At 35.9% G+C, this 72,089-nt stretch overlaps 5 protein-coding genes and 1 pseudogene across 7 annotated transcripts in view; 5 read left to right on the top strand and 1 right to left on the bottom strand.

The window, feature by feature from the left end:
* Nucleotides 1–3,847: 3,847 nt before the first annotated feature.
* On the bottom strand, nucleotides 3,848–4,496 carry LOC131655719 (uncharacterized). Its single transcript, XM_058925541.1, has 2 exons — nucleotides 4,009–4,496; nucleotides 3,848–3,899 (listed from the first exon to the last, which is right to left on the bottom strand). The coding sequence occupies exons 1-2, from the start codon at nucleotides 4,494–4,496 to the stop codon at nucleotides 3,848–3,850; spliced, it is 540 nt and encodes a 179-aa protein (XP_058781524.1).
* A 14,342-nt stretch (nucleotides 4,497–18,838) lies between these two features.
* On the top strand, nucleotides 18,839–22,024 carry LOC131618113 (protein SIEVE ELEMENT OCCLUSION B-like). Its single transcript, XM_058889378.1, has 7 exons — nucleotides 18,839–19,164; nucleotides 19,454–19,522; nucleotides 19,619–20,031; nucleotides 20,147–20,235; nucleotides 20,331–20,467; nucleotides 20,605–21,090; nucleotides 21,194–22,024. The coding sequence occupies exons 1-7, from the start codon at nucleotides 18,898–18,900 to the stop codon at nucleotides 21,797–21,799; spliced, it is 2,067 nt and encodes a 688-aa protein (XP_058745361.1). The 5' UTR covers nucleotides 18,839–18,897; the 3' UTR covers nucleotides 21,800–22,024.
* Nucleotides 22,025–25,658: 3,634 nt separating this feature from the next.
* Nucleotides 25,659–28,688, top strand: LOC131618105 (protein SIEVE ELEMENT OCCLUSION B-like). Its single transcript, XM_058889369.1, has 7 exons — nucleotides 25,659–25,948; nucleotides 26,045–26,098; nucleotides 26,201–26,613; nucleotides 26,730–26,818; nucleotides 27,010–27,149; nucleotides 27,254–27,486; nucleotides 27,582–28,688. The coding sequence occupies exons 1-7, from the start codon at nucleotides 25,730–25,732 to the stop codon at nucleotides 28,423–28,425; spliced, it is 1,992 nt and encodes a 663-aa protein (XP_058745352.1). The 5' UTR covers nucleotides 25,659–25,729; the 3' UTR covers nucleotides 28,426–28,688.
* A 7,138-nt stretch (nucleotides 28,689–35,826) lies between these two features.
* LOC131655686 (protein SIEVE ELEMENT OCCLUSION B-like) lies at nucleotides 35,827–43,488 on the top strand (annotated as a pseudogene).
* Nucleotides 43,489–60,259: 16,771 nt separating this feature from the next.
* On the top strand, nucleotides 60,260–64,639 carry LOC131644336 (uncharacterized). Of its 3 annotated transcripts, XR_009296397.1 has the most exons (4): nucleotides 60,260–60,468; nucleotides 61,915–62,292; nucleotides 62,386–62,865; nucleotides 62,940–64,638. XR_009296397.1 is itself a non-coding variant. In XM_058914810.1 (2 exons), the coding sequence occupies exon 2, from the start codon at nucleotides 63,501–63,503 to the stop codon at nucleotides 64,242–64,244; it is 744 nt and encodes a 247-aa protein (XP_058770793.1). In that variant the 5' UTR covers nucleotides 60,260–62,865; nucleotides 62,940–63,500; the 3' UTR covers nucleotides 64,245–64,639. The 3 variants fall into 3 exon arrangements, 1 of the variants encoding a protein (XP_058770793.1); XR_009296396.1 differs by having other exon boundaries at nucleotides 60,260–62,292; nucleotides 62,940–64,637; XM_058914810.1 differs by having other exon boundaries at nucleotides 60,260–62,865; nucleotides 62,940–64,639.
* Nucleotides 64,640–66,623: 1,984 nt separating this feature from the next.
* The window catches only part of LOC131618094 (protein SIEVE ELEMENT OCCLUSION B-like), an 8,718-nt gene continuing 3,252 nt past the window's right edge, over nucleotides 66,624–72,089 (top strand). The window contains exons 1-5 of the mRNA XM_058889362.1: nucleotides 66,624–66,836; nucleotides 66,929–67,027; nucleotides 67,137–67,582; nucleotides 67,686–67,780; nucleotides 67,885–67,981. Coding sequence (XP_058745345.1) covers nucleotides 66,645–66,836; nucleotides 66,929–67,027; nucleotides 67,137–67,582; nucleotides 67,686–67,780; nucleotides 67,885–67,981 — 929 coding nt within the window. The 5' untranslated portion in view covers nucleotides 66,624–66,644. The remainder of the gene's footprint in view (nucleotides 66,837–66,928; nucleotides 67,028–67,136; nucleotides 67,583–67,685; nucleotides 67,781–67,884; nucleotides 67,982–72,089) is intronic.

The raw sequence follows: 72,089 nt of genomic DNA, 5'->3' as shown, positions 1-72,089 counted from the left end.
TTTTTTGCCGGGGAAGAAGAGAAAATAATTATGAGATAGTATGATAGAAATTTGGGAGATGAGTGAAATTTGATGTGAGAATTTATGGAAAAAATGAGGGGTATATATAGAGTGAAAAGAAGGATGGAGACGTTGGGGAATGAAGTGATACCGTACAAAAAAGGAAAGTTTGAGTGGTAGTAGGATTTGAAAGAAAGTGTATGGTAGGGTTTGAAAAGAAATATGTATAGAATAAAGTTAGGGTTTGATTTGAAAGAAAAAGATTTGAAAAGAAAGGAAGAGATTTGAAAATAATACAGTACAAAAATTAGTGGGGAACAAAACCAAATAATAATTTAATTGTTACCAGTACAGTCTGAATCCCTGTACTCTGCGCCTGCAAAAATTGATTCTGTACCAATTGCGTCAGTATTATTTATCTGAAAATAAATCTCAAATAAACACATGTGAAGTGATAAACAGTACTTGGTGTTTGTGTAAGAATAAATTCAACAGTGAACCCAAAATACCGTATAAAAATATCCTAAAAACTGAGTGTTCATAAAATCAAGATATTTATGAAATAAAATCCAAGATTATATGAAACTCCCAATTTTTAGACGGAAGTCTGTTGACTTCTCTTTGAAAAAAGACGCGGGCAAATTTTGGGGTATAACACACTACAATGCATTCTTTCTTTTGTCTTTTGATTTTTCATCCTATTGAAATTTTCTTTTCTTTTTCATTCTTTCTTTGTTATGAATGGATTATTTTATTATACCACCATTTCCTTTCTTTCTTTTTCTCAAGTAAACTCCTCTCCCCAACTTTGAACAATTCAACAAATCAACACAATTATGCTCTTCATTTAAGGTTAAGTGTAATTGGGTTAAGTGTTTACCAAAGAAAATATTTTCCAAGTGAGTCAAAAGTTTTCTTCCTTTGCTTTTCTTCAACAAACTCAATAAGGGGGTTTACTTACTAGTTTGTCGGTTCTCACGCGACTCACTTAGCAAAATCAAAATTTAAGGCTCAAAATTGGTTTCAAATGATCACACTCTCACATGTGGCCTTTTTGGAAGGTGGTTTTTCTCGTATTACAAAAAAAATTGCCTCGATCACTTCTAAGTTCTAACACTTCAAACAAAGCAGATTAAGCATGAATCGTCCAAGTTGACACAAATTGCTAGCACACACAAAAATTTATAGTATACAATGGAAAGTCCTCTCACTTATGTAGTTATGTCCTAACTTGATTCAAATATGAACAAAATCTTTCAAATGCAAAGTGATAACAAGTTTTTGTATAAACCACCTAAATCATATTCACATTAATATCTACAAAGCAAGAAAATCGTTACCTTAGCATGCACCGCATCAAGAGCATTATCATCACCATCCAACTTTGATGTTACAACTCTTTAATGACAATTTGCTTGCTTGAGTATTTTCTATTAATCACAAGGACAAACAACAAAAATTTTCTTAATATAAATACTACTATTGTTAGTACTATTATACTATTATTAGCACTATTATTCTATATAATTATATTTAATATAACTATATTATATAACTAAACAAACTTAACAATATAACAAAAAACAAAAAATATAAACACACACCTAATATGATATAATATATTAGAGACAAATTGCCAATGGCAAATGCCTCAAAGGAGTCTTAGTAGCATCATTTGCTACCCCATTACAAAAAAAAAAACCCACATCCCTAAGGATGGTAACAACAATTCCAACTCAAAATAAAGTCTTCAACAAAAGAAATTAAACTACTAACAATTAAATTGACAAAACACAATAAAACACAACAATATGACCAAATATGTATCATCACTCATCACCGTCTTCCTCCCCTTCTTGGTTTCCTTCATCACCTTCCTCCTCATTCGCTCATTCCTCATTCACTCCTCCTCCATCCCTAAAGAATAGCCTATCCTCCGGATAGTTACAAATGGCCTCATACTGCTCATTTGTAGTGAAAGATGTCACACTAGAAGGATCGTTCATCTTCAGGTATAAACGATGCAAGGAGTCGTGAATGGTGGCTTCCGACCTTCGCAAGGCATCCATATAATCCCAGCTGTACCTGCATGCCATTTGTTGATTATACCTTGCTTGGTTTGCGGGAGGAGCTACTGCTTCAGGTTGTGGCTGATAACGTCCCCTAGTCCTTGGAGAACGAAACCGAGCAACATAGCTCTCATCCACCCTACTAGTAATGGCCATCTGAACCTCCTCTAGAATATCCACCCTAGCCCTCCTGCACAATCCCATAATCAAGCCGGGATAAGGAAGTTGACCAGCAGTTCGACTCCCTAAACTGTGCCCACTAGAAGCCACCTCTCGAATCTCTTCAAAAATAATCTGAGCAATGTCAATCTCAACACCTGTCATCATAGCAAATAACAAACAAGAGTTAGTTAGTGTGAGATCACTGTTGTGGCTCTTCGGCTTCAAGTTGTTCAGAAGCAAGGTCAGGTAGAGCTGAGCTATCTGATTCATGTTCCCTCGGTCCTTCTTTACCGGTATGCCAACCGGGTTAAGAGAAAAACCACGACTCTGAAAAGAAAGGGCCTCTCCTACTTCTTCCATATTCCATTGTCTTGCTCTCGTCATCCTCACATACTCACAGCGACCATTTTCAGCAGGGGGCATTGGATTACCAAGGTAAGAACTAATGGCAGCACGGTCGAATGAAATGACTCTCCCCCTCACAACCGTTTTGCGCGCATACCTCGAATCTTCCGTCGGCATAGCATTCACATAGAACTCCCTCACAATATCCACATTAATACAAGTTTCAGGTTGAAGAAGAACATCCCACCTGCGGTTGTGCATGTTCTCCACAAATTGCCTAAACTCACGATTAGGCTTGAGGTCAAAGATCTTTTCCGGCAAAATTTTCCTTCCAAACAATCTTCCAAACCACTCTTGATGTTCCGCACTCAAGAACCTGTTGCTATCAAATTGGGGTGCTTCGGGAACAGGAGCTTGTCCAGAACTAGAGCCTGGAAATCGACCTCTTTTGCTTCGGCTTTGGCGAGAAGTCATCTACAAATCACAACAATAAAACAACACCACACTGTTAAAACACATTACATTCTAATCAAACATAGCCAATTAGCGGTGCTGAACCAAAAATAGGAGGATTTAAGCTTAACAGAAACAGAAAAAAATTTCTGTCATCAGCAGAAGCCGCTTAGTGAGATGATGTCCGCTTAGCGGACCTGCGATTTCTCAGAAAAATTCTGCAGAAATGCAGTCTGCTAGAACCTGCAAAATTTAAACCTTGTTCCATGATTCCCTGCTTCAAGACAGTAACAAATAATGATAACAACACTAACTAATATCCTAACACTAAACTAACCCTAATTTTTCACAAAAACTTGGATTCTTGACACATATTCATTCAATTTCTTTTCAAAAACAAAAATCCATTCACATGTGATAATTATACTTATACTATGAACATATCACACAACTACATACCATGATTCTATAAACATCACTAACAGAAAAGCAGTCAAATTTGGAAAAGAAAATAAATATGAACACTAACCTTGTAAGAACAATTGAAGAAAGTAGAAAGTAGAAAGCACAAATGAACAAATTCTTCCTTCTAATGGTGGATGCAAGGCTTGAGTTAGGAGAAGAGAGGAGATTTGTGAACTTAGGTGTTTTGGGTGAAAATGAGGTGGCTAGGGTTTCTATCCGCCCAACCCCTCATAACTTGTTTTTCAAACTTTCTGGGCCGGGTCAGATCCACTGGCCCACCTGATTTTTTTCTGCATTTTTTATGGCCGCTTAGCGGCGTGTCTTCCGCTTAGCGGATGACAGAAAAACCAGAATTATGCAGCAGTCACACCAGTCCCCAAATTCCCGATTTTTCCTCGACTTTTCCTAACAATCAAAACACACATAAAACAGAAAATACTTACAATGTTGGGGTGCCTCCCAACTAGCGCTTTGTTTAACATCGGTTAGCTCGACGATTCGTTGGCGGTTTCACAGATCGACAAACGGAACGGCTTCTGCACTCCGATCAACTTCACCACCAAGGTAAACCTTGAGCCTTTGACCATTTACTGTCCAAGTTTCCTTCGTTGCCGGATTCTCAAGCACCACCACTCCATAATTCTTCACTTCTTTGATTCGCAACGGTCCCGACCACTTTGACTTCAATTTTCCGGGAAACAATTTCAACCTTGAATTGTACAACAAAACCATTTGTCCTTCCTTGAGATCCTTTTCAACAATCTTCTTGTCATGATATCCTTTCACCTTTTCTTTGTAAATTTTGTTGGATTCATAAGCTTGTAACCTCATTTCTTCCATCTCATGCAATTGTAGTTTCCTCTTTTCACCACTTGCCTTTGGATCAAAATTAAGCAACTTCAAAGCCCAAAATGCTTTATGCTCCAATTCTACGGGTAAGTGACAACTTTTCCCATAGATCATTTGGAATGGAGTAAGACCAATCGGTGCCTTGAATGCCATACGGTAAGCCCATAATGCTTCATGCAACTTTTGTGACCAATCTTTCCTTGAAGAAGAAACAATTTTTTTCAAGATTCTTTTGATTTCTCGGTTGGACACTTCGGCTTGACCATTAGCTTGTGGATGGTAGGATGTTGTTACTTTGTGCTTCACACCATATTGTTTCAATACTTTCTCTAATTGAGTGTTGCAAAAATGTGAGCCACCATCACTAATGAGAATCCTTGGTGTACCAAACCTTGTGAAAATATTTCTCTTCAAGAACTTGATTACAGTTTTTCCATCCGCCTTTGGACATGATATTGCTTCCACCCATTTAGAAACATAATCAACCGCAACCAAAATATACTCGCAACCGAATGATGAAGGAAATGGTCCTACAAAGTCTATACCCAACAATCGAACACTTCGACTTCTAACATATTTGTCAATGGCATCTCATTCCTCTTGTTCACTCCACCACTTCTTTGGCAATTGTCACAACTTTGTGCATGCAAGTAAGCATCTTTGAATAACATCGGCCAATAGAATCCGGATTGGAGAACTTTTGCCGCCATCCTTTGTCCACTATAGTGCCCACCATAAGGTGAATTATGACAATGCCATAAGATACTTTTGGCTTCATCTTTTGTCACACATCTCCTCAACACACCATCCACACCAATTTTAAACAAATAAGGATCCTCCCACACATAGAATTTGGCAGCATGAAGAAACTTTTTCCTAGCATTTGCACTCAAATCCTCTAGTATCCATCCTGTAGCCTTATGATTCGCGATGTCAGCAAACCACGGTCTTTCTTGCACCATGAACAACTTTTCATCCGGGAATGATTCTAAGAGCTCTTATTCTTTGTTTGTCACCTCTTTGTTTACCAACCTTGACAAATGATCGGCCACCAAGTTTTCTGCTCCTCTCTTGTCTCGGATCTCTAAATCAAACTCTTGTAACAATAGGATCCATCTAATGAGCCTTTGTTTGGAATCAGGCTTGGTGAGCAAATACTTTATAGCTGCATGGTCAGTGTACACAACAACTTTCGAACCAATCAAATAGGACCTAAATTTTTCTAATGCATACACTATTGCTAGCAATTCTTTCTAAGTAGTAGCATAATTAGTCTGTGCTTCATTTAAAACCTTACTAGCATAGTGTATAGCATGAAAAAATTTTCCTTTTCTTTGACCAAGCACTGCACCTACTGCATAATCACTAGCATCGCACATTAGTTCAAAATCAAGGTTCCCATCCGGTGCTATGATTATGGGTGCAGTTGTCAATTTATGTTTCAATTCATTAAAAGCTACTAAGCATGCATTATCAAAAATAAAAGGCTTATCTTTGTTGAGAAAATTGCTCAAAGGCTTTGCAATCTTTGAAAAATCTTTGATAAACCTCCTATAGAATCCCGCATGGCCTAGGAAGCTTTGAATTCCCTTCACATTTGTTGGTGGCGGTAGCTTCTCAATCACCTCCACTTTTGCTCTATCAACTTCAATGCCTTTGGATGAAACTTTATGACCAAGAACAATGCCCTCGGTAACCATGAAATTACATTTTTCCCAATTAAGCACCAAATTGGTTTCAACACATCTTTTCAAAACAACTTCCAAATTTTTCAAGCAAAGATCAAAAGATGCTCCGAAAACGGAAAAGTCATCCATGAACACTTCCATTGTCTTCTCAATGAGATCAGAAAAGATAGCTTGCATGCACCGTTGAAAAGTGGCGGGCGCATTACACAAACCAAAAGGCATCCTTCTATACGCAAAAATTCCAAAAGGAAACGTGAATGCCGTCTTCTCTTGATTCTCCGGATTAGCCGTAATCTGATTATACCCGGAATAACCATCTAGGAAACAATAGAATTCTTGACCCGATAACCTCTCCAACATTTGATCCATAAAAGGAAGAGGGAAGTGATCTTTTCTGGTTGCTTGATTAAGCTTCCGGTAGTCGATACACATACGTCATCCCGTTACGGTTCTTGTCGGAATCAATTCATTCTTCTCATTTGTTATCACGGTCATGCCTCCTTTCTTTGGAATTACTTGCACCGGACTCACCCATGCACTATCAGAGATAGGATATATCATTCTTGCTTCCAACAACTTTACTACCTCCTTCCTTACAACTTCTTTCATTGTAGGATTTAATCGTCGTTGTGGTTGAGCCACGGGCTTGAAGTCCTCTTCCATCATAATTTTGTGCATACAATACGCCGGACTTATTCCTTTCAAATCGGAAAGAACCCAACCTATTGCTTCTTTGTTTTCTTTCAATACATGGATCAATTTCTCCTCTTCTTTGCTTGACAATGAACCACTTATGATGACCGGTTTATTACCACCTTCTTCAAGGAACACATACTTCAAATGGGATGGTAACATTTTCAACTCTAACTTTGCTTTGTCAACCTTTGGTTCATCCTTTAACTCTTCAATCTTTACTTCAAAAGGATTTATTTCTTCCAATGCTTCAAGATCTCGTAAACACTCTTCAATTTCTTTTTCTTCATCTTCATTAAGAACTTCACGAGCATCGGTCAAGGTTTTTTCAAGAGGTGTAAACAAGTGAACTTGTCTTTCAACATTCATGATAGCTTCCTCCATAAAATCAACTCTAAAGCAATCTCCATTATCATTCGGATGCTTCATCGCTTCAAACAAGTTAAAACAAACCTCTTCATCTTGAAACCTCAATTTCATCAAACCATCATCAATGTCAATCATCATCCTTGCCGTCTTCATAAAAGGTCTTCCAAGTATCAATGGGGTATCAACATCTTCCTCCATATCAATGACAACAAAATCAACCGGAAACAAGAACTTGTCAACTTTCACAAGTAAGTCTTACGCTATCCCAAAAGGGCGAGTTGTAGACTTATCCGCTAATTGAAGTGTCATTCTTGTATCTTTCATATCAATAATGCCTAACCTCTTAACCATGGACAAAGGAATCAAATTGATACTTGAACCCAAATCAACCAAACCTCTTCCAACATGAATGTCACCAATAGTAACCGGCAAAGTGACTCTTCCCGGATCTCTTTCCTTTCTCGGTAAAGTACATTGAATGATTGTGCTACACTTAGCATCAAGAACAATTGTTTCAGGCTCGGTGTAGCTTCTTTTCTTTGTGAGGATGTCCTTCATAAACTTGGCATACTTTGGCATTTGCTCTAAATCTTCCCCAAAAGGGATATTAATTTGCAATTGCCGAAATATGTCCCAAAATCGAGCATATTGCCTCTCATTATCTTTCTTTGTGGGAGCATGAGGGTAAGGTAGATTACGAACGGGAGGACTCATAATTTTCTTCTTTCCTTCTTGAATCTTTTTCTTTTTCTCTCTATTTTTTTCTTTTTCTACCTCACTTTTTTCTTCACTCTCATTTTCAACTAAAACTCCCTTATCTTTCTTTGGTTCTACTTCACTTTCTACCTCTTTCTCCTTTTCTATCCTAACTTCCTCCTCATCAACCAATTTCTCCACTTCACTTTCTAGTACTTTTCCACTCCTAGTTACAACCGCTTTGCAATGGTCCTTAGGATTGGTTTGAGTGTTTGCCGGGAATGATGGTCCGGTTTGCTTCTCGGCTAGTTGTTTCGCAAGTTGGCCAACTTGAGTCTCTAAATTCTTTATCGCTGCTTCATTACTTTTTTGATTCGCCATTGATGCTTGCATAAATTGATTTAGAGTCTCCTCCAACTTTGAAGGCTTGTCTTGAGAAGGTGGTTGTTGTTGATAAGGACTTTGTCTTTGTTGATAATTGTCTTGCCTCCACCCTTGACCGTATTGTGGTGCATTTGGCCTTTGTTGATATCCACCTTGATTTTGGTAAGGAGCTTGTCTTTGTTGATAGCCTCCTTGATTTTGATTCGCCATGTAATTCACTTCATTCACCGGTGGACAATATCCGGTAGGGTGGTCTCCACTACAAAGCTCACACAAAGCAACTTGTTTATTCTTGTTAGGATCTTGTAGCTCTTTGAGTTGTTGAGGTAACCTTGCCATTTGCTTGGTAAGTTCCTCCACTTGTTGAGAAAGAAGCTTATTTTGAGCAAGAATCGCATCATTTGTCCCTAATTCAATAAGCCTCGGTTTCTTTTGAACAACTCCTCGGTTATGTTGCACCTGATGATCATTTCTGGCCATTTTCTCAATTATTTCAATTGCCTCCACTGCTGTCTTAGCCATCAAGGAACCTCCAACTGTAGCATCTAACAAGAGCTTCGGTTGTGGTTGTAAGCCATTCCGAAACATGTGAATATGAGTGAGTTCATCAAATCCATGACTAGGACACTTTCTCAACATTGACTTATACCTTTCCCATGCTTCATTGAGAGTTTCATTCACACCTTGAGAGAACACTGAAATTTCTATTTTTGCTTCAAGCAACCGTGACTGAGGGAAGAACCTATCGAGAAACTTTTCCTCTAACTCATTCCAATTTGTCATGGTTTGAGTGGGTTGGTATAGATACCAATCCTTTGCTTTGCCAATCAATGAATGAGGGAATAATCTCGTAAACACCTGCCCTTCCTCTCTTTCAGGGGCTCCGTCTGCTCCGATAATTTTGTAGAACTTTGTCAAGTGTGTATATGGGTCCTCATGATCAAGACCTGCAAAGGGACTAGCATAAAGTAACTGAAGAATGCCAGTCTTCATTTCAGAATTTCTGGCATTGTTGTTGTTTCTTGCAAACTGGGCTGTTCTTCTTGGACTGTTAGCACATGGTGGTCTCGGATCTGGTGGTGGTGGTGGATCACCATTCCCTGCCATCTCTTCTTAGATAACTTGGGAAGTTGATGAAGTAGTCGCTTCTTGGGCTAGTCTTTGTTCTTTGGCTAATTTCCTTCTTCTCCTGGTTTTGCTGTTCAGTCTCCTTGCAGTTCTTTCAATTTCTGGATCAAAAAGAAGTTGATCTGCCGGTATACTTCCTCGCATAAACCAGAGCTGAAACACTAACCAAAAAGTGAGCCAAGACTAGGTAATAATATTAGTAATTATACTCAAAACACACAAAAACTATTGCGATGCTTGTAATATCTTAACGCCAATCCCCGGCAATGGCGCCATTTTGTTAGAAAGCATAGGATAAGTATTTCTATTATCGTCTCCTCAGGGATTGATGCGATATTACCGCCGTTCTACAACTTAGTATATTTTGAGTTAAGATTTTGGAAGGGTTTAAAAACGGTTTGGTAAAACTGTGTCAAGATTAGTTTTCATTAGCTTGCTTTTGTGTATACTCTGATGATTATGTATATGAACATATCAATGATTAGTACAACCACGTATCCTCTTGATACCGTTTATCTCTAAAGCAGTATCGTGATTGTTATTATATTAACCGTCAGATGATCTCTCATGCCGACGATTGACATAATAACCTTTAAAGTCTGATACAAGTGATTATCAACTCACAAATCTATCTCTAGAGTTTGATTATTGATAGATGAATACCCTTTAGGTTAAGATTTGAAACATATCTCTCAATAGTGTATCAAAACAACATATAAACATGAATACAAACATCAAAACAAGATCTCCTAGCATGAGAAGTTTAGCTCTCCATAGATTCAACAACAAACATCAAAACAAGATCTCCTAGCATGAAAATCCAAAGATGATGTAGAAAGATGCTTAAGAAATCTTGAATGGAAATGAGTTTTATTTCTCTCTTCTCTCTTGCCCTAGAATGTTCTTGGTTGTTCTATGTTCAAAAAGATAAGAATCCTCTCTAAAAATATCTCAAAGTGCCTAAAAGTAGTCCCTTGAAAAAGTACCTCCGCTTAGCGCATAGACGGCCGCTAAGCGGACCACTTAAAATATCTGCTTCCACACAAGGGTCCGCTAAGCGGGCCGAGGCCGCTTAGCGGAACTGGCTGAACACAAATTTTCCTCTCGCCACTGGAAAGCGCGCTTACACGTCGCTGAGCGGCCCTTGCTGAGCAACTCTTCTTCAATTGGCATTGAGTCTTGCTCCAAATTGCCCTTCTATCTTCCAAAACTTTCCACATTGCAAAATACCTACAAAATGCATACGAAAAGCTAATAAATACTATATTTACTACTAAACTCAATTTTATTTATTTACACGATTATGAACCGTAATTACATTGAAATTAATGAGAAAAGTTATCGAAATACCACAAAAGTTATCAACAAACTATCCACGTTTTGGATTCTAACAGCGCCCCCTATCCTCTTTTTATTATCCTTTTCTCGGTTTTCTGCAACCAACAGAATCTCACATATTTACATTTTTTCATTCGATTAATGTTTTTATCAAATTCGACTAACACCACACCATTACTGCAACATAAAATTACCAATCCACATAGAACAATTTTTCAGCAACAATTCATTAATAATAACAAGTTTTCAGTATCAGCCACAACAAATCAAACACAAAACAGGAATGATTTCATAAATCCAATCCCACATAATATTCATCATATACCCTATTATAGAGTCAGAACCCTACCCTTACCTTGAATTGGAGACCGCTCTATAATTTTCTCCGATGGATTCCTAACTTTTGCCCCTTTTTGGTTCTCCTCTTCTCTGCAATCTCACGTCCAATTCTTGTTCTGTTAAAACCTAACTTTTTCTCTACTGCACTTCTAATTCTCTTTTTTATTCTAATTAACTAATATAATATTCTATTCTCTCTTTGGGCCTAAAAATTTTATACCCCCACTTTTCTATTTCTAGGCATCACATAAGCCCATATAAATAATATAGTATTATTCTAATACTACTTCTGCGACTTAATCAACTAATTAATCGCCTAATTAATTTAACCGATTAATTCAACTAGCAACCACACCACTTAAATCGACATTTCACAATTTAATAATAAAATCGGAAATAATTCAGAATTATTTATATTAATATTATTACTAATATTAATAATACTAAATAATACTATTAGTAATTGACCGACTAATCAATCAAATAATCAACTTATCCACAACCCAACATATAAAAACTTATCAACCAGATAATCCAAAAATAATTTAATTAAATACTTAATTAAATTACGGGTGTTACAACTCTCCCTACTTAGAATATTTTCTTCCTCGAAAATCCACTCGATACTACAACTCTTAATGTGAATTCCGCATCTAACTCTCTAATCCCACATTTGCGCTTGACAACACTTCGCTCACTACTTTCCAAACATACTAATAACTCAACTCGATTTTAAATCAACTACTCACATGCTAATTAGTCAACACCTACGCGACTTAGCCGTTAAAGCAGTAACCACAACACAATTATACTTGGATATACAACATCACATTATTATCTTAACAACATCTTCAACACCCAAAACACATACACAATCTTATTTCCGTATCCACGTCTGTCAATTACCAAAATATCACCAAATCTATTCACCTCGTCGTATCACTCTTGTAGTGACATCAACATAATATAGCCAACTTTGTCATATTATGGAGTATCATTCTTCACTATATATAGAAATCAACAATAACATCACGACAACGGTAACAAAATCATTATAACATTAACTTAACCGGATAATTCGTCAAACATACACATAGCTCACCATCGACCAACAACCACAATAATTTTCTTATAATATCAGCAAATATATACTAGAAACATAGTACCTTGACACAACATTCTTATATCAACAATCCACCAAATCAAACGTGTAGGTCAAGACATATCACTCTCATAGGCTTCTAATATTCTAATCTTCACTTCTAACGAGTCGTATACACATAGCAACTGCGCCACATCACGCTTTAGCTGCGCGATTCTGATCCTCCATCTTAAATCGCCGTCCTCGTCCAAATTTCTGTCAACTATTTGGTTTACAAGTATTCTCAATCTTTCACTTGGCGACATTCGCTCGCATATAAACTCGCTACTCTGAATTGTTCAATACGTCTCAATTATTCCTAATCACTTTTCCATTAATTCACACAACTGATGAGCGACTATCCTCACGATATAAATCCTCAATCACTTTACATACTATTACGATAGCAGGACAAGTTTATCTCATCCAATACGACCCCGTCTACTATCAACAAGAGATTAAGGGTGATCAGTTCCTCAATTTGTCAATAGATAGACGACAACCATAACGGAGCATAAACCATCGTTACCAAACTTTAATAGCATTCTCTTAGAACTGGTATTCAAGTCACCTGTAGCACCATAATTCAATAATCTACTTCAAGGTTTACAAATATTCCCATAATTTTCCTTTCATTCGATCTTGTCGATGAGACACCAACTCTCAACATATTTCACGGTCCATATTGTACTCACTTAGAATCACACGAAGGTTAAATATTTTCCAACTCAAGAATTACTACTATACCAGTACATTACCCTTCGTCTCATTTAAATTGCAATCTCAACAATGCCATTCCACATTGGTTTGATGATGGAACCTCTCCAAATTCTTCTTTTACCCATGCCGCCACTTTGGCTTTACAAACACGACTCTAATTCTTCTTAAAGCATCTTCCCTTAAAAGGACATCTTCATTCTAATCATTGTTAATCAGCATTAGCTGCATCTCTATACGCTTCTCCAATACTTTCACATCCTTTTTAATATCGAACATCTCATTTTCTCGACTTATTCGCCAACAACCTATTACACTTGACCTCGTCTCGCACGACTGCGATAACAACCATTTATGCCCAAAAGCATCTAGTTACGTAACCAACTTCAAAGTTTCTCCATATAGGAATGCATCTATCGTATTTGGAATCACTTCATAGGATAGAACATATTATTATCTATTCACAGGTTCAAACAGAACATCAATTTGATACTCTGAACACGAGATACAAATTTCCAGAGTTATCCGAAAATGTGAACACCGACGTCATCCATCAACATCATACGATAGCATCCGAACAAAATTCCTTGTTCCAGTACCAACACTTATCATTCTTGAAATCGTACTCATCTCCTCGCATTTCTAACTCTGATTCGCGATTCAAAACATTCCAACAACTTTAACAACTTTTACAATCACTCATAAGGATCTCACGACAGGGTCTACAACAATATATCACTCTATCACCATCCAAACGTCGACATCATACGCAAGGGATACTCAAACTGAAAATTTCACAGTCCACCAGCAGCGCTGAAACATCGCAACTTTCTAAGTTCCATCTTCTAAAAATTATCCTCTTTACTTAACAATCACCTTCAGAAAAAGTCAGGGATTTAAACTCTACTCGTATATCGACAACCGACACATTGCTTCTCATTCTCCGAGACGTACACATCAACAATGTCTGATCTTCCTCCATCAAAACGCTCCAACTTGATTACAAACAAAAACTTAAATCCATGTCACCTTCGGATTCGGGAAACAAAGAAACTTCAACGATACTTGCACCATCGCCATCAACAACACATTGAACCAAAATCTTACAACTGAAACATATTCGAGAAGCAAGGCTTCTCCCCTACTCATCTCAAACTACCTCCTGCATATAATCGATTAGAAAGAAAACAAGTACCTATAGTGTTTCGCACACATGTCACATACTAAGAAATAATATATCGACAGTATTCAAATGTCACACTACTCTACTGACTCGACAACTTGGTCGGACAGACCGACCTGTTCTGATACCACTAATGTAACTCCCCATTTCTACCCGACAAATATTATAAAATCAGAGTTACAAAATTTCAACATACAAATAGGATGCTACATTTCAACTCAAAACAAACGTCATTAATCACATGTGAAACAGATACATAACACACAAAACTCGGATGAATCGATAACAACATAGTTTAGTCTTAAAAACGAAACAACTTTTAATATTAAGCAGCGGAATCATAATTTCAACTTAAATGACATAACATCTTGTCCAACTAAAATCAACTCCAAAAAAACATGGTACTTTGATAAATTCAACATAATATTCCACAACTAAATATAATAAAAACGATAAAACAACAAGCGTTCATCTCCCCGAGTGTTACGTATCAGAGTGACCAACACCTGACTCAAACTAATGAAGGTAAGCGACCTTCACTCTGGATTACACGTACGTTACCAACATAAGGGTAACATTCAAACATAAGAGGTGAGATATCAAACCATATAATTGATTGTATGATAAACAATATATTAGATCAGATTAAATAAAATCACCACTTCATCAACTTTCAAACAACACTCATCACCACAAAATTATCAACATAATATAACGACTAATTTATCATCACAACAACAATTCAAAATGCAACTCGGAATACGACTCGTACAATGCACATGCATGTGGTACCATTGGAGCAGAACTCCAAACTTAATAATGGAGCAAAACTCCCAACTTAATAATGGAGCAGAACTCCCAACTTAATAAATGCCAACTAATAGAGACATCAATAAGGCATAATCCTTCATCACAGTTCTCCAGTCCAGGCCGTCGCAAAATATGCAAATGTATGTGACTCGATAAATGGGATATCATAAAATGCAACTTCAACAACAACAACAACAACTTAAACATCAACGAGGCAAAACCTCCAACTTATATTTTGCCAATAAATAGAAGCAAATCATCAACATCACATCGTCGCAAGTTTATTGTTATAAACTGTTTCATCTTCGTCATAACATCATTACAACAACATCACAATAACGATTCAACTTTGGGATAAGCCTACAACTTTATTACTTTTCCAATTAATAGAGGCAAAACAAAAACAACAACAACAATTACCAACAACTTGATCTTAATAACAATTAGCAACACTTATCAACAACTACATCATATTAGCAACATTAATTAACAACTACAACATTACAACCACAACAACGATTATAACAAGTCGACAACAAAAATTATAATAATAAGTCAACAACCACGGACAACCACTTTATACAACCTAAAGTCTTAATCGGAATATTCACAACCACGCTATAATTCTACAATTTTCAGCAAAGTATACAACACATCGATTCAACCAAAATACGCCACAACGTTCCGTATATATTCAGACAACTTAACTATACCGGTCAAATAATTATCGGTTACAAGTTCTATTATTTCTACTTAGTACTAAGGTGTATTATTAAGCCTCAACTAATTAATTAACTCTGCAAATGATACTTGATACTGCTATTAAATTTTATCTTCCAAACCTGCTAATTAACCTTTTGTTATAAACTTACTGATATTCTACTGCTGCTATAAACATACTTCTACTGCCATTGCATAATGCTTCTGCTAATTTATTTTCTCATCAGTATCTACAACCAAATACTAGTCATCTATATTTAATTATTTAATTGATGCATGTACCTAAACTAATTAACTAATACATACCATTTAATTATTAAAGTGCTACTAGCAATTGATGGTGGCCCCCACAAACCACGGGGTGACCGCCCCCCTCTTATCATTCTCCCAGGGAGCACCCGCTCCCTTCTTGGACCTCCATGGGGATGACCTCCCTCCCTCCTTTCACCTGGGGGTGGGCGCCCCCTCTCCTTTTTTTTCCTTTTCCTTTTCTATGTTTTCTGCAACTTATAGAATCTCACCTATTTACAGTTTTTTATTCGATTACAGTTTTTATCAAATTCGACCAACACCACACCATTACAACAACATAAAATTACCAGTCCACATAGAATAATTTTTCAGCAACAATTTATTGATAATAACAATTTTTCAGTATCAGTCACAACAAATCAAACACAAAACAAGAATGATTTCATAAACCTTATCCCACATACTATTCATCATATACCCTATTATAGAGTCAGAACCCCACCCTTACCTTGAATTGGAGACCGCTCTATAATTTTCTCCGATTGATTCCTAGCTTTTGCCCCTTTTTGGTTCTCGTCTTCTCTGCACTCTCACGTCCAATTCTTGTTCTGCTAAAACCTAACTTTTTCTTTACTGCACTTCTAATTCTCTTTTTTATTCTAATTAACTAATATAATATTATATTCTCTCTTTGGGCCTAACAATTCTACACCCCCACTTTGCTACTTCTAGCCATGACATTAGCCTATATAAATAATATAGTATTATTCTAATACTATTTCTGCAACTTAATCAATTAATTAATCGCCTAATTAATTTAACCGATTAATTCAACTAGCAACCACACCACTTAAATCGACATTTCACAATTCAACAATTAAATCGGAAATAATTCATAATTATTTATATTAAAATTATTACTAATATTAATAATACTAAATAATACTATTAGTAATCGACTAACTAATCAACCAAATAATCAACTTATCCACAAGCAACATATAACAAATTATCAACCTGATAATCCAAAAATAATTTAATTAAATATTTAATTAAATTACGGGTGTTACACTTCTCATCTCCAACTCTTCATAGAACCAATAAAAAAAGCTACACCCTACATGATTAGAGCCCTGTGTAGATTAAGAAACCAAAACACAATGCTATACGAAAAAGATTTACCAGAATTTTCCCACGAAGAAGATTTATCATTAAAGCTTACTTTAAAATGTGGAGAGCCCAAAAATTGCTTTTCATAGTTGCTAATCGTTATTGCCTCGCGAAGAACAAGAATGTCTCCACTACGACAACAAGGTTTTCATTGCAGATTCGAATTTGTGTAAACTTGTGAATTAAAACTTCCAGAACTCTTTGTTTTCACTAAGGATGAAAAACACTCAGAGCTCATACTTATGAAACTCATGTTTTCGATTTAAGGTTCGTTTTAGGCAATGGCGATGGAAAACGATGAATTTTGAGCCCTAATTCGATTTAGGGTCATTTCTAGATATAAATGCAGAGAAGACGCGTTGATGAAGAAGATGGTGATGAAGAAATGTGACCTCAAATGCCACACGTGCAGTATTACACTGGTTTTTAAAATTTGACGAAAATGATTCATATGATGCTGTTTGAGTAGATAAAAGATCAAATTAGTTTTTTAAAGAGAAAAAAAAACCAAAAACAAAAATATTTTACCTTTAAATAATTGGCTTAAATGCAGTTTTGGTCGCTCAAATTTCTCAATTGCTTGATTTTGGTCCCTCATGTCTCAATTGCTTTATTTTGGCCCCTAAATTTTCTAATTGCTTAATTTTGGTCCCCTAAATTTCAATTGCTTGATTTTGCCTCTCAAATTTGCCCCCTTTTACATTTGATAGTCCCCTAATAACTCGTAGACTAAATTTCTTTTTTTGGTTTTTTTTCCTTTCTAATTTTCTTCTTTACAATTCTATTTTTCTTCTCTTTTTAATAATTAAGCTTTGAATGTAATATTTTGAAAATCTTAAATATTTCGTTCAACTTAGCATATACGGACAAACATGCAATATCCCTTATAAAAATTGAAATTCTATATGACTAATATGATTGTTAGACTTTGGGACTTTATGCTTAACTATGAGGGAGTTATTGGCCAAAGAGTTTGTTATGTTAATTAGGTAGTGATCTATTTTATTTTGTCAAAATAATTTATCATTACACATAAGTTGAATGAAATATTTAAGATTTTTAAATATTACATTCAAAGTTTAATTATTAAAAAGAGAAAGAAAAATAAAATTGTTGAGAAGAAAATTTAAAGAGATAAAAATAAAAAAAAAAAAGTCCACATATCATTAGGGGACTATCAAATGCAAAAGGGGACAAACTTAAGAGGTCAAAATCAAGCAATTGGAACTTTAGAGACCAAAATCAAGTAATTATAAAATTTGAGGGACCAAAATCAAACAATTGAAACATAAGGGACCAAAATCAAACAATTAAGAAATTTGAGAGGCCAAAACTGCATTTAAGTATAAATAATTATACAAACATAATGAACACAAAAGACAAATTTAAAATAAGACAAAATTTAAAGAACTAATAAAAAACAAAACTTGATTCGATTAAAATCAATGATACTTCCATCAATAATGTTTGTTATATAAATAATATAGTACTAGTACTACGACTCTATCTCTTTACTCTTTCCTAAAAGCTAAGGGTTGGCATTATTCGCTTGATAGAGTAAAAAAGATGGAAATTAGATGAAGTTCCGAAAAAATCCAAGTTGTTTCAATGAATTGACGTACCTGAAAGGGGTATGCTATGAACAACACATCATTGCAGCGTGTTTCACGTTAAGAGACCATAGGCATAACATAAGATTCAAATGCATAACATAAGTTTTGAGTAAAGCTACTATGCAGTACTTGATAAGAATAAAATAATAACTTTTGTTCATTACACTCTTCCCATCCTTGAGACATGGTATCAAATCAAACGTCTCTGAAACTCTTATGCATTCTTCCACCCTATAAATAACTTATGCAACTGCACTAACCAATCATCCCAATCCACCATTCATAAACCTAACCTCTCTGAGATTGAGTCATCATGTCCTTTTCTAACTCACCTGCTGCTGCAACTGGCACTTCGGTTCAACTTCAACATGTTGGTGGCAATGCCACTACTAATAACAGTTTGATCCAAAAGAATGCCACTTCTCCACATTCACACCATAAAGCTAATAATTACTTGCCAAATCCATTTGAACTTCATGATAGTCAGATCTTGGACAAAGTCTATCTTTCCCATGTCACTGATGATGAATATTGTGATACTGATATCATTTTCGAACTTGTCTCCACTCTTGTGCTTCAGGTTATCTATACGCATTCACTTTTTTTAAACAAAGTCATAATAATCACCTGAAAAACACACACACACACATAATTGTGAGTATAACTATAAGGGTTTGAACTCTGGTGATAGCGTCAAACCTAGAAATATCGGCTATCTGAGCTAGGATTTGCATACATATACTTATTCACTTTATTACTATTTAAATGTTAAATTTATGACAGTAAACCCATATACCTTAATAAAGATAATACTAGTTTCAAACCATTACTTATAAAAAGCACAATTAACTTTTAAAATTGTTTTACAGAGTAATACACAGATTCCTGTGACCGGATTCAAACCAGATTTTCCTACACTCAAGCTCATTTCTTGTCAGGTTATTAGTTTCTACTTTATATCTAATCTATATAGTTGATGATGCTTTAAACAAATGATTATATGTTGCTAATATAGTTCATATAACAAACAACAGATGATAACTACGCGTAGTGCTGCACAATCCGTTCACCAAACAACACTGTGGATTCTTCAAAACCTGAGATCCTACTCTTGGGATGCAAAAGCACTTATAACTCTAGCTGCATTCGCTTTGGAGTATGGAAACTATTTGCACCTTAATAGGGTCACAGCAACAGACCCAATTGGAAACTCCTTGAGACAACTGAATCAAGTTCAAACTAGAAAAATCTCAACTGATATCCCCGAATTGGTCAATTTCATAGTGCATAAGTTGCTGCACCTAAAACAGTGGGCAGATTGGTCTGCAGAAGGCTATGATCCGGAGGATGTTCCTGCTTTGACAGAAGCCTTGCAAGAGATTCCTGTCTTTGTTTATTGGACAATTGCTTCCCTTGTTGCTTCTACCGGCAATATTGTCGGTGTTTCGTAAGTTCTTATGGTTTTAGATTGCAATCGCAGTCGCAGTTACTAATAATATTGTGCCATTCAATTTCATATGTAATATTATAATCTAACGCTATTACTTATCTTTATTTTTTAGGAACTATAAATTATCAGAATATAGAGAGAGGCTTTCTGGAATTGTTCAGAAATTGGTTGTGCATTTGAACAATTGCAAGGAGCAAATAAGTTAGTAAACTTGTATAGCTTTTTCATCTTTCTTTATGCTATGAGATTTGGACTCAATTATGCCATAATAAGAGCTCGCTTTTCTTTCGTTGCAGGCTACATAGACGATTTGTTTAACCGCAGGAAGATCTTTGATAAGCCCAAAGATATTGTTGACTGTTTGAAAGCTTTGATCCATCATAATGGAACTGATAGTCCTCAGATCCATGAAGGTGCCATCCATGTTAAAACGGTGAGTTTTGAAATATTGAGAGATAGAGTTCAATTTTCCGTCGATGACCGTTGTAAAATAATCATTAGTACTATTTTAAATAATTTGAAAGAGAATCAATGACTATGTATTTGTTTGTTCATCTATGTTCCCAATAGGGTCTTGAAGTTTTTAGGCAGAAACATGTATTGGTGTTCATTTCGAGTCTTGATAGCATTGAAGATGAGATTTCACTTTTGAATTCAATCTATGAAAGATTGCAAGAAAACTCAAAAGAACCAATAAAAGGTTTCAAGAAAGAAGACTTCAAGATTTTGTGGATCCCCGTTGTGAACAATTGGGACGATATCCACAAGGAACGTTTCAGAGCATTGAAGAGTGGAATCAAATGGTATGCAGTGCAGTATTTCAATGAGTTACCAGGTCACAGGATAATAACAGATCCAGAAAGAATAGGGTACATTGGTAATCCTATAATCCCAGTGTTCAATCCTCAAGGATACATAACAAACATAGATGCTATGGACTTGATTTTCCAATGGGGGATAGATGCATTCCCATTTAGGAAAAGTGATGGTATTGACCTTACTTTAAAGTGGAAATGGCTTTGGGATGTAATAAAAAAAGCAACTCCTGGACTACAGGTAATAAGTTGAATATGTCTCAGTAGTTAAGTTCAAATAAGTCAATTCAAATCCGCTGATATATACTTTTGAAATTGTTTCGCTTTATTATTTGATTATTCAGGTGAAAGGGGACAGATACATCTTTATCTATGGAGGTACCAACAACAAATGGATCCAAGATTTCACAATTGAGCTAGAAAAGATCAAAAGGCACGAGACTCTGAAACGTGCAGACGTTATAATAGATAACTATCAATTGGGCAAAGACGACCCTAACCGTGTTCCTAGTTTCTGGATTGGTGTAGAAAGGAAGAAACAAAACAAGAAGCATCAAGAAGCTGTGGACTGTGAGATTCAAGACATTGTGAAAAGCTTGTTTTGTCTGAAAAGGGATCCACAAGGATGGATTATTCTAAGCAAAGGACAAAACATTAAGCTTCTGGGTCATGGCGAACCGGCTTATCAAACATTGGCTGAGTTTCAGAATTGGAAAGATAGAGTGTTGGAGAAGGAAGGGTTTGATATTGCATTCAAAGAGTATTACGAGATGAAGGCTAAAGAGCTATCTGGTCGTGAACCATGTGAAGTTGTTAACGTTGATACTTACAGCTCAAATGTTATAGCTACTATAGCATGCCCAAATCCTATGTGTGGACGTGTGATGGAGGTTTCATCTGTTCATTACAAGTGCTGCCATCGTGATGAACCAAATAACTTTGGTGTTTGATTCTTGTTGATTGATGCATGAGAGAAGTGATTGTTTTGAGATATTTGCCGTTGTGTTTTCTCAATTTCTGTTTTGCTTTTGTTTGATGACAGCATGTGTCTGTCTAAACTAAAAATGTTGTGTGTGATGTTATGTATTAACCCTTTAAATGGGTGAGAATAATAGTGGCTTCCATATGTATATGTATCATGTTGAAGTTCTTGAATGAATAAAATTTATTTGTCTTTGCAAATGTTAAAAAAAGTCTTCATATCTTCATCTGTTATGTTGTTCTTAGCTGTTACTATTGTAGCACTAGGTTGGGTGATCAAAACCAAACCAACCCAATAGAAAACCGCAAACCAAACCAAACCAAACCGAAACCGCAAAAAACCGCATTTGGTTCGGATTAGTTTGGGTCAGTTTTTACAAAACCGCACGGTTCGGTTGGGTTTGCGGTTTGTATTTTGTAAACCGAACCAAACCGAATCAAACCGCACTATGTTACAACCTAAATTTTACTAACTCACATCCAACCCAAACTTAAACTTATTATACATTAGCATTATGATTACGAACAATTTTCTCATCCTTACACATATAATTTCAGTCCCGATCTTCTAAAATCTCTAATAACATTATCGCACCTTCTTTGCCACATACATCTTCCGTCTTCTTCTATAATCTCTACTCTCTTATATTCTTTCTTTTTCACCTTCTCATTTTTATGTAAATGTTCCGTATTTCAGTTTCGTTTTTATCGCATATCTTCTTCTCTAATCTCTCAATACTTTTTTTCTTTTTCACTTTCACTAATCTTTCGTCTCTTCTATTTTTTTGTTTCGTTATAATAATTTTTATATTGTTTTATGCTATTATTTTATATTTAATATTCCACTTTTGTCTAATTTAATTTTTACATATTAAATGGAAAATTGTTGTCAAAATATGACGAGCTTTGTTGTTATTTGATAGTGTATAAATGTATAAATATAAAATTATGTTATCATCTATATGTGTATGTATGGATCAATAAAATATTTATAAAAAACCGAACCAACCGAACTGAACCAAGCCGCATTAGTTTGGTTTGGTTTGGTTCGGATTTTTTTTAAAAGCCAACCGAACCAAACCAAACCGCACTATTTTTTCTCTTGCGGTTCGGATGATTTTTTTCGTCAAAACCGCCCAAACCGCACCGCGAGCACCCCTAGCACTAGGTTAGTGTTAGAAAAACAACCTAACATAAAAGATTAAAGAAACAAAAGTAAAAAAATAATAGATATGAAAGATTAAAGAAACAAAAATAAAAAACTAATAAACACAATTAATATTCATTAACGTTATTCGGTCAATGATGTTTATTTCTTAGACAATAGAGTAGCTAACAAGCTATATATATATATATATATATATATATATATATATATATATATATATATATATATATATATATATATATATATATATATATATATAATACTACGACTCCCCGCCCATGCCTTCCTTCTGTGTCCACATATATATGAGCCATACTCAACAAGTTACACATTGACGAATATCGAGCATCTATGAAGACTTCTTACAAGATGATCGCATCCAAGCAACTAGAGAGGTACACATCCTGCTTAACAATGAGAAACATGAAACAAGTCTAAGAAATGCTTGAACTTTTGATGATTGGCTTCATCAACATATCAATTGTCTAAATGCAAATAACTCTCTGATCTTGTAGAAACTTACATCGATATGATTGATCCTATTATGCTACACCTGATTGATTGCTAAATAAATGACACTATGACTATCACAATGCAACTAAATTCTATCTTACTCAACACTCGATTCTCTCACCAATCATGTAAGCCATAAAGCTTCTTTCACAACTTTCGTTGTCATCATGTACTCTGCTTCAACTGTTGACATGACCACTATGGATTGAACCAATGACTTTCAACATATAGGTCCTCATGCTAAAATAAAGACATATTCTATTGTAGACCTTCTATCATCCATATCATCATAGTCTAAATCAACATATTATACAATTGAAGGATCACCATGTTCACTGTTATACATGACTGATCCGTTGTCACTCACGGATCAAAAACGAGTATTTTGTAAAACGTAGTACAACGACAATGGCTCGAGTCATATCGCAAAGATTCTTGTATTATTATTAACCAATTAAAAACGATTAAGAGGAGGTTTATGATTTTGATTGAGAAAAAGTGATTAAATAAGTGCCTATCTAAATAAGCTGAAACGACAATTCTACTAGTTCGGGTACCAACTTATCACTAGTTTATAAAACATCAATCCCCTAACATAAATACAAAAGTCATACCCACATCTTATGCTGCCAATCTAAAGCACGTATCCATTATCTTAGAGAAAACTTTAAACCTTACAAATACTTCTTTAATACAAACTAGTTTGTCATATCCAATGTCACAGAACCCCTCAAATTGCTTCATGTGCCAAGATGGAAGAGTCTTAAGAACTAGTAAGAATTACATATGCAACCAAGTCATCATACAAACAAATATCTTCCTGGTAGCTTGGTTGAATAATGCTCTTTGTCAAGTACATGAATATAATCTTGTACTTCAATTGTAACTTCAAGTCATGGGTTAAGAATTGCATATGCAGCCAAGTCATCATACAAATAAATATCTTTCTGGTAGTTTGGTTGAATGATGCTCTTTGTCAAGTACGTGGATATAATTTTGTACTTCAATTGTAACTCAAGTCATGGGTTAATTTTAGTATCAAATCTTGGTTCTTCTTGTGCTTCAAGCACTACATGCATATTATTCACTGTGGCAAATCAAGCATATTGATCAATGATATTTTATAAAATAAAGTTTTTTCATTTTCTTTTGCACTAAAAAAAAATAAAGAAATGATTTAGATATAATTTTTAGCTCATCAAATATGTGAATTTCTTACTCAAATTTTGATGGTTTAAATCTCTTGAATACACTTTTTCATTATTTTGTCTGTTTTAATCAATAATTAATAAAACAATAAAAAATATTGAAAAATATCAAAGGCAAGATTTTGGACAAGCAATTCAACCATTAATTCATTTACTTTCAATCTTCAATGTCAAATATATATGTTGACTATATTTAACCCATGTTTTAAAAATTGGATCGAATTGGTCGGTTGGACCGTGAATTGGATAAAAATCTAGTTGGGTATTTGGGTCAACCTTTTAAAACTTCTAATGGGTCAAAACTAGAGTAGAACAAAAAAAAAACAAATTAAACCGTCCAAAACTATTTGAACTATGGAATCGGAATTGGTTTTGTAAAACTGGCCGGTTCAAAAAAATCATCAAATTGACCTTTTTTTTTAAAGAATTTTAATATGTAAATTTTAAAACTTAACCACCTATAAAATATAATTTTGCAATATTTTAAAAATTTTCCAAAATATTATTTGTAAATAAACCATTGTTCTTTATTTCTCATCATTGACACTTATTAAAGAAGAAAAAACAGTACACTATTTATTCATTTTTCTTTTTCTTTCCATCATTGGCATGTCACTGTCTATCTAGTTCAAAAGAAAAAGTTCCCTGATACTCAAATTAACAAACACACTCGCAGAAGATTGTCTTTTGTCGTAATGAATACAAAAATACAAAAGAGAATGTTTTCTAAAAACAATTCCAATAAAATGGCAATGCAGTCCCTTATATAAAAACAAACAAACATTGTCATGTGAGGGTATATTGTGGAAACCACTTCGTATCATCATGTTTCACGTTTAGAGACCACTCATTAAGAAGCTACCTTGTCTTTACTTTTACTTTTAAAAATATTTGTCTATTGTATCATGCCAAGTATAAATAGGGGAAGAAGCACTTAACATAAATAATTAAGAAAGGTGTGATAGTTAATTTTCTACTAATCATTTGTTAATTAGATACAAATCATCACCATGTCCATTGCATTGTCCTCTGTTGCACCAAATGGTACCTCCCAACAACAACAGAAATCTCAGCTCCCTAACCCCTTTGAACTTGACGACTATCATATTCTCAACAAAGTTTATCTCACTCATGTCAACGATGATGAGAAATATGATAAGGATGTCCTTTTCAACCTTGTCTCCAGCATCCTCTCTGGTTCTTCTCCTCCAATTACTGGAACTAATCATGTACGTAACTATTATATATGCACTTTGTTTTGTTACTTCATATTATATATACACTTTTTTGTGCAACTAAGCTAACAATTTTGTTTTTGTTTTCAGACTCAGATTTCTTTCAAACCAGACTTCCCTGCCTTGAAGAGGATTTCTTGTCAGGTTGTTTATCATTTATGTTAATTAACATTGTGCAATTTAAATTCTTGTGTTTATTTCTTTTTTATTCTTTTAAATCGGATTGGTGATGGTGGCATGTATCAGATGATAACGACACGTGGCAAAGCAGAATGTGCACACCAAACAACAATGTGGATTCTTCAGCATCTCAGAGGCTTCTCATGGGATGCAAAAGCATTGATAACTCTAGCTGCATTCTCTTTGGAGTATGGTGAATTCATGCTCCTTTATAGGATTCAACCATCAGACACATTAGGAAACACATTGAGGCAACTTAACCAAGTTCAATTCAGAAAGGTTCCTTCTGATATCGCTGAGATTGTCGCGTTTTTACTGCAAGTGTTTCAACACATTATCCAGTGGGCAACATGGTCTGCTATGGGTTACGATTTAGAGGAAGTCCATTCTTTGTCTGATGCAATGCAAGAAATTCCTCTTGTTGTGTATTGGATTGTTGCTACCATTGTTGCTTGTTCCGGCAACCTCGTCGGTGTATCGTAAGTAATCAACTTAATCATTATCTTTGTAGTAGTCATCTATCGCGAATTCACGATATAAGGTGTCTACTATGCAACAGGATAGTATGCATAAATGATTGCTTTTTTGCTTTCAGGGAGCATTTGTTATCAGATTATATAAAAAGGCTTTCTGGTGTGGTTATGAGACTGAAGCATCATCTGGAGAAATCCAAATTGCAAATTGGTACAAAAATAAATACATGCATTATTTGGTTACTTCAATACTTTGAATGAAATAGCTAAACAGCTAAAGACAACCTCTGACTTAACAAACCAATTATCGGTTAATTAATTCTTAATAATATTGATTATGCCAATCATAATTGATTAACTACATAACTAGTCTAACAATATTATCTCCTATTACTTTTACAGAGAGGATAGACGATTATAATAAGCGTTTGAAAGATTCTGAAAATATTAAGGGTGTTGTTGGTTTCTTGAGGCTTCTGATACAAGGCAACAGTTCTGATCAAATACCACTAATATATAGAGGCAACAGTCAAGTTAAAACGGTCAGTGCTAAAAGCATTTTAATTAATTTCTACAACACATAAATACGTACATACATTACTGGATGATTAAATTTATTTTTTCTTCTTAAAATTTTACCAAACAGGGTCTTGAAGTCTTCAAGCAAAACTATGTGTTGCTTTTCATTTCGGGCCTTGACAGCATTGGAGATGAGACTTTGCTGTTAAATTCAATCTATAACAGATTGCAGGATAATCCACAAGAAGTGATTAAAGGTTTCAAGAAAGAGGATTTCAAGATTTTGTGGATTCCCATTGTTGATACGTGGGATGAAGTTGCCAAGAATCAGTTCAGAATTTTGAAGGAAAGCATGAAATGGTATGTGTTAGATTAGATCACCTGATTTTTACATGAATTTTGGTTCTTGTCTCCAATAATTTTGTATCTTTATATTCATAATATTATTTTTACAGGTATGTGTTGGAATATTTCTCTGAGCTACCGGGACTTGGGATTATAAAGAACAGATTGAATTATGTGGATAATAAGCCAATTGTGTCAGTGATCAGTCCTCAAGGTGAAATAATGAATGAGAATGCAATGGAAATCATTTTTCAATGGGGATTTGATGCTTTTCCTTTTAGGAAAATTGATGGTGATGATCTCTTTAAGAAATGGGCTTGGTTTTGGAATTTAATGAAGAAAGTAGATATCAACATAGAGGACGTGAAAAGGGATAGTTACATATTCATCTATGGCGGAAACGACCCTAAGTGGATACAAGACTTCACAAGAGCAATAGGAAGCATTCAAAAAAATCAAAGCATCAAGAATGTGGACGTTAACATAGATTACTACCAATTAGGAAAACACAACCCAGCAAAGATTCCTTACTTTTGGATCGGCATAGACGGAAGAAAACAGAACAAAATATGTCATGACAAAGTAGACTGCGAAATACAAGAGGCTGTAAAAAGCTTACTATGTCTCAAGCAAGACCCGCTAGGATGGGTTCTTCTTAGTAAAGGTTATCACGTTACGCTTTTAGGTCATGGTGAACCTATGTATCAAACTGTGGCTGATTTTGAGAAGTGGAAAGACAACGTGGTTGAGAAAGAAAGCTTTGACATAGCTTTCAAAGAGTATTATAATACTAAGCTGAAAGAGTTGTCTTCTAGTGGTTCTTGTACTGTTAATTCTTCAGATGTTCTTGCTACTATAACTTGTCCTAATCCTACTTGCGGACGTGTGATGGAGGTGACTTCTGTTAATTACAAGTGTTGCCACCGTGATGATCAAAACAGTTGCTGCATTTGATTTGTGTGAAGGAAGAATTAAGGATCTATCCATGATCAGTTTGATTTGCTTCATAAGCATTAAGTTTGAAGTTTAAATTCATGTTTGTGTGTTTTGTTCCAGACGAATTTATGTTGTGTTAGCCAGTTGTTCCCCTTGTTGAATGGGTTGAAACTGAATAATGGCTTTAATACGTCTGTATGTTACTGAATTTTTTGTAATTGAATCAAATTTGTCGTGCTTACACCTGTGTTTTGATACTTTTACTTTTTATCAACAAATCTTAGCGGATTATATTTGTTTTTGGTTTGAACTCTTGAGCTACTGGTTAATACATGTTTGGTTTGAACTCATCAATGGATGAATTCTTATCATTTACAACAAAAATGTTGTGAAAGTAGAAATATAGATATGTAGAAACAGAAAATAATTAAACCAAGAGTATTGGAAACAAGACGAGTGATCAACTCAAACTGAGAGACAACAGGGAAAATTTGTTTCAATGAAAGCATGCTGATTATTGCTATTAGAAAACATACATCAATATTCAAGAGTATGGTTTTATAATTTATACTAATTTTGGTAAGCCCGCAATCTTTAGCTCAATAAATCAAACTTAACAACTTCTACATGTCAAGACAGACCTGAAATGAAGATTTAACACCATGTTGATTGTCGGAGAAGAAACTTGATTTGTCGATCTAGGAAAGCCCTTGCGAGAGGAATGTTGTGTTTCCTACCTTATTAATTTGTCCATCCACTGTGATTTCTCCTACTTATTGTGTTCAATTACCCGACCTATAATTTAAAATTAATCACATAAGAGACATGCTTAATACAAAGATTATAATTATAATAATTTTATACATAAATCGAATAAACTTATGAACTTGTATGTAAACAACTTAAGAATTTATGGTAGTGCTCACTTCAAAGTCATTTGGAATATCTAGGTCTATTGCTAAAAGATCAGATGGTAGTGCATAAGGTTAGATTATTATCCAAGTGCAGATTTGATGGATTGTTAAAATATAAAAAGAGAAGGGTCTGTATTGAATGTATACATTAGCTTTTGAAAAGAGAACCTAACATGCTCTAATCTCTCACACAACGTCATATACTGTAAAAAAATTGCTATAAGCCAATAAACATGATTGTCCACCACAAGAAGTCCTTTACAACCGTTGTGCCGTGCATCAGCCTATATCGTCCTTTGGTCTAGTTTCACCCCAACTCTAGAGTAATTTGACCTAAAGAAAGAAAGCTCTACATATTGCTGCATTGTGTAATAGTTGCAGGTCCAAAACAAAATTTAATAAACGCCTACCTTAGTTTTTTATCCTTAGGTGCCATAATTCCTAGCCCTGGCCCCTAGCCATACTATCTTCTTATTTTTTTAAAAACAAATAGATACTCAATACATATACAAGACATTGGCACTAAAGATTAGAAGGAAAGTCCATAAGATTAATACAGTTATGGAACCATTCTTTCAGTATAGCCCTCTATCTAAAGAACTTTATGACAGCCAATAATAATGGTTCTTTGCTTTTCCTTGTATGAAGGAAACAGGGCTCTTGAGTAAGGGTGTCCATTGGCAACATGCACAAAAGAAAGATGCCAAAGAGAGTAAGAAACTTTTATAAGAGAATTTTAACCAAATTTGGCTCAAATTAATTGAGATTCAATGTGTATTTTGAATACCAAGAACAGTTAAGTGTACGAATACATCAATATCTTAGAGAATAAATTTTACACAAATTTAATGTTATCACTTGAATTTTTTATATATACCCACGTAATATTTTTTTAGGTCGGTACATTTTGTAAGTAAAAACTTGAGTCAGTATTTAAAACATTGACGTATACTTCTTTCCTTACCATTTTGAACTATTGTGACATTTATTTTAAGGTGTTTATTGAACGGAATGGTAAAAAAGCTGTTGTATTTTATTCCTCAGCTCTAGGCTGGTATATATAATGGTAATACAATAATGATATTAATTCTTTCCTTAATGGAGAATAAAGGGAAATAATACAAATAGGGAAATAATACAAATAGAAATAATATATTCCAACACCCCCCTCAAGTTGGTGCATAGATATCTATCATGCCCAACTTGTCAATCAAATGCTCAAAGGTTGGTCTTGCCAAACTTTTGGTAAGGATATCCGCAGTTTGCTGATTTGAAGTCACAAAAGGGAGACATATGATTCCAGCATCTAACTTCTCTTTTATGAAGTGTCGATCAATCTCAATATGTTTGGTTCTGTCATGTTGAACTGGGTCATGAGCTATGCTAATGGCAGCTTTACTGTCAGAGTATAATTTTAATGGAAGCTCAATTTTCATCTTAAGTTCTTCTAGGACTCTAAGGATCCATAACCCTTCACAAATACCTTGAGACATAGCTCTAAACTCAGCTTCTGCACTACTTCTTGCTACAACTCCTTGTTTCTTGCTCCTCCATGTCACAAGATTACCCTAAACATAAGTACAATATCCAGAGGTTGATCTTCTATCTGTGACTGAGCCTGCCTAATCAGCATCCGTGAAGATAGACACATTTCTTTCACTAGTTTTCTTAAAATGTAAGCCTTTACCAGGCTTTCCCTTCAAATATCTCAGTATCCTGTAGACTGCCTCAAGATGTTCCTCGTAAGGAGAATGCATAAATTGACTTACTACACTAACTGAGAAAGCAATATCAGGTCGGGTGTGTGACAAATAAATCAGTTTTCCAACCAATCTCTGATATCTTCCAGTGTCAACAGGAACACTACCTTCTCCCCAAAGTTTAGCATTAGGATCCATAGGGGTATCTGCAGGACGACATCCACTCATTCCTGTTTCTTTCAATAAGTCTAGAATGTATTTCTGCTGTGAAACCACAATACCATTCTTTGACTGAGCAACCTCCATACCAAGAAAATATCGCATGGATCCTAAGTCCTTGATTTCAAAGTCTACTGCTAATTTCTCTTTTACTCTTGCCATTTCAACTGTATCGTCTCCAGTAAGGACAATATCATCAACATATACAATCAGGGCAGCCAATTTCCCATCATGGGAGAACTTTGTGAATAAGGTGTGATCAGCCTGTCCTTGAATGTACCCTTGTTTCTTCATGGACTGAGTGAATTTTTCAAACCAGGCTCTAGGAGACTGTTTTAATCCATACAAAGACTTATTTAATTTGCATACATTTGATCCAAATTTGTCTTCAAAGCCAGGAGGAATGTCCATGTATACTTCTTCTTCTAGATCGCCATTAAGAAAGGCATTCTTAACATCTAACTGATGTAGGGGCCAATCCAGGTTAGCAGCAAGAGATAAAAGAATTCTTACAGTGTTCAGTTTTGCAACAGGAGCAAATGTCTCTGAGTAGTCTATACCATAGGTCTGAGTAAATCCTTTAGCCACCAAGCGAGCCTTGTACCTTTCAATTGACCCATCTGAATTATACTTCACAGTAAACACCCATTTGCATCCAACTGTCTTCTTGTCATTCGGGAGTGTCATAGCACTCCAAGTTTTGTTCTTTTCTAGAGCTTTCATCTCCTCAAGTACAACTTCCCTCCACTTTGGAATTTCTAGAGCAACCTGTACATTTTTTGGAATTTCTACACTAGACAATTTTGAGGTGAAGGCAGACAGAGATGAAGACAAATTTGAATATGATATAAAATTGGACATGGGGTGTTTAGTACACAATCTAACAGGTTTTCTAATGGCAACAGGATCATCTATATCAGGATACAAAATACGACTTTCAGAAACAGAGATGGACTTACCTTTCCTATTCTTAGGAGGTTGATCATTCCCCGGTTCAGATTCTTGACAGTGTGGAGATGTGGACTCATCCATTCCTTTGTGGTTCTTTTTTACAAAAACCTTCCCTTTCCAAATCCCGTTTCCTAATTCAAATCTGTTTTCCTGAAGTGACTCATTATTCTGTGGCATTTCAATTAGATCATCACTATCATCGTTTTCAGGAATTTTATTGTTTTCTACATGAGAAAATGTAGGCTCAGATTCGCAAGGATCGTTACTCATAACAGAAGTAGGATTAAATAAAGAATCATGGCCATTTTCTACTGGTGCAGAAGTATAAGTCTCAGAACTTTGTGATACAGTCAAAGATAAATTATTTAAAAAACTCATGTTCTCAATTTGAAACAAGTCTTCCTTTATATCCCCCCTTGATGAGTGTCATAAAAAAAGGTTTATTTTCAAAGAATGTAACATCCATAGTGACAAACATTTTTTTGGTTTTTGGATCAAAACATTTATATCCTTTTTGGGTTGGGGAGTATCCAACAAAAACACACTTTATAGCACGTGGTTCAAGTTTTCCAACATTCTTATGTTAATGAACAAAAGATGTGCAACCAAAGATTTTTAATGTCGGATCAGTTAAAACACGAGAACTAGGAAAACATTCTTTGAAAGTATTAATCGGAGTTTGAAAATTAAGAATTTTGGAGGGCATTCTATTAATTAAATATGCAGCTGTTAAAACGGCTTCGCCCCACAAATATTTTGGTACTTTATTTGTGAAAAGTAAAGCTCTAGCAACCTCCAATAAATGTCTATTTTTCCTTTCGGCAACTCCATTTTGTTGAGAAGTATTAGGACATGAACTTTGATGTACAATCCCATTTTTCAGAAAAAAATCATCCAGGATAGTGTTAAAATTTTCTTTGCCATTATCACTTCTAAAGACTTGGATATTTGTTTGAAATTGGTTCTGCACCATTGTAAAAAAATTCTTTACAGCTTGACAAACATCTGATTTCCCCTTTAACAAGTACACCCAACATACTCTTGTATGGTCATCTATAAATGTGATAAACCATTTTTTGAGAGAGAGTGTACTTGTACGGTTAGGGCCCCAAACATCACTGTGAATAATAGAAAAATGTTTTGATGGTTTATAAGGCTGTATTGAAAATTGGGAACGATGATGTTTTGCAAACTCACATGCTTCACATTTAAATGAAGAAAAGTTCTTATTATGAAATAACTTAGGAAACAAGTGTTTTAAGTAACGAAAACTAGGATGACCTAATCTTAAATGCCATGTCATAATGTTGTCATCTTTATTATTCAAAACAGAAAAAGACTCAAAACAGGAACTTATTGTTTTTGAAGGTAGTTGTGATGCAGATCCAATGTCAAGGTAGTAGAGTCCTCCACTCTCCTTAGCACTGCCAATCATCTTCCCCGAGTTCAAATCCTGAAAGACACAGTGAGATCGGAAAAAATTAGTTTGACAATTTATATCTTGGGCTAATTTACTGACGGACATTAAATTACATGATAAATTTGGAACATGAAGGACATTTTTCAGAGTTAACATTGGAGACAAGACAACTGACCCTTTACCTGCAATGGCTGAAAAAGAGCCATCTGCAATTTTTATTTTTTGGTTACCTGCACATGGACTATATGAAGAGAAAAAAATAGATTCACCTGTCATGTGACCAGAGGCACCTGAATCTACTATCCAAGTATGACTGGGACTGACACTAATAAATGCAGAATTACCTTTTGGTTCTATAGAGCAAGAAGGAGTTGGAGACTCGAGGAGTTTGTACAGTCTGCCTAGTTGTTCTGTAGTGAGTGGAAGCTGAGGTGAAGAAATTTGCTGCCCTTGATCAGAATTACTAGCCTGAAATGCACGACCACCTTTCTTCTTCCAGTTAGGAGGTTTCCCTTTGAGCTTCCAACAGGTTTCACGCGTATGCCATTCACGCTTACAGTGGTCACACCAAGGAACTTTGTCTATCCTTTTTCCCTCGTCAAGGTTCCTAGTAGCCAAAGCTGAGCCTTCAGATTCAGAGCTTCGTGGTGTCTTGCCCATCATAATACCTTGTCGTGCCTCCTCCCTTCTTATTTCGGCAAAAGTTTCACGAAGAGTTGGCAATGGTATTTTTCCTAAAACTCTACCTCTTACCTCATCAAGGTCTTTATTGAGCCCAGCGAGAAACATGAAGACACGATCATTTTCTTGTCTTTTGAGAAACAAAACACTATCTTCTGTACACCTCCAATTGTCATCATAACATAGATCCAACTCTTGCCAAAGGGTCAACAACTCATTGTAATAAGCAGTAACATTCATGTCCCCTTGTTTCGCATGCCATAACTTTGATTTTAAACCAAAAATTTGGGAAGAGTTTTGAATATCAGAGTATGTTTCCTTAACAGCTTCCCATACATCCTTTGCAGAAGGCAAAAACATATAAGGCTTACCTATTCCAGTTTCCATAGAGCTTACCAACCACGCAATAATCAGGGAGTTTTCAGATTTCCATTGTTTGTAAAGAGGGTCTCCTACTGTCGGTTCAGCTATTGCTCCAGTTAAAAAACCCAACTTCCCTTTGCTATCCAATACCAAGCGAACTGTCTGGGCCCATTCATTATAGTTATTCCCATTCATCTTAGGAATATTGACCTTGAGGGAGTATGAGGAACCCTCTTGGTCATTGCCGCCTATATTAAAATAACAGCCATTGTTTGTGACACCCGATGTTTCGTCGCCGTTTCCGCCACCATTGCCATTTCCGCGGCCACCACCGTTACCGCGGCCGCTGCCATCACTGCGGCCGCCGCCACCGCCACCATTGGATCCAGTGTAGGCAAAACCTAAAGCGGGCCAATTCGTGTCGTGATTCGCCATAGGGGATTAAACGGGTATGTCAATCGGAAGCTGTTATGGAAGCTTTACAGTAAACCCTAACCCAGAGCTCTTGATACCATATTGAACGGAATGGTAAAAAAGCTGTTGTATTTTATTCCTCAGCTCTAGGCTGATATATATAATGGTAATACAATAATGATATTAATTCTTTCCTTAATGGAGAATAAAGGGAAATAATACAAATAGGGAAATAATACAAATAGAAATAATATATTCCAACAGTGTTTCATTCAATACACTCCAACATAACACAATTAAAGGTATATCGAGGTTTCTGACATGAAAGCATCTTCATTGATAAGTTGCATTGAGGAATATATCATTGTTCTTTCCTTGAGAATATAATAACATTTTTTTTCAGCTATTTGATTTTCCTTTTTCCTATTAGAATTTATAACAGTGGAATGACACTATCTTTTACAATAAATTTGGCGAAATCCCAAACAAAAAGACAGTGATATCCGAAGCATTTTACATGCCTTGTGAAGCTTATAAGGGGTATTTTGTGAAAATCATATCAGAGTGGCACATTTCGCGCCTAAAGAAAGCCCCAACAGAAGTTACTTAGTATATTTTTTTTTTTCATTCAAGTAAACACAAGTTTTATATACTAAAGTAATTATCCCAAATGTATACTTTAATGACTCTGAAGGCTATAAATATGTAGAAGAACCAATCCACAACACAATGCACTCTTTGCTTATTCAAAACAAGTTAAAGTTGAATTTATCACCATGTCACTGTCCAATGGAACTAAACTTCCAAACCCATTTGATCTGAATGACTCTCACATCTTGGATAAAGTTTATCTGACCCACCTCCATAATGATGACAAGTGTGATAAAGAAGTCCTTTTCCACATTGTGTCCAATGTTATACTAAGGGTAAATTAACCTTTCATCTTTCTATACATAAATTTATTTATAAAATCTATTTATCAATGTACTTATATCTGGTTTGTCGAATGAATCACAGACAAGGCTAGCAGAAAGCAGAGCTGGTGTAACAGGTTTCCAACCAGAATTCCGCACACTGAAGCTGATTTCTTGTCAGGTTATTTGAAGAGATAATGAAAATTATTCCGTACTTTGTTTTAATATTTGTTGTGAAAAACGATACCAATAACAAAGTATAATAGGGAATTATAGGGGAGAAGAAGAACACAATAATTGGTTATAACCGTTATTCTTTTACTTTCTCTTAAAACAAGATTACAAGTTTACAAGAATAACAAATAACCTCTCTCACCCTAAATTAGGATTTGCAGCTTAGCAATGATGAGAGACTAGTATGCTATTTATAATAAGACCTAACATACTAACTAATGGGCTTTTTCAGCAAGGCCCATTACACAAGCCAACTTAATAAACAAGCTAACTTAACAAATTAGGGTTTAAACACTAAAACCTAATTTAACATGCTAACAACTCTAGCATCTTCGACATCTGCATGCTAGACCCATCTTCGACTACAGCATGCACACTTCGACACCAGCATGTGAACAATCCTTCGACTTCATGCTTAACTCTGTCGAACTGTCGAACCAAGAAGCTACCCTTCGACAATACTAGAGTTCGATCCAATATCTCACAAATCTCCACCTTGGACCTAACTCTACAACGTCAAGGAACAAACTAGCTTTCTTCATGCAGCTTTATCAACTGCATACAGTGGAAAAACTTGCAACTCGGCAATGTCTTGGTGATCATATCAGCAGCATTGTCTTCAGTCGAAACCTTCAGCACTTGGACTTCTCCACGCTCGATTACTCCTCTGACGAAATGCAGCCTCACATCAATGTGCTTAGTTCGCTCATGATAGGCTGAATTCTTCGACAGGTGTATTGCACTTTGACTATCACATTTAACAGTGATACCTCGACCTTGAAGTTTCAGCTCCTTCGCAAAACCTTCAAGCCACAATGCTTCTTTCACAGCTTCAGTTAGGGCAATATACTCCGCTTCAGTGGTTGATAGAGCAACAACCTTCTGAAGTGTTGCTTTCCAACTAATTGCAGTGCCAAACATAGTGAAAACATTTCCAGAAATAGATTTTCTAGAATCCATACAACCTGCATAATCAGAGTCGACATATCCTTCTATTACTGCTTTACTATCTTCACCCAAGGCTCCACCATAAATTAGGACTCTATTTAGAGACCCATTTATGTACCTTAAAATCCACTTCAATGCTTGCCAGTGAGCCTTTCCAGGATTCGCCATGTACCTGCTTACAAGACTGACTGCGTAAGCTATGTCGGGTCTAGTACAGACCATAGCATACATCAAAGAGCCGACTATATTAGCATATGGGATGCTATTCATATAGACTCTTTCGACATCAATACTGGGACACTGATCAATACTCAGCTTGAATTGAGGGTTTGTTGGAGTCACAACTGGCTTCGAATTCGACATACCATACTTTTCAAGAATCTTCCGTAGATATGCCTCTTGAGATAAGCATATCTTCGACTTCTTTCTATTTCTCCGAATGTCAATTCCAAGAATCCTGGAAGCAGCTCCCAGATCCTTCATATCGAACTCCTTATTGAGTTCAGCCTTCACCCTCATCACATCTTCAACACTGTTGCTTGCTATGAGAATATCATCCACATAAAGCAACAAAATAACAAATGAATTACCAGGTCGAAATCTGAAGTAAACGCAGTGGTCGAACTGACTTCTAATGAAACTTATGCGTGCCATGAACTTGTCGAATCTCTTATTCCACTGTCGAGGAGATTGTTTCAGCCCATACAAAGATCTCTTTAACTTGCACACATAATCTTCCTTCCCCTTTTCGACATACCCTTCAGGTTGCCTCATCAGGATCGTTTCATCTAGATCACCATACAAGAACGCAGTCTTCACATCCATCTGTTCCAGTTCAAGATCGAACTGTGCCACCATGGCAAGCAACATTCGAATGGACCTATGCTTCACAACAGGAGAAAACACATCATTGAAGTCGACACCTTCTTTCTGAGTGAAACCCCTTGCAACTAACCTTGCCTTGTATCTTTTCGACGTCACTCCTTCAATTCCTTCCTTAACTTTGAAAATCCATTTACAGCTGACTAACCTTGCCCCATCAGGTTTCTTGATCAGTTCCCAGGTATGATTATTATGAAGAGATTTCATCTCATCATCCATGGCCTTCAGCCATTCAGTCTTATTTCGACTCCTCATAACTTCCTTATAGTCTCTAGGTTCTTCGTCTAGAACCTCACTTGCAGAGATTAAGGCATAAGCTATAAGATCTGCATATCCAAGTCTCTGAGGTGGCTTGATGACTCTTCTCGACCTATCTCTCGACAATAGGTAGTCATCGTCAGTTTCCTCAACTTCAGCATCTTTTGCTTCTTCTTCGACTTCATCTGGGATATGCAATTCAGCATCAACATGCTCCACCTCAACAGGAATCTCTACCTGTTCCAGCTCTTCGTCAGATGTTTCTGTACTTCGACCAACATCATTAGTTTTCTTAAAAGCCATTTCAGCTTCATTGAAAACTACATCTCGACTGGTGATACACCTCCTGTGACCTGGCTCTAGGCACCATAGCCTATAAGCTTTGACTCCTTCAGGGTATCCCATGAACATGCATTTCAGAGCTCTAGGTTCGACCTTGTCTTGCCTAATGTGAGCATAGGCTACGCAGCCAAATACTCTCAGTTTGTCAAGATCTGGTGGATGTCCCGACCAAACTTCTTCAGGTGTCTTCATATCTAACGCTGTCGAAGGACATCTGTTTATCAGATATGTTGCTGTCGAAACAGCCTCAGCCCAGAACACCTTCTTTAACCCCGCACTAGTCAACATGCATCTGACTCTCTCCAAAATAGTTCGATTAAATCTTTCAGCCAAACCATTTTGTTGTGGAGTACCTGCAGTAGTTCTGTGCCTTGCAATACCAAAGGCAGCACAAAAACTGTCGAATGCCTCATTGCAAAATTCAAGGCCATTGTCGGTTCTCAACCTCTTGACCTTCCTGCCAGTCTGATTTTCAACCAGAGTCTTCCAACTTTTGAAATTCTCAAAAGTTTCATCCTTAGTCTTCTGGATGAATACCCATAATTTTCTGGAATAATCATCTACTATGGATAGAAAATACCTTGCTCCTGAATGTGATGCACACCTTGCAGGCCCCCAAAGATCAGCATGGATGTAATCAAGGGATCCATGTGTTCTTTGTTTGCCTTTGTTGAACTTCACTCTGCAAGATTTTCCAAGTACACAGGGTTCACAAAACTTCAGCTTTTCGACTTTGTCTCCACCAAGCAGATTTTGTTTCCCTAATTCGACCAGACCCCTTTCACTGACATGGCCCAATCTCATGTGCCAGATTTCTGTCTTCGAAAAAGGTTTCGTGGATACAACATTTGTCGAACCACTTACAACTTCAGCCTCAAGGGTATACAAGCCTTGTTTCTTCACGCCTCTCAAGACTTCCTTCGAACCCTTCATGACTCTTAGGATACTTTTCTCTCCTTGGAAAACATATCCTTTCTTGTCGAATTCACCAAGAGAAAGCAGATTTCTCTTCAAATCAGGAACATACCTGACTTCAGTCAACAACCTTATTGACTCATCATGGAGCTTGAATCTCACAGATCCAACACCTGCAATCTTGCAAGCCTTGTTGTTTCCCAGCAATACTGATCCACCATCTTGATCACATAATTCCTCGAACAAGTCTTTGTTTGGAGTCATGTGCCAAGTGCAACCTGAATCCATAATCCACTCCTTCTTAGAGTCACTGCTTGAAACCACAAGAACATCAGATGATTCGAAATCATCTTGAACAATGGCAGCGTTGCCATTATCCTTACCTCCATGATATTTCAAGCGTTCAGGGCACACCTTTCTTGTGTGACCCTCCTTCTTACAATGGTAGCATCGAATGCCAGATGCTTCGCCACTGTAAGACTTCGACTGGCTTTTGCCTTTCTTCTTGTCGAACTTACCATCCTTTCGTAAGAGTTTTCCTTTAACGGCCAAACCTTCGCCAACAGTCGAAGGTTTATGCTCCTTTCATTCATTCAAGTCCTTAGAGTACAAGGCTGATTGAACTTCTTCAAACGTCAGGGACTCCCTTCCATACAAGAGAGTTTCTTTGAAGTGAGCATGTGATCTAGGCAAAGAACACAATAGTAACAGCGCTTGATCTTCATCATCGATCTTCACATCAATATTTTCAAGATCAAGAATCAGCTTGTTGAACATATCCAACTGCTCAGCCAATACTTTGTCTTCAATCATCTTGAATGAATACAAAGCTTGCTTCAGGTAGAGTCGATTTACCAGCGATTTGGTCATATACAAACTTTCAAGTTTCACCCATAACCCTGATGCCGTCGTCTCCTTTGATACCTGTCGGAGAACCTTATCACCAAGGCTCAACAAAATTGCGCTGTGTGCTTTCTCGATCATAGTTGTCTTCTCCGCTGCCGTTAATGCAGCATTCATGGCTGCCTCTCCCTTCAACGCTTCCAAACAACCCTGCTGAACCAGTAGGGCTTTCATCTTCAAGCGCCACAGACCGAAATCATTCACTCCGGTGAATTTTTCAATCTCATACTTTGTTGACGGCATCTTCTCCACGCTCACCGCACCAATTTGTTGTGAAAAACGATACCAATAACAAAGTATAATAGGGAATTATAGGGGAGAAGAAGAACACAATAATTGGTTATAACCGTTATTCTTTTACTTTCTCTTAAAACAAGATTACAAGTTTACAAGAATAACAAATAACCTCTCTCACCCTAAATTAGGATTTGCAGCTTAGCAATGATGAGAGACTAGTATGCTATTTATAATAAGACCTAACATACTAACTAATGGGCTTTTTCAGCAAGGCCCATTACACAAGCCAACTTAATAAACAAGCTAACTTAACAAATTAGGGTTTAAACACTAAAACCTAATTTAACATGCTAACAACTCTAGCATCTTCGACATCTGCATGCTAGACCCATCTTCGACTACAGCATGCACACTTCGACACCAGCATGTGAACAATCCTTCGACTTCATGCTTAACTCTGTCGAACTGTCGAACCAAGAGGCTACCCTTCGACAATACTAGAGTTCGATCCAATATCTCACAATATTAATATTAAATTAGTATAATTAATTAACCTCTTTGATAATCGTCATTTGTAATATATATATATATAACAGATGATGACAACGCCTCGTGGCGAGCGTTATATACACCAAACAACAATGTGGATTCTTCAACACCTGAAAACCTATTCATGGGATGCAAAAGCACTTGTTGCTCTATAGCTGCTTTCACTTTGGAATATGGAAACCTATTGTACCTCACTGATAGTTCAACTTCAGATCAACTTGTTAACCCTTTGAAACAGCTTAATCAAATTCAAAACAGAAAGGTGTCGGTTCCTGTTACAGATTTGGTGGCTTTGATAATGGAAATGCTTCTGCATCTTCATGAGTGGGCCACTTGGTCGGGTATTGGTTATGATACTCTTGAAGTTCCTTCTTTGTCTGATGCATTGGAAGATATCCCCGTTGCTGTTTATTGGATAATTGCTTCCATGGTTGCTGCTACTGGCAACATCGTTGGTGTATCGTAAGTTATTTTTAGGTTTCACTATGATCTCTTAAGTTTTTTTTAATCTAATTTGATCCCTTTCTGTTGGTTTTTCATTCGAGTTCATCGTACATGAATGGAGAAATTAATTTTTTTTTATAGTATGATCTTTAGCATACATTTGTATTAATTGCATACCTTTTTGTGTTTTTGGTTCAGGGACTATACATTATCAGATTTTAAAGACAGGCCTTTTTTGGTTGATTCTAAATTGAAGGAACATTTGAAACTGAGCAAAGGACAAATAGGTGACTAACTTAGTTAGTTCTTAATTTTGTGGAAGTTAGGAACCAGAGTTATTTTAAATTCTTTGGATAAATATAGTTAAGTGACATCTCCATATTTGTTGCAGATTCTGTTGAAGAATACTTGAAGCGCAAGAAAGCAATATCCAATCCTAAAGATATTGTAGATTTCTTGAAGCTTTTGATCCAACGCAATGGAGATAATCTTATAATATATGATGGCAACACCAAAACTAAAACGGTTAGTGCTAAAGCCTCAACTATTTTCGATTGCTAAATGATATATTGGACTTAATTACTTGTGTTCTTTTGTTTTTATGTATCAAACAGGATATTGAAGTGTTTAGAGAGAAATATGTGTTACTGTTCATTTCGAGCCTCAACAAAGTTGAAGATGAGATTCGACTTTTGAATTCTATCTATGACAGATTGCATGACAATCCAGAAGAAATAATAAAAGGTTACAAAAAAGATGATTTCAAGATTTTGTGGATCCCCATCAGCGATGATAACCAGAATATTAAATTCGATCTTCTGAAGAACAAGATCAAGTTTTATGCAGTAGAGTACTTCTCTGAATTACCTGGCATTGGACTCATACGAGAGAAGTTGAATTATTGGGATAAGCCTATTGTTCCAGTGTTGTTGTGAATGATGATGCAATGGACTTGATTTTTCAATGGGGGATAGATGCATTCCCTTTTAGGAAAAAGGATGGTTATGATCTTACTCAAAAATGGAAGTGGTTCTGGGATGCTACAAAGAGAGTCAATCTTGGAATACAGGTAAATCATAATTTGTTTATGTTGTTGTGACAATTCAACTTTGTTATCTAACTAAGTTGACTTTTTACTATCTAATAATAGAGATTAAAGTGAAACTATGTGTTTTGTTTTCCATGTGAGTTATTAGGTGAAAGGGGACAGGTACATCTTCATCTATGGAGGTGGTGACAAAAAATGGATCCAAGACTTGACATTAGCATTGGAGAAAACTAAAAGGCATGAAACTATCTTGAGGGAAGATGCTATAATAGAACACTATCATTTGGGAAAAGATAACCCCAAGATTGTTCCTCGTTTTTGGATTGAAATAGAAAGCAAGAGACTTAAAAAGCACCAAGATGCTCTCGACTGTGAGATTCAAGATATTGTGAAGAGCTTGCTATGTCTGAAACAAGATCCACGAGGTTGGGCTATACTCACTAAAGGGTACAATGTTAAGGTTTTGGGTCATGGTGAACCTATGTATCAAACATTGGCTGATTTTGATATATGAAAAGAGAAAGTGCTTCAAAAAGAAGGGTTTGATATTGGTTTCAAAGAATATTATGAGACAAAGGCAAAAGTGATTAAAAGTGGAGTAAAAGTAAATAAAGGGGAAATGGATCACCTCCTGCTTTTTAGGAAACAGATCCCCTCATGTTGTTTCTCTGCTGCTCTCTCTCCTGTGCAGTTTCTAACCATTGATTTAATAATTAAAGGTTTGATCTTTTCTATTATTCAATAATTTTTTTACCTTTCCTTCACTAGATTAATTGAATGGCTGAAATCAAAGCAGAATGGGTAGGAGGTGTTAAATAATTGGAGAGGATCCAGATCCTGCTTTTTATGTCCAGCTTCTTCTCCTATGCTTATCCAATGGCTAAGAGTTTATAAAAAACAATTAACTAAAAAAATAAAGTTTTTGAAAAGTGAAGCTAACATGTGGATGAATGGTTGTGATGAGTGCAGCAGGGAGAGCCGGAGAGAATTAACAGGAGAGGGGAAAGTGATTAAGAGTGAAGAGAATTTATTCGGGGATATACAAAATGCAACATTATGAGTATACATGGATGATATTTTTGTTAAATTTAGGATATCTCATTAGAACCCATAATTGTCTCAACTATCTGGCAAAACTTTAATTATGCTCTCTACTTCCGTATATGTATATCCGGAAGTACATTTTTTTCAAAAAATTTATTTCTTTCCGTAGGTACATCTACGGAAGTGTTAAACATAGTAAATATTGACTTAATCATACAATAGAAAAAAGCAAGATGAGTAAATGGGCAAGTCTCACACAGGTCAAGCTCACATCAATTGTCATTTTTTTACAACTTTCTAAAAATGGAAATATTTTATTTCAATAATTATTAACTTATTTTATTTATCAAATTTATTCATTTTATTTAATTAATATAATTAATATAATATTTTAATTATGATATTTAATGATGATTCAATTGGGCCATGTGAACCAACCTTTTAGATACAACAAAATAATTAATAATATAAATTGGGAATAGGAAATAAAAAAGTTCAATTTTCTTTGTTCAATATTTTTAGCTATCAACACAAAAATTAAAGGCCGTTCAACACCAACCCTTGAATTCAATTTCTAATTTCTCTTCTCCCAGACCCTTGCATTTGGTCCAATAAAATATTTTCTTTTGTTTACACATTTAATTTTGAATTGGAAAACATCATTTATGTCTTCACCCAAAATGCCATCAATATTGTTTTTCCCTATTCAAAGGGCTGCCTCTTTCCAATGCAACCTTTCTTCTTCTCTCAAAATTGAGATGAATCTCCTACTTCTCTTTTCTTACTCCTTCCAGGCTATAAATATGTGAATTTTGAAACAAATCCAACAATTTCTCTCCCCAACGTTTTTTTGTGGAGGTCCTTTTCTTTTACGCCATATTTGGTGTATGTTTTTTATATGGAAAATTGTTATTTGTTATATTTCCTCTTTATTGATATCAAATGCTATTATTTGTTTCATACATACTTTAGATTAACTTGGGTTTTCCTTATTTGATTTCTATTTTTTTAGGTTAATTCCTGATTCCAATGGTCAGCCCCTTCAAGTATTCAAAAAAAAATTAAGTATTTTTTTTTAACATTGGCAATTATGCTTTGATTTTGATTTCAAGTATTAAAAATAATTAAGTGTTTTTTTAATGTGGGCAATTATGCTTTGATTTTGATTTCAAATATAAAAAATAATTAAGTTTTTTTTAACGTGGCGGCTATGCTGTTTCCGGACAGGTTTACTTCATTTTCACTTCATGTTATTTTATTTTCACAAAGGGTTTACTGTGGGAAGGTAATGGTTCCTCTTTTATCCTTTTGTTCCTTTTGAATAATAATGCATTTCACATGTTCTATGAAAATCCACAACAATGTTGTTATGGAGCTAATATTAAGTGTTAGATATCAATTGACATAACTCATATCAGGTTTTGCTGTTCAAGACATGGCTCCGATGAGCTTGGGTTTGTTTCATAGTTTATCAAGATACAAACTGGAGTTTAGAGCAGACAAGGTTTATATTTTGTTCACAATGAAAATTTGATAGTTATGTTAATCACTGATGCAAATTTTTGTATATCGGTTCTTTTTTTTTTGCCAAATGAGCGCTGAAGCAAAAGTAAATGACAGCCTCTCAAGAATGAATAGACTTATCAGCTATCATTATTGGTTTTGAAGCAACTGTGAGATAATCCACAAGTCCAATGCCAGAAGAGGCTTATGTTATTGTTCCTTGAAAATAATATTTGAAATTGATACGGATTCTTTAAGCATATATAAAGTCTTGAAATCAATATTTAAATTCATGTGTATGGAGAGAAGCAAATTGGTTTGTTTGCTTCACTATTGTTTATGTTTGATTGCAAATTCTTTTACTATCATCCACCATTTAATACCTTCTATAGCCGAATTTTCTCCATATTTTGTGGTAACTTTTTCGGAGTTTAAGTTAGAGAGATCATGGATATTGTCATCCAATTTTATTTTGGAACATATTTTTTGGACACTACAGATTATGACCGACAATTTACCAAATTTTGGTGTTTTAGCTGTACTTTTTACAATTTTATTTTTATTTTAAGTTTGTTTAATTATATTTTTTATATATCTTTTAATTCAATATCTTCAATTGTTTATTAAAAATATGTAACATTATAAAAATTAATAAATATCACCATTATTATTATTATTACTGATTTAAAATGACAATAATTAATCTTTCTTATTGACATGTTTTTAAAGTATTTACCGTGCTGTCAATTATAGAGTACATGAATTTATTTATTTTAATGATTTTTTTTTATTTATATCCATTTTAAAAATTCCTTTTTTTTACTTTTGTTCGAGCGGAAAAAAATTAACTAATTAACATAAGTGAAACATGTCTGCCTTTGGATAATATATAATTAAATTTTATTTGTTTAATCTATTTTTATTTAGTTCTAATTTAAATTACTTTCTTAATTTTATTTGTAAATTTGTGTTATGAATTTTTTTCAATTTTATTTAGAGTAATGATATTTTTCCATTTTTAATTTTTTAAATATAATTTATTTTAAAATTGAAGATATAATAAATCACATTAAAATTCATTAAAAAGGATAAAATCAAATCAATCAATAATAAATATTGAATTTTTGAAATATTATCGACTATTTTAATAAACATTTATGAAAAATTATCGAACATTTTTTTAAAATTCATTAGTATGAAACGGGACAAATGATTCACATATTTGGAAATGGTGTTATTTAATTTTTATAAACGGTATTGATTTAAATATTTTTCATTCCTTTTTCACAGTGGATGATGTGGCAGAAGGCATTTAATTTTTCATAGTCAAAATTGAAGATATGATCAATTTTACATCTTATCCTATAATTAGATTTGCATAGAAAAAAATGTAAAATATGTTGATATATTTTTTATGTGCTTATTAATTAGATTTGCATAGAAAAAAAATGTAAAATATGTAGATATATTTTTTATGTACTTATTCCTTTATTTCACGCATATTGTGCGACATTTTATGCAATTTAGAATTTTTTTTACTGAAGTTAAAACTTTTTAGGATACATAACAAATACTACATTGGGACCTAGCCAGCATTATGAGTGTTCAGCATGTTATGGGAACCGGTAAATACTTGGGACTTCCATTTATGATAGGAAGGAGTAAGCGGTCTATTTTTTCCTTTATTAAGGACCGCATTTGAAACGCATCAATTCTTGGAAAAGGGCGATCTTTATCCAAAGCTGGTAAAGAAATCATGATCAAATCGGTTCTTCAAGCAATTCCGGCTTATATCATGAGTATTTTTATTCTTCCGGATGTGGTGGTTAATGAGATTGAGAGGATGTTAAATTCTTTTTGGTGGGGTGGAGGATCTAGTAGTAAGGGGATAAGGTGGATGACTTGGGATAAACTGACTTGCTCGAAAGATGTGGGTGGCTTGGGTTTTCGGGATTTTAAGGCTTTTGACTTGGCCATGGTTGCTAAGCAAGGTTGGTTTCTTATGGAAAATCCAAATGCTTTAGTGTCCAAAATTTTTAAAGCGAGGTATTTTCCGAGAACTGGTTTATTCGAAGCTAAGTTGGGTTACAACCCTAGTTATGTTTGGCGGAGTATTTGGAAGGCTCGAGAGGTCCTTACCCTCGGGTGTAGATGGAGGATTGGTGATGGTAGAAACATAGGGGTTATGGATGAACCTTGGTTGCGTGGAAGTAGAGAGGGTTGCTTGATGGGATCTCAAAAACAAGGTGTGTACACTTTAACCGTTAATGATCTTTTGTTGCCTAATGTTAAACAATGGAATATGCGAGTTTTATGTGATTTGTTTGACTATTCAGTTGTCAGAGATATCTTACATGTTCCATTGGCAGAAGAGGTGAAGGAAGATCGCTTGGTTTGGAAAGAAGATGTTAACGGTCATTATAGTGTTCGGTCAGGTTATAGGATTTGGAGGAAGAGCCAGGAAAGGGTTAGTTCGGGAAGGGAAAAATTAAATTGGAGTAGCCTTTGGAAAATTACAACTCCAACCAGAGTAAAACATCTTATTTGGAGAATTTGTAGTGATTGTCTCCCGTCAAAGGTACGCCTTGTTCATCACCGTGTGTCGTGTAATCCAACCTGTCAACTTTGCAGTAATAATTATGAAGACAATTGGCATGTTTTTTTTATTGTTTGGAAACTAATTCTTGTTGGCAGACGACAGGACTTCTCGATATAATTCCCCCCGCCTCCAAACTTTTCATGATATCAAATCCCTCATCCTTGACATTTGTACTAAGGAGGATAGGAAAATCGCGGGGAGAGTTGCGGTTATGTTGGAAGGTTTATGGAAGAATAGGAACGACTTTGTTTGGCACAATGAGAAGGAAGACGCATCGAAGCTTGGTTGGCTGGCCTTCCATAAGTGGCAAGATTGGTTTCTAGCACAAAATCTTCCGGAAACACATTCAGATAACGGAGATTTGACTATTTGGAACCCACCCTTTTTTGGTTGCCTAAAATGTAATGTTGATGCCGCCTTTAATCAACGTGTCGGGACTACGAATCGCGGTTGGTGCATTCGTAATGATCATGGTGACTTTGTAGCTGCAGGTACTGCTTGGGATAATTGCACCTTCTCCGTGTTGGAGGCGGAGGCATTAGCCATTAAGGAAGCTATCTAATCAGCCACTACACTTCATAATATACCGGTGATTTGTGATTCCCAACAGGTGGTTAAAGCCCTTAGTTCCAGTTCGAGTGGTAATTCGGAGTTTATTTTAATTATTAAATCCATTAAGTTGTTATTACTAGAGTTCCCTAACTTTGAGGTTAAGTTTATAAAGCGTCAAACAAATATGGTTGCTCACACCTTAGCTAAGGCGGCCAATTCATGGACTCGACGCTGTATGTTTGATGAGATTCCTCCTTGTATCACTTCTTATTTGATTAATGAAAGCAGTTAAGTTGGTTCCTGTAAAAAAAAAATACTACATTTCAGTTAATGCATGTCAAATAAATTTTATCGATTTTTTATTAATAAATTCATTTAATTTAATTTAATTCATGCATAAATTCATTTAATTTAATTTTATTAATTAATTTTAATTATTGATTAATAAATAAAGCATAATAGCTTTGTATTTGGTCTTTTGTTTTCCTTTAAAAAAATAATAATAATCAAAGTTTTTCGAAATTATATGAGACTTTTTTCCAATTATAGCAATCAAATATTATAAGATAATAAAATTAATTTAACACGTGTAAATTATCGTCTTTTTATGTTTCAAAATTTGAATTTCTGTTTAAAATATAGTACATTAATATTTCTAATATAATATAATCATTATTATGATTTTCTAAATATTTGCTTACTATAAATTTTATATCAATTCAATAAATTTATAATGAATAATAAATTTAAATTATAAGTGTTTTTCAAATATTTTGTTTACTTAGAATATTTAACCCGTGACTCCACGGGTCTAAGTACTAGTTCAAGTTATTTCAGTTCAGCAGATGCTTCGTAGGTACATCTACGAAACATGTTAAAAACACAAATGAAATCAAAATACAGATATAAAAAACACTCACTGGCATCACTAGTGTGTGTGCCCGGACATCGTCTTGCGCCTCTCCTCTGCCTCTGGCCCCGCCTCCGCCTCCGTCTCCGCCTCCGCGTCCACCACGTCGTCTGCTGGCTACTTTGCCTCTACCGTCAAGTGCCCCACCTGTCCTGACACGGTTACTACGGTACAAAAATGCTTTCTCTGCCACCCTAATGATACCCTCCACTAGACGTCTGCCATCAGGCCCCTCAGGGAATAAACAATCAGCTATCTCACGACACCGAGAAAGAACATTGTCAGTATGGTCCAAAGACTAATGAGTCTGCAAAATCTCCTTGTGGGCTGGTCTACGCGGTGATCCAGGTGCAGTGAGAATCATGTATGGGTGTGACACTCTGTAGTACCAGGAGGTGTACCTGTCGATGAAGCTCAAGTCTACCTCTGATCTGGTCGTCCGTGCCTCGTCAGGAACCATGTGATGCTCCTAGTCTACAAAGACATCATCTAGCTGCCGACGGGTCATGGCGATAGAAGCGGAGACAGTAGGGTCGCGAGGTATCGTCTGCTGGTAGCCAAACTGACGCATGACGCACTCCAAAAGATAACGAACAATAATGGTGAAACTGGCAACCAACCATCCAGAATATAGGGTGATGTCTCACGGTGATCAGTATATCAGTCGTATCGGATGTCCTCGGCAGCCATGCGATCAAAATAACGTATGTAAAGATCCAACACTTGGCACATGGATGCCACCTCTCTGCAAATGTCATCAACATCGTATTATGGATCGTCTGGAAACCAATCTGATAAAGGTTCCTCAACCCATAAGCTGCGAGTACATCATGGAACCACGACTCAGTAGGCTGCGCGAGAGAGGCAATCTTCCGACCGTGGTTGTAAAACCTCTGGGGATCCCTATCTTGAAATTATCCAAAAAAAACACTGTTATTGACGAGCAAAGTCAGAAATTGAAGAAAAAAAATTAATAAGTAATAACCAAAGAAAATTTACCTCCCTCATCCAGATATGTCTGGCTGAATGATCTGCATACCCTGTCAACATGGATGCATCTATAGGACCCCCGGGTACCAAGCAGGCGCTTGCACCAGATCATCCTTGTGCAGCTCAGGAGGTGGCACCAGAGATCCTGTGTCGGCTGTCACAGGCACAGGAGTAAAAGAACTTCCCGTCGATGTCTGCGGGCGGAGGGCATCTGTGAGAAACCCCCATCATCATCCTGGGGCCTCTGTGATGAAGTTGTAGATGGAGAATGCCCCTCATCTGGAACGAATGGAGAAGGCCCGACTGGAACAGGTGTAGTAGGTACATTTGCTGAAACGGCAGCTCCATCAGTCACCTGTGATACTACATGCATCCGTTCACGCTGCACAAATGCATTATGTATAGTCCTCCCATGTATAATGCGGTCTGAATGGTCGGCCATAATGTCTGCATTGTGATACAAATAAAATCGAATTAGATACTATGTAGTTATAACAAGAAAATTAAAAAGATTGCTCTTACGTAGATGCATCTACGGAAGTATCTTACGTTTCAAAAAACTTGGTTGCTTCCGTAGGTGCATCTACGAAATGATCCAACGTTCCATTCTTCCGTAGATGAATCTACAGAAGGTTCTGTGTTAGGTACCAAATTGTGTTAATATAGAGTATAGTTTTTAGTACCTTTTGACTATTTTCTCACATATTCATGTGATCTCCGTTTATTTGGAAGTAAATATTAGTAGTTTAGTTAATTAAGCTTTTTTCTGTTAATCTATTTTCTAGTTGATTTTTGTACAGGTTTTATCTTTTAGGTGGAACTTGGAGCTTCGAAAGTAGAAAGATTCATCAAGAAGAAAATTCAAGTCAGCTTCAAGCGCGCTTCGCGCGGCCTGGGACTCATTTTTGGCCTTTTTGGCAGAATGTGGCGCGCGTCGCGCGGTCTGAACGGCGCGTAGCGGGCTTAGGGCGGTTTGCTCATTTAATGAGGTGGCGCGTCGTGGACTCTAGCACGCGTAGCGCGGTCTTCTTTTTCTGTTTTCCCTATAGATCAAATATTTTGAAGGGTGTAATACGGTGAACTGACTTTTATCCGAAATGTCGCGGTAAGCAAGAGTCGCCATCGACTTTTATTTTATCCAAATATCAAAAAGGCTAAAAGAACAGGAAAAACCTTTTAAATAAAAAACTGAGTTCGGGGGGTAATTTATGCAAAGGGAAGGTGTAAGGCACCCTTTGCATCCATGGTTTTCCACGGGCTCTTAATTGCTTTGCTCTTTAGTTTTGAAGCCAAAAGTTTCAGAAATGTAGAAGAAGGAGAAATAAGGACTTTAACTAGTAAATGAGCGTAGCCTTTTTGAAGGTTTATTAAAAAGTGTAAGAAAAAGATTTAAGCCAGAGCAAGGCAATTAAGGGGCAAATTACCTGGTTAGATGAAAAATGTTCTTTTAGCCTTTCAGGGCTATCCATACCATAGGAGGGCAGGAAGTCTTTCGTTTGGATGTTTGCGGGTCATTGAGTTATCGTTCGCCTTAAAACTGTCCCATGCCATGGAAGGGCAGGTAGTCTAAAGGGAAGGATCAGAATAGCCTTCTTCGTTAGGCAACCAGAGGATACCTCAACACTTCGTAGGCAACTTCGAGGGACGAGGTCATATTTGGTGAATCGAAGGCAGCATCATTAGGGACTTATGACCTTTGAATGAACCAAGGGCAACATTGCTGAGGTATCCTCGTATTCGAGGGACAAGGCTATTCTGCAAAAAAACACAAGGCAACAGGCAACAGGCAACAAGGCAACAAAAGAGGTTACCCCAAAAGGTGTGTGGGTGCAACAATCACGTGATCAGATTCGATTATATTATCTTGTAATTAGGTGATTCTAATTTGATTAACAGGCTTGCACTCCCTAGGATTACTAACCACACAATAATATGGGGAAGGGAAAAAGAAACCAGCGGGGGAAAGGGAAAAAGAAACCAGTGGATCTGACTCAAGTAATAATTAAAGCAGAATAAATAAACAAGGTTAAGATTTAGGGTTACCAACTATTGAGCTTTGGCGGTTGGCTAACCCTGAAAAATTGGGAAGAGAGAAAACAAAAATAAAGGGGTGAGTGTATGGACAATTCATTTGCCAAATAATGTTAACCCTAATTTAATAAAAAAAATGGCAAAAAGAAATTAAACAAATATGAAAAAGACTTAGCTTTGATTTGATCTGATATGGTTCGTAGTCGAGAGTAGCCTCGAGGTTAAACCTGAAAAATGGGCAAAAATAAATAAAAGACGTGAGTGCAAAAGAGTCCATTGACTTTTGAGGTTTTTACCCTAATAACCATTTTATAATGCAAATAAAGACTTAAATAATAAAATGAAAGAAAATAAAAGTCGGGACTTAGCTTCGTAATAGGCGTGGCGCGTAGTCGGAAGAAACCCTGTTGCTAACCCTGAAAAAGTGCACAAAAGAATATTTTTCAGTGTATGGCAAATTCTCGCAAACCCTGATTCGGGCGTAAATTAAATAAATGATCGATTTAATTAATTATTGGTTTTTCAACCTAATTAATTAAATCGATGAAAAGTTAAATTTAATCAGACAAGAAAAACATTCTCATAATTTTTGTTAATTAAAACAAAATAAATATGATTTGATAAAGAATTTTAAATAAATAAAAACTAATTTTACTAATTAAAATAAATAAAACAAATAAGATAAAATAATTATAATAAACAAAATAAATATTATAAATAAAATAAATATAATAAGTATTATAAAGTATTATTATAAAACAAAGAATTTTAATAAAAAAGATTTTGTTAGAATAAATGTGAAGAGAAAAAAAAACAAATATATATATATAAATAAAAATAAAAACAAGTTATGTAATTAAAAATAAAAAAAATTATAAAAATCTTAGCTTTTAATCCAGTGTGGCGCGCGTGTGAGGAGTATGATACGCCTGCAGGCTCTGAGCGCTTGGATCTATTTGGAAAGGGATCTGATGGCTGTAGGAGCGAGGGCGTATGGTAAGGCATGCGTCTTAATCCACTAGATCCTCCAGGGTTTGAAAACAAACGCGCGCGTTTGCTGGCCAATGGGAGGATGCCATGCACTCGTCTTCAACCTCCCAACCGTCGTTTTAGGTCTGTAATTACCTTTAGCGACGGTTCCGAATCATTGCTACAAACCTACACATACGAATACAAGCAAACGAACAAAGAAATATTTCGCGAGGCCATCATTTGGTTCGTCTGGACCTCACGAATCCATCTATGGCCTTAATTTGGTAAAAAATTACCTGTATCAAGAAACCCCAATCGAAGCTCGCGAACCCTAATAATGGTGTTAGCCTCAAACGTGCACAGAAAAGCAATTAAACGTCCAGAATCAAGCATAACATCAATATAAACACTAATATGCAATCAAATCACCCTAATGATGCATGAAAAGCGCAGTTCAAACCAATTTACAGATGAACAAACCGTGAGACATTACCTCGTGTTCTTGAGGTTCTGAGTCTTGATTTCGATTGCAAAAGTTTCCTTAAAGGTCCAAGAATATGTTGCAATCAACAAGATCACTCGAATCGACCTGCAATTAGGAATTGGAGTTTTGATTTTTCTTGAATTTTTGCACTCGGGTTCTGGTTCTTGAGAGCAGAATTTCCAACCCCTAATGCTTTGTATTAGTTTAGTACTTATAGGTGTGTGATTAGGTCAACATAAACTGGATAGAATCTTTGTAAATCTTTGATTGGAAATTTTTGGAAATTTGATTTGTATGTGTTTCTAAAATTGTCCAAGTTTGATTCATTCCCCTCTCAAGCTTTCCATCTCAATTCTCACGAATTTGATACTCAATATTTGGTATTTATGTGACAATATTTGATTGGGATCAAGGCAAAATAAAATCTCTAACTATTTTTATGATTTTATATGTTTAATTTTATGATTTAAAATAATAAAAACCATAAAATAAATAATAAAACCCTAAAAATAAAAAAGACTCTTGTCTTAGGGCGTGCATGGGCTTAGAACAAAGATAGGATAAGAAGATTATAGGCCCAATTGGAAATTTTGGAGTTTTTGACCCTTTTCACTTCATGCATACCCTTTAAAAATCAGTGAACTTGTACACCTTGCCATTTCCTCATACTTCAATATTTTTCCAAGTTCTTGGACTTTTTAGAAACCTTAAGGAGTCCTCTAACCAGTGTATTTGGTCCCATGTCAAAATAATTTTCCATGCTCCTTGTGTGTTCTTTTGAAAAAAAAGACTTTTGGTTGACTTTTGAAAAGGACCTATAATATTTTGGTCCATATCTTCCAAATGAAGCCTTTTTAGCCTTGGCTTGTGAGACACAAAATTGTAGAGAATCAAATTTTCTTCAAAATGAGCTTTGGATGGAAAATTTTTGATGTTCCATGTGAGAGTTATGGCTGGTCAAAGTTCAGTTGACTTTCTCCTATACAAACCCTAATTTAGAAACTTTTTGAATTGTTGATTTTTGATCTTTCCTTGATGAACCATGATCAATTATTGATCAAATGGTGAATGATACTTCAATATGAGGATCTTGACAAAAAATCAGGAGTTTTGACTGTACTTTGACAACAATTGACTTTTAGGTCAACCCAGTCGACTGTTGACTTTCTGAACAATTGAGTGACCAACTCTTTGAATTGAGACCTGTATTTTGTCATGGAAGTAGTGTGGGATATCATAGACCATATGAAATGTGTTGGAGCTTTTGATCCATTGATTTTTCCTCAGAATAACAAAACCCTAGTTCTTGAACCTTGTTTAGGAGAGGGTGTCTTTGAACATTGTGCCTTGATTTTGAATTTGAACAAGAGAAATGGTATGGGCAAATTTTGGGGTAAGACAAAGGGTTAAACCATTTTGAGAGCAAAGAAGAGCATATTTCACTGTAGCAACATCGAATCGAAGAATCGGAGCACTGATCGTCAAGAAATCACCGTAGATGGTTGCTATTCTTCATCCTTTCCTTCTTGTGCAAGCTACCATGTCAATGGATAACTAAATCCCTTTCGTATCAAGACAAGATGTAACCTTCCTTTCATTTTGTATGTTTTTCTTATAAATATTGTGTATGAACAAGTTATGAATCAATTTAGATGATATAGTTTTCTTGTTATTGGATTTCTATGGTTTAAATGTTTGTGAAATACAATGTTTTTACCTTGACATAACTTTATCATCTATCAACCACTAAGTCTAGAGATGGAACTAGTGGTCGATATTCATTTTGTATCGGTTTATAAAATGTTATTTGTGTTTAATCGGTTGAGAAATCGTTAGTTGAACAATACGTTAAAACTTGCTATAACGTTGCGGATACGAACGGTATAGACGAACGATACATGATAATATTGATTAATAACAAGTTCATATGCATGATTATAGGAAGATATACAAATTTAGGTCGACGAAATCAAGTTCTTATACGTCTTTATAACTTAGAAATTTCCTAATTTTAATCTTTGCTATTATAACTTGTGAATGAACTGTGAACAAAACCAAACACCAAAGTAACTTTAGCTCAAGACAATCTAAACTGTAGAACAGCGGTAATATCACACCAATCCATGTGGAAACGATAAACTAAAAGTACTCCAATATACTTTCAACATTCTGAAACCTAAAAAACGCAACAATGGCGTTTGACCACTGTTGCAGAGGGTTAAAAACTCCATTTTGGTGGTTTGATCGTCCGTTTTACACATCAAACAGTACCTACATTATCTCTAAACTATATTTCTAAAACTATCCAATCATTTCTACACCTAAAAATTGAATTCTAACTCTATTACAAATACTCTAAAATAACTCGAAACGTCGAAAATTTACCAATTAAATTGAGTTTGGAAGTTGTTGGAACGTTTTGATAGTTGATGTTAACGTTATCGGTCAAACTCGAGAGAAAGAAAACAAGTTATGTGGAGGTTTGATTTTTGAGGTTTGGAAGTTTTAGTGTTTGGAAATGAGAAAAGTGAAGAATGGGGGGAGGAAGAGTCTGACGCGAATATAGCATCAAATGCTTCCGTAGATGCAGTTACGGAAGCTTCCGCATGTACATCTACGGAACAAAACAATGTTAACCATAATAAAAGGGTGCTTCCGGAGATACATCTACGGAAGCAGGGGGCATTTTAGGGAACTCGCATGGTGCAAGAGAGACCCAAGGGGCGGGGTAAGATATTTTCTAAATTTAACAGGTTTTATACTAAAAATAAACTAAATTCATTCATTCAAATTGATAGAGTACATGTTACAATACAAATTCAAACTCGCTAAATACAAAAAGGATGAATCTGCGAACGAACTCACAGCATCCATGTTAATAGCATAAAACGGCAAATTGCATAAGCCTACAAATATGAATATGATTGTATTGAAATGTCCGAAATATTCATGCCTCCGGATCTGTAGCGTTAATGGCACAACCATCATAGATTAGATCAACACTATATCAAAATTAATCTTTCAACCTGAAACAAATGAACACTGCACAAAGAAGGAAAAAAAATGCACCGCACAAACGAGAAATCAAAACAAACACCGACGCACTAAAATGACGAAAACACAACAAAAAAAACCACTAAATTTATGTGAAAATCACTTATTTAACTAATAGAGAAATAAAAATTATTTAGAAGGGTGATTTTGGATCAAAATTAAAAATCACTTATTTAACTAATAGAGAAACAAAAACTATTTAGAATGGTGATTTTGGATCAAAATTGAAGAAGAAAAGTTATTAATATGTTTATCAATCAAGATTAAGTTATTATTTTAGATTATCGTTTATTTATCTTTAGTATATTTAATAAAAATATCTTTAAATAATATATCTTTTGTATTTTAGAACAATTTTCTTCTATAAATATATAAGCTTATCAAAAAAAATAATTATTAATTGTAAAACGTGAGAGTAAGAAAGAAGTACGTCACAGAAAAATATTTGATTACGTCACAGTAGTGGGGGTGGAAATTAATATTTGTATTATATACAGTCAAGTGGCTGTTATATTCATTTAGGTATTAATTCCTGGAGGAGGAGAACATCATCGTATCACATGCATCCTATTAATATTATTTTGGTTTGTCTAACATCCACCAGCAAAGATCCGGTTTAAGAGGGGACCATTAAATTTAAGAGAATTGATTGGTCCATGATTCTACAACACTCTCTCATTAAAATCATGTTGAAATAGCACCTATTTGATCTGTTAAATCTGGTCTCTTTTTAAACGTCTTTTTATGTAAAACAGTTGTAAAAAGGGTGAGGATTTGATTTAAAAAAAAACAAACTTAATTCATATCATTAATCAAAAGATGATGAATATAAGGATAAATCATATTAAACACTCTAAGCTTAGAGTATGAGTCGGTCACTTTTGTTAACATGTGAGCAACAACGTTTGCTTGACTTTTAACAAATTTAATCTCAAATTTATCACAAGAACCTATTAAATTCTTAGTACAAGATATAATCATACTAAACACAAAATTACCACTATGATTATTATAAATCGGCTGGACTACCAATTGGGAATTACTCTAAAAAATAACCTTAGACAACTGCATATGGATGACTTCCGGCATAACTTCTTTGAGAGGCATGACTTCGGCCTCTATAGAGGATTGAATACAAAAATCCCATGAGGTACACACCATTACTACCATGAAAGCACCACTCTCTATTAGTTGTCCCTTTTTCGATTATTAAATCTCGTATCTACATTACACTTCACCCTCCCCAAACTTGGGGGATTCCATACATTCATATGATTATCAGACTCATTACTAGGAGAAGAAACATTTTGAACTTGAAACCAAGTATGCCAGTTAATAAACGCCTGAATACCTAACCGATTCACATCCTCTTTCTCATTGTGCCAAATCTAGGTGTTTCTATTATTCTTAAACCCCATATCATCATATCAAATCTTCTCGAAACCCGCATATCCTCCTTCCTACAAATATCAAAGATTAAGGACCTAACATCATGAATAATTTGTAACGTTGGTCCAATAATAGATGAAAAACCTGCAGCATTCCAGCTTTGCTAATCATCCTCATCACTACCTTCACACACTGACATATTGCAAGACACAGAACATGATGTTGTCGTAGTCTAATCCTTGTAGGGAGACAATCACGATAAATCCTCAATAGTAGATGTTTAGACCTAGGAGGTGCTGAAATATTCCACAAGCTATTCCAATCCCCTTCCACTCCCTGGTTTGAGCCATTAGCTTGGTCATTCATTAAGAGCTTATAACCAGTTTTGACACTATAATTCCCATTGTGTTTTTGTTTCCACACCAAACAATCCTCATGCACTTCTTTCAACAAAGACACCTTCATAATCTTTGACCCTGTATCATGATTAAACAATAGTCTAATTTTTTGGGTATCCCATTCTTTAACATTAGGCTGCATAAGATCATTAACAATAATACTATACGCACCTTGATCTTGAGGAGCAACAATCCTCCCTTCACCTCCATCTCTCAACCAAGATTCTAAAATCACCTCAATGTTTCTCCTATCACCAATGCTCCACTGAAAACCCAACTTCAAATCATTCATAACCTTCGAGATACTTCTCTAAACAAAACTCGGTTTCTTTTCACTATTAGCCTCAAGAAAAGATAAGTGGGGAACATACTTAGCTTTAAAAACTCTGGCTACCAAGGACTCGATCAGAATTCATCATGATATGCCTCCCCTACTTGGCCATCATCGCCATATTGAATGCTTTAAAATCTATGAATCTAAGATCACCATCATTCTTAGCCCATGTTAATCTATCCCAAGAAAACCACCTGTTTACCTTGGAAATTGGTAAACAACGCTAGTCTCTTTTTAAAGGTTACTTTGCGAGATCGACTAGGGAATCTCAGGATAGTGCTTCAGTTTCGAAAGTGTTTAACAAGAATTATAAGTGAATTACGTTGTAAAAGCGTTCGACACGGCGTTGAAGTTGTTCGTTTGCATTAAGGATGTTCAATGAACTTTGAAAAGAAAAGGACAAAACTTGTAAAGAATAATAAAACTGGGAAAAAAAAAGGTAAATGGCTTAACATTTGAATTTAAAAGAAAGTTGGTGATTCAAACATACATTTCCCTTGTTTGACTCATTCTTCTCGTAGCTTGGTTACTTTGAGTGCTGGCATACATGTTTGCGTAAGTTTGAACACCCTACAACTATTTACAAAGTTTTATTTATACTACAAAAGTGTAAATGCTTTTTGGCGGCCTTCGTCTTTTCGCACGCCACATGTACTCTCAGGATTTCCAAAATTTCCTTTTGTTGTACCCATGTTCTCCACTTTGGTTGCCCACGTCTAATTTCTGATTACCTTGTACGAACATGCCTTCGACTGGGCCTTCTTCTTGTATTGGATTTCTCAACTCTTAAGGCTGAATCGACTTCTTCAATCCTTAGGCCTAGTCGACTTCCTTATCTATGCTTATGGTCAACTCTGCTTTCATACTCCCTTGGATAGATTTCTCTTCCTGTCAAAATCCCAGCCAAAAAATTGCCCCCCAAAATGTCCTTTTCGATTTGTCCATGAGAAGAAGGCATTTTCGATTTTCCCTTTTTTTGATCATTACATTCTGACGTCAGCGTCATCATGACTTTTTCCCAAAGGTCAAGTATATAAGCGTGCAACCACTTCCCTATTATCTGGCTCCAACTTCCTAGGATAAAATGTGTTCCATACTCAACGACTTCCTCAATCAGCCAACAATTCTCTTACACGTCTTCGCCGCGTGTCCACGATCGTTCTCACTCTTTTCCTCAAAAGACACTTTGAATTCTAGGAGTATAAATACCTCTTACATGATTTTCATTTTCCCTTTACGCTCTCTTTGAACTCACAACTATAAGCTTCAAACCTAACTGTTCTTCTTCTGTTTACTATTTTTCTAGAATTTCCATCTCTCTTCAATGGCTTCTTTAGATCAAACTAAACAGCCAAATTTTGTTCCTCTGGTTGCCAATCTGGACAAACCCTATATCCACAACAACTACTCCTTTGTCTTGGAACCTCCTTTGTGGAAGGAAAAACTTTGCATTTTCCGTTCTTAGGTACTGCGTCCTTTTATTGCTATCAATAATTTGCACGCTCTTCTAGGGCCAATACCTGACGCTGCTAGGGTTGTTAAACAAATTGCTGAGTTATTTCCTTCATATCATCGTACCAAACCCTTAATCAGTAAGGATCTGACGATTGATTTCATCCATATCTACAAAAACTCTGGGGTTTTTTTTCGGCCCCCACCGTCATCCCATACTACATTACTTGGTTGAACAAAGTTGAAAAGGCGAAAGGAGAATTTTTGAAACAACAAGGGCTTCTTGACTTAATCCAACTATTTAGGGTTGGCCCTACCTATTTCTCCAATCTTTTGGTGTCTTCCTTCTATTTTCGGGAGGGTTCAACAAATACCTTCCACTTCAATTGTGGAATGATGACACCTACCTTGTTCGATGTTGCGGCCATTACTGGCCTTGCCCTACGAGTAAATATTTCAACCCAAATGACAGTGAGGAAGACTTGGGTGTCGACAAAGACATTGCATGTTTTACCAAATACATGGAACACTACCATGATCAAAGCGTTGACTCTGTTTTTGACCAAGAGCATGTCGCCTTCTTGGCTTTATGGTTATCCAAGTTTGTATTTTGTTGTAAGTCCTTAAAGGTTGCCAAACGATTCATCGCCTTGGCTCACCAACTCCACCAAGGTCGCAACATCTGCTTGAGGGAACTCATCCTAGGATCCCTCTATTAATATTTAGGTGAAGGAGTTTATCTCATGACCGCTTTGAAACCTACATCCAGTTACCTACTTGCTGGCCCTTTTTGGTTGCTCCAGCTCTGGCTAAATGCCCCATTTGTGCAAAGTCTACATCTTGATCTCCCCGAAGACAAGATACCACCCTTAATCAAAGAACCATTGAAGGTCTTCTTCTTGCGCGAATGACGTCTAATGATGATGATCTGACTCTAAAGGCTCCTCAGATTAAGTATTTGGCCATGTTTTTTAGGTGTCGATCTTTTACTCCAGATATGGCACCTTTTTCCTATAGACAACATGGTCCTGAATGGCTTACAAGGGAGTTTCCTCCTATGGACCCTACCTTACTAGCTGAGTCGAAAGGCATTTGGGAAGCTCTTCTTACTCCCACGCTTATCGTCACGAGGCTGGAACTAAAAGAAAGAGTGAAGCTTCTTTGTTACCAACCCAATTTTGTGGCGCGCCAATTTGGCATGTGCCAACCTGTTCTTTGTTGTTTTTATTAACACAAGTGTGATTCATGTATTTGGTCCGTCAGTTTTAGTGAGGAAGAATGTGTTGAGCGACTTGCCAGTTTTGCTGTCAACACTCCTGTCATTACTACTCTTTCATTTGAACCTACTTTCTATACCACCAAGTAATTTGTTGTATGGTGGCTTAGATAATATGTAAAAGCATGTGGTGCAGGTTCACCGTTTAAAAATTGACTAACTGATGCTTTCTCTCTTATGCAGCAAAAATTCAAGAAAGGTAAAACCCAACATATCCAAGAAATCCAGGATTTTCAAAAGTACTTTGAAGCCGTCTACAATCCCGAGTTCTTAAGCGCGACTCTACGATGTTATTGTGACTTTGAAAGAAATTTTTTTGAAAAAATTTCCTAGTTTAAAATTACCTTCTAACGTGACACCCGAAAATAGGTACGAGGTCGCTTTCAACATGTATCTGCCTAAGTTCCCACCTTTACCAAGTTCAGACATGGCTTTGGAGTTTCGCCCTGCATTCCCCGACTGGTGGCCCTGTAGTCCTATCTAAGCACTTTATGGACGACTTCAAAGGACATCTTCATGTCGATATCAAACATGTTAGGATTTTAACTCCAATACCTGAAGGTGTGGAAAGTTGTTGGTTTTTTAATTGTTCGTGCGTATTCTTATAGCCTCTTTCTTAACCTTGTGATTTTTGTTTTACTAACATTTCTACAGCGGTTGAGCATCAAAAGCGTACCATAGATGCTGCAAGTGGTGTCAGTACTTTTACTCCAGCCATTGAAACTCCTTCTACAGTACTTTCTTGCAGTATTCACTTTGCTAACTCATGCTTGTATGTTTCAAATCCTTAAACTGTATTATGGTTATTTTCCTGTAAGTGCCTGTAGAAGCTGTTGTTCCCCCTCTTGAACCTACTCCTAGAAAACAAAAATGTTTGAAAGCTAAGGAAACCTTGGCCGATCGTTCTTCTCCTCCTGAGATTCTAAAGCTAAAGCAGACAAAAAAGCCAAATCGACTCGGACGACTCCTAGTCCTAAAGTTTCTGCCTCCTCTCGACCAAAAACTACTGAGGTGCCAAAATCGCCCCCAGCGGCAAAACGCAACCTCATGAAGTCCAAAAACAAACAAGTACCTTTGCACCTTGCCCCAAGCAAGCCTGAGAGCACTAACTCCAACCCAGAAGGCGGCCGTCAGGTAACTTTCCTTATAAGTTCCACTTACTTTAATCGTTTCGTTTTTTTACTAAACTTCCCTTTTTGTTATGATAGCTGAATCCTCGACCAACAAAAGTGATCATTAAATGATCAAAATGCCAAGTCCAACTTACAATTCAATCGTCTTCCTCTGCCGCTCCACAAATCACTTCTGCCACTACCACTTCGCCTCCACTCATTACCCTATTAGAGACACGTTCCTCCAAGATTGAAGGTGACCTTCACTCTCCTCACGATGATTTCTCCTATGCTGATTCTGAAGATGAGATTCCTGACTATTCTCTAGCAAGTGAAACTGAGGAAGCTGAGACATAAGATGACCATGTGCTGCATAATGTTATCGTCTCGCTGGTCGATCAAAATTTAACTAATGTCTCTGAAGACCCAGACGTCAATGATCAAGACAACCTGGCTACTAAGGACCATGTCGAGCAGCAAGCTAATGCTCCAGTCGCTCATGGAATCTTTAAAGGTGATCACAATACTGTTATAATTCCAACATCTTAGAGTCTCCCTTCTAAAATCCCACCTACTCTCGACACTGTGCCTCCTCAACCTACTGCCACCTTTTATACAGTCTCAACTCCTTCCTACACTATTTTGGCTGCTGGTCCTATGTCTCCCAAACAGCTAGCAGCTTTGAAGCAAACTAAACCTCTTGAGTACTTAAAACTCCTGATGAATGTTAGAGGTCTTTCAACTGGTGGGGGATCCAGCTCTTCAACTGTGTCAGGGAGCTTTTCTTCTATTGAAACTAAGGAAGAGGTTCTTCTTTGTCTTAAGACCATGTTGTTCGATGTTGACTTGGTCGAGAAATTGGAGACTAACTCCTTGGCTGGCTCTGACAGTAAAATTTTGTTGAAGAAAGTTGGTCTTCGAGTTGCTTCTCCCACTATGGTTAACTTCGTGGTGGAGGTTTCCTATTTCCTTGACCAACTCCTTGCTAACCTAGAGAGAAAAAAGGATATCCATGCAAAGAAACTGCCCAAGGAACAATCTCAGACCAATGAACTGACCTTGGTAGCTACATCTCTCACCAAAGTGGAATATCTCCAAAAGTCTCTTAACCAAGAGAAGTTAGCGTTTGACACTAGGGCTACCAACATTACTCAGTGGAAAAAACAAGTGGATGAATGGAAAAAGTGTATTGAGGAGCTGGAAACCAAAATTCAGGAAGCTGAAGCTTTGCAAACCACTGGGAGCAGCAAAACTGAACAACAACTCAATGCTGAAGCTTTGGTCGGAGTCAAACATTTTGAAGAAGTGTATTATGGACCGACTTATATGAGATGGATGTACCTGATTAAGCGATACATGAAGATATTAAAAGGGTATCTGAAGAATCAAAGTCGACGATAATCTTTTATTGTTGAAAGGAATATGTTGAAGCTACTGAATTTTGTAATAAATTTCTCTCAATGATGAACCTATAAGACTTCTAATGTCACGCCACTTGAGAAAAATAACATGGGGAGCGATTAGTGCAGGTAAATCGGTGATCATTTTGACAATTGAATTAAGTCAAGCACATTTGTAGGTTATTCACAATGCTGACAAGGTTAAGCCTTATGTTGAAAAGCACATAGAAATTCTCAAGATGTTGAACCCCTAACATAAATGACAATTGATTAACAAGAGAACACAATTGTAGTTTTATATCATGGTTTAAAGTTCCTAATTTTTCTAAAATAATCAAATTTAGTTTCAAAAAGATTAAGATGGCTAGCAAATAAATCAAATCCACATATTATTTCTTATTCTGGATATGTAATAAATAACCATACTTGGTATGTGAAAGAACATGTTTATCAGAGTTTTATGCTAAATAGAAGAGTAACTCTTGTATCCAAATATATGCATATGTTAGTTGTCAAAAATAGAAATACATCATTTGAAAACATGATATATTTTATGGTCATTGAATGTATATGAGAGTTGGAGTACTTGTCATTTAATGTACCAGTGTTTGGTTGCAAGTTGGATGAAAACAACAATGACATTCACATTGATGATTATGGGTTCTTGAAGGTGGAACTTAATAGAGTTGGCTAAAAGACGAATCTTTTATATTAGCATTACAATCATGTCAATTGTTTTATGTCATTGTTCTTGTTGACGAAAAATGATCTATTAACGAATAGATTTAACGGTAACGACAAGTAAGAATGTTAAAATATTAATATCAAGGAAGATTCTTTTATTCAAAGATCAATTGATATGGTACCAATTATATAGATGGCCTTCTGTATCTGAGAAATGATCCCGATGAGGAGATTTGTATCAATCCAATATTTTGTGTAAATAATAAAAACATGGTAAGTCCATTCCATAAAAGAAGTCTTAAACCGAGGTGATAAGGAGTAACCTTTTATGACGCCCTTGTTTATCCCGCTTTCATAACCGACATCCAATGCATTTCACGTTTGTCGTTAGATGTGTTTTTTAGTAAGGTGAAATTTACGGGAGGGCCGATCCTAGGCCAGGGCAACCAGGTCCACAGTCCAGGGCCTCCAAAAATAAGGGGCCTCATAATTTTTGGACATGGGCTTTAGAAACTAAAGAAAACAAAATATATATATTTAGCGAATTGTTTAGATATAAGTATACTACCTTCAGCGGAGCGGTTGTTGCTACCAGTTTCAAGCAAGATCCCTCATCGAAAGCTGTTGCGCAAAGGAAGCATAAAAACGGAAAGGAAAAAAGGAAGGCTGTTGTAGAGGAAGCTGGAAAGCTCTTGAAGGTCGGGTTCATCCAGGAAATAAAAATATCCTACTTTCTTGTCCAATATGTTCATGGTGAAAAAGAAATCCGGGAAGTGGCATATGTGTGTAAACTTCACCGACCGGAACAAGGCCTGTCCGAAAGACCCTTATTCGTTGCCAGAGTGTTTGAGTGGAAGTGAAGAGATATTAAATTTAAGGAGAATCTGAGTTAAAATTTACAGGTAGTGGGGAACTGAATGGTGAGAATTCAAATGACATTGTCGAGCACTATTAACTACTTATAATTAGTAAAAAAAATTATTGAGGTGAATTCCTCTAGACGTAAGTGACAACTGCACCTAATTAAGTTATCAATTCCTTATATCATATGTTTAATTGTTCATCACTTAAATCTCGCAAATAAGTGAAACTTAAAAAACGACACTTTTATTTTGTAAATTAAATTTAAATATAGAGTGTTGATGCCGAGCAAAACGGAAGGGGAAAGAAGCATCACATGGTTTATTTATTAGGAGTGGGAAGTCGTATAGTAAGATTTGAAAAAATAATTATTAAGAGAGGACTTGAAGCATCCATCTGAATTATATATGTAGAGGTCAATATAAAATAGGCAAAATATCCTTTTTGACCTCTTATGTTAATCTTGGGGTTCATTTTGGTCCCTTAACTTCAAAAAGTGTCATATTGGTCCCTTAACTCTCCAAAGTGTGTCATTTTAGTCCTTTTTGTTATATTAGCGACGAAAATAGCGACCAATTTTTTAATTTTTCCGTCGCTAATGTAACAAAAAGGACTAAAATGACACCTTTTGAAGAGTTAAGGGACCAATGTGATACTTTTTGAAGTTAAGGGACCAAAATGAACCCCAAGGTTAACATAAGGGACCAAAAAGGGTATTTTGCCTATAAAATATTAGTATCGGCATGCAAGTAGTTTAGTTAAAAAAGAAAACGTTGTCGATGTGAAGGCTATAAATAGGGGTTAAGGAAACCACACAAAACACAATCAAAACCATAGTAATACTACTACATTAGCAATGACAGTCATAAACTATAAAAAGCCTCTTGTTGTTGCCCGTAACCCATCAACCATGCCTGAGAATGATATTTTGGAGGTGATTTGTTCAACTCACGTGTATAGTGACACAAAGTTTGATGCTGAATCTCTGTTCAAGATTGCTAGGAACATCCTTACGTGTTCAACCAATGTGGTTGATAACGTTGTGCATGTATGTGTGTCATAATTTTTATTTTCAATTATACCTATATAAATATATGCACTTGTTGTAATTATATATAATTGTTTGATTATTAATTACAGGGAAATCAAGCAAGTGAGGAGCAATTTTTTGATAACAACATTATGACCCCTGCTAGCTTCAAATCACCCTTGTGTATTTTGAAGAAAATTAATTCGGAGGTCTCTATTTTTTATATACTATTTCATTTTCAATATGAACTCATCATAATTAGTTAACATGGAATGGAAGTGTATAATTAATTGTATTGTATGAATATGATGGTGGCAGATGGCATGCAAGGGTCCAGGTGCAGAAATAGCATACGAAACAACACTAGCAATCTTAAGCAAGTTGTCAAACTATTCATGGATTTCAAAAGCAGTGCTTACTCTTTCTGCTTTTTCTATTGAATATGGAGAGTTCTGGCTATCACAATATCTTCCAGCACAACCACTTGCAAAGTCATTAGGCATAATCAAGCTAGTGCCTCAACTCACAAAACCTGAATCCCTCAAAAAACACATCACTGCAATTTCGGAACTCAACAATCTGGTCAAGAAAACTTTGAAATTGGTTGATATCATGCTTGAGTTGAAAAGACTCAACTCATGTCATGACATCAGGGAAGTGCCAGCTCTTGCACCGGCTTTGGAACAAATCCCAGTTGGTGTCTTTTGGGTTATCAACACCGTTGTTGCAATTGTTACACAGATTGAATGTCTCACTACTGATTCGTAAGCATTAATATTATTATTATTGAAACCTAGCTTGTACATACATACATACATAATTATTAATTTAGCTGGTTACTACTAGTAATTAATATTTTATTTTCAGGGAAAAGAGGTCGGACTTATCTCATTCTGGTCAAGCGATTAACATAATAATCAACAATTTGGAGAAGCACCTGTTCCATTGCGATATACAGATTCGTAATAATTAGTTTTCCACCACACTTTAGTTATTATTTATATGTTTTTGTTTTGTCAACCCCAAATGTTAGTATTGACGGATTATTTTTTTAAAATTCCATCAGGTGAAGCTGAGTATAACAAGTTACTCAACAGACTCTTTCAAATCCCAACGGAAATTACCGAAGTACTTAAGGTGTTGTTTTTCTGGAAATTCATTCCAAACACTACAAAAAATATGCTCTGCAGCGACGTGGGAAACACGTCGCAACATGAAATATCACGTGGCAACAAAAAAGTAGCGACGTGAGCCACTACGTCGCAGGAGACAAAGTGGCAACTTGTAGCGACGTGGAGACCACGTCAGAAAGTAGCGACGTGACTCCCACGTCGCAACAAGGAAACATGGGGAACATCCATCTGCACACACAGCAGGCGTGGCAGGTGTGGGGCAGTGTGTTTGCTGACCAATGTAGCGACGTGATTACCACATCGCTACATTAAATGCTTTTTTTTTTTTAAATTTATTCACGCTAGATTTGTTTTGTTTTATATATTTTTTATAATTAATTAATATATAATAAAATATATATAATAAAATATATATAATAAAATATATATAATAAAATTTATATAATAAAATTTATATAATAAAATTTATAAAATAAAATTTATATAATAAAACCTATAAAATAAAATTTATATATTAAAATCTATAAAAACTAATTTATATAATAAATTTGTATAAAATAAATTCATATAATAAACATTATATAATAAATTCAATTAGTTAAAACTAAAAATTTAAAACTAATACTGTAATGAATTAAAATGTAGAATATTTTACATAAAAATAAATTAAAAATAAATAAAATACAAAATGTTTTCAAGACGCATCATCCGGAAAATAATTATCCGGATTAAAATCATCATCTCAGCCACCCCGTCATCCTCCGGCTCTTGAGGAGGAGCATTACTGTAATTTCCACCTCCTTGCATAAACCGTCTCATCTGCTCCTCCATCTCAGCTTGCTTCTTCATAATGCCCTCCATCTGTCGCGCATGCTGCTCCTCCATATCAGCCTGCTTCTTCCGCATCATCTCGATCTGGGCCTCACTTTCGCGTCTCGCCAATTGCCTTACTAATTCAGTTTGTTCCTGTGTCAGATTTGGTTGACGCGATCCACCCTCTCCATCCTGAAGTCTTTGAAACAGATTGCGGTCACCACGTCTATAGCTGGCCGCCAAATTTCCAGCACCAAAAAAGCAACCATTAGGTCCTTTTTCTTTAATAACCTCACACCAGATATAGTGATCAACATCCGCATTTAGCGGCTCCCCCTCTGCTGGCATGAATTGAGGATTATTTTCCAGAAAAATGGCAAGTCGCCTATCATAATCTTCCTGCACAGATATTCAATAAAAAATGTAAGTTAAATATTTAAATGCATATTTAATTAGTCAATTAAAATATATTAAAAAGTTGCCACGTGATTTTCACGCCACAACTTATGATTTGCCACATGATTTTAATGTGGCAATTTATCAATTGCCACATGAAATTCACGTCACAAATTTTGTATTAATTTAAAAAGAATAAACAACGTAAATTTCACTTACAAGATACAACTTCGTGCGCTCGTCGACAAAACCTCCCGATCTCCTTGTCCGGGTCCTCGAAATCAGCTCAGGCATCAATGGTTTTCTCCCCAACTCCTTAGCCTAAATAATATAATTAAAAATAATTAGTAAAATATATTATGAATAAAGATGTAACTTAAAAAATTTAAAATTTTTACCAATCGTCGGGCATGCTCGGCGGTGCTAATACTTCCAACTGTGTTGACACAACCGCCCTTTTCAGATGCCCTCATCTTCTTAAAAGTTTCTGATTTAGCCCGGAATTCTGGACTCCTCCAATATGTAACAAGATCATGAAAAACCTCCTCGCCTATCCAGTTAGGACGGATGCCATGAAGCTCATGATTCTCCCTTACTCTCCGCAGCATATCAGACATTCTTTTAGAGCATCTGGTGTTGAAAACTTTCTGAACACTTTTTTCACTCAAAGGATCCCACACACATTTCTCCTGCAATAATGTATGGCATTAAAATAAAATGTTAAGTAATTATAATGAGAATTTTATTTAAATAACTATAACTAAAACAATAAATTAAATGCATAACATATATAAATAACAATACCTTAAACATTCTAAACCATTCATCTTTATTTTTGACGTCCCCATAGCTCTTAAAAGCTGATTTATACATCTGCTGAATTATATAGCTAACAACCCTAGCAGCTGTCCGACTCGGCGTAAAACTGAAACAAAAAATGAAAATGTTAGATATAAATTTATAAAAAAAATGAAAAAGTATACATACTATAAAAGTTTTTAAATAGGAAACTTACTTGCTTCCTTCGGGCTGAATCCAAAATCTGTCGTCAATCACATGAATCTCATCAGGATCATCCCTCCCACGAAGATCAGCTCCATCTATCTCATCAACTGCCTCATCAACATCACGTGCTGGTACATGTGTGGGATGTGGGGTGCGTGAGCCTCCAACCTGTGTGGGGCGTGGACTAGGAGATCGTCCAGCCTGTGTCGGACGTGGACGGGGAGATCGTCCAGCCTGTGTGGGGCGTGGACTAGGAGATCGTCCAGCCTGTGTCGGAGGCGAATCTTTCACTCGTACATCTTTTTTAAAGTTTGTCATGTTTCTTCTATAGGAGTGATTTCGTGGTAGGAATCTTCGGTGACAGTCAAACCACGAGCTTTTCCCACCTTTATCCAACGTGAACCCTTTGTTGTTTCCCATGCAATGCGGACAACCCATTTTGCCATGCGTACCCCAACCAGACAACATGCCATATGCTGGAAAGTCGTTGATGGTCCACATCAAAGAAGCTCGCATTATAAAGTTTTCTTTACGTGATATATCATAAGTCCATTCTCCAATCCACAATCTCTTCAAATCATCAATTAAAGGTTGTAAATACACATCAATTCCTGCTCTTGGACTCGAAGGTCCTGGAATGACGCACGTCAAAAACATGTATGGTTTTGTCATGCACATCTCAGGAGGGAGGTTGTAAGGGGTTACAATAACTGGCCAACAAGAATATGCGGTTCCCGACCCTTGGACATATGGAGTAAATCCATCAGAGCATAATCCAAGCCTGACATTTCTAGGTTCTGCGGCAAAATCAGGATGCATTCGATCAAAATGCTTCCATGCCTCGCCATCAGATGGATGCCTCATAGTGCCTGGACTTGTGTTATTTGTGTGATGCCATGTCATTTGACTTGCACTGTGCATTGAAGCAAACATTCTTTTTAACCTTGGTATTATCGGAAGATAAAACATGGACTTTACTGCTACACGGTCTTGATTAGTGTTAACGGCTCTACTGGGAACTTTATATCTTGGACTCTTACAAAACTTACATTCCTCCAACAACCCATCTTGAGTACCAAACTCATTGTCGTAGAACAACATACAGCCATTAATGCAACAATCAATCTTTCTTACTCTTAAGCCCAACTTCGACACCAACTTCTTTGCTTCATAAAATGTTGTAGGCAAGTTGTCTTTCATTGCAGTTGAGTCCAACATCATCTTTACGAAGAATTCCAAACACTGATCAGGAACATTCCAATTTGCCTTGGCGGCCAACAATCTCACACAAATTGATAACTTTGACTCAGACGATCCATCAAACAACGGCGTATTCATCTCATTCAACAACTGATAAAATTTCTGCGCTTCCTCATTCGGCAACTCTTCCCCACCAAAATCTTCAGGCTCATCATAGGTCACGTTCACACCAAAAGCATCCTCAACCATGTCACCAATCAGATTAAAGTTTTCCTCATATTCCACAGGCGGCCGACTACTTGAAGCATGAGAGTTGCTAGTCTCTTGTACGTTACTAGGCAGTTCTTCACCGTTAAACGTCCAAACCCAATAATTTGCAATGAAACCCCTTCTATGCAAATGAGCTGTTATTTCCTGTGGGTCACTAATTATTGGTCTACATTCACATTTAAGACAGGGACACCTAACTCCTCCTTCGCTTCGACATAATTCCTGAGCAAACGCCCAACTTATAAACCCTTCAACTCCTACTATAAAATTGGGTTTAAGTCCCATTCTCCCTGGAAATGTTCTATCGTACATCCAACTACGATAATACCGATAATATTCCATACTGCACATTTATACAATCATTGTCATTTTGAGTTAGAATACTAATCAACTTGATATTATTCTTAGACGTATACTAGTTAATATTTACTATACTAGTTAATATTAACTACAC

The sequence above is a fragment of the Vicia villosa genome, linkage group LG1 (genome assembly GCF_029867415.1).
Source record: "Vicia villosa cultivar HV-30 ecotype Madison, WI linkage group LG1, Vvil1.0, whole genome shotgun sequence".
Lineage (NCBI taxonomy): Eukaryota > Viridiplantae > Streptophyta > Magnoliopsida > Fabales > Fabaceae > Vicia > Vicia villosa.
This window is presented reverse-complemented; position numbering and strand designations above follow the sequence as displayed.

Bases quoted from the DNA above. Each gene is read 5' to 3' on its own strand.
- LOC131618113 (XM_058889378.1), top strand. From the start codon at position 18,898: ATGTCCTTTTCTAACTCACCTGCTGCTGCAACTGGCACTTCGGTTCAA. The intron at 19,523-19,618 runs GTTATTAGTTTC...AACAAACAACAG, and splicing joins TCAAGCTCATTTCTTGTCAG to ATGATAACTACGCGTAGTGC. The intron at 20,468-20,604 runs GTGAGTTTTGAA...TGTTCCCAATAG, and splicing joins GTGCCATCCATGTTAAAACG to GGTCTTGAAGTTTTTAGGCA.
- LOC131644336 (XM_058914810.1), top strand. From the start codon at position 63,501: ATGTCTCCCAAACAGCTAGCAGCTTTGAAGCAAACTAAACCTCTTGAG.
- LOC131618105 (XM_058889369.1), top strand. From the start codon at position 25,730: ATGTCCATTGCATTGTCCTCTGTTGCACCAAATGGTACCTCCCAACAA. The intron at 26,099-26,200 runs GTTGTTTATCAT...GGCATGTATCAG, and splicing joins TGAAGAGGATTTCTTGTCAG to ATGATAACGACACGTGGCAA. The intron at 27,150-27,253 runs GTCAGTGCTAAA...TTTACCAAACAG, and splicing joins GCAACAGTCAAGTTAAAACG to GGTCTTGAAGTCTTCAAGCA.
- LOC131655719 (XM_058925541.1), bottom strand. From the start codon at position 4,496: ATGGCATTCAAGGCACCGATTGGTCTTACTCCATTCCAAATGATCTAT. The intron at 3,900-4,008 runs GTGAAACCGCCA...TTTGATTGTTAG, and splicing joins GCCGTTCCGTTTGTCGATCT to GAAAAGTCGAGGAAAAATCG.